Genomic DNA, 69,610 nt, shown 5'->3' on the forward strand with positions numbered 1-69,610 from the left:
AATAAGAGAATGCCCTTGCAAAAGGCAATATAGGGAGCAGGATTTTGCCCTCCTTTTTTTTTCTGTTTGTTTACTCTTCTTCACTACCTCCAACTTACCTTGTAGAATGACTAAAAGATCTTCATGATGGAACTGCATGGTCATTTCCTTCCAATCCATTACAACTTTCCCCAATGTTTTCAGCCAAGGAACTCCCAAGACTAATACATATGCTTCTGTTTTCAACTCAAAAGTTCCCAAGCGAATGTATAACTCGGGACACTTCCCTTTAGTAAACACTTTATGCCCATCACCAAGTTTAATTCCCAATTTCCTTGTTTCTTACACCTTCAATCCGAGAGCTACAATTAATTGAGGAGAAATAAAATTATGGCGGGCTCCACTATCTATAAGCACCGCGATATCAATCCCCATTAATTTGCCTTTTAACTTCATGGTTTTATTGTCATTTGTACTCTCTGAATTCATATCCAATAATCCCATAAATTTACACTCCAACTCCTCATCTTCTGAAATCTCTGCTTCAAGACCCACTATCTCTCCATCTAAATTTAATTTTTCATTTTCTTTTAACACTAATAACTTCAATTGTTTCTTTGCACATTGGTGAAGTGGGGGGGAATTTTTCACCACATTTGAAGCATAATAATCCCTTGGTCCTTCGTTCCAATAATTTTGGATAAGAAATGGAATGAATTCCTCTAAATTTTTCCATGAACCCTCGCTTATCTCCTTCTCCTTTTCGTGCTATAGAGACTTGGGAGAAAGAAGGATTTCTATTTGATGCAGTACCTACATTATTAGCTTCCTTAGAATCATGAATCTTGTTGGAACCTCATCCTGATATTGTTCTAGTTCTGCCCATTTGAAAAGACTGACCCAATTTTTTTTGAATTAAATTATTCCCAACATAGGGTCAAAAACTGCCCAGACCAGCACTGCCATGGACAAAATTGCTCCATAACTTCTTCCCAATTGGCTTTTGTGAAATCCCCACTTTCTCTAACAATTCCTCTTCAACATCCTTTGTCATGCGCATTAATTGCCCTCTAGACAATGGACTGAGTGTTCGAACTCTTCTTCGGACATGAGGTTGTAATCCACTCATGAAATAGTCAATATACTGCTCTTCTGGTAGACGTGGAACTTGTGAAGAAATCAACTCAAAGGCTTCAATAAATTCTTCCACATTTCCAATTTGTTTTAATGTTGCCAACTCTTCAAAAGGATTTTCATGTCTACGCCTTCCATAACGAGCAATGAGAGCAGGCTTAAGTTTTTCCCAAGTTAGATTAACTTCGGTCTCATTAAGAAGATTAAACCAATGAAAGGTATAGCCTTCCATACTTACATATGCCAACTTGACCTTAACTTCATTAGAAGTATTATGGACTTCGAAATAAATTTCAGCCCTAGTAATCCATGCCATTGGATCCCAACCATCAAACATTGGTAATTCTACTTGCTTAATAGACATCCTGTACTCCTCCAATTGATCACTTCGATGTTCCTAAGGCTCAGATTGAGATGACTGATCAGCAGAAATGGATGCCCCCTTCAATGGTGTTGCTTCAACCCTTGTTCCTAATTGCTTGTTGATCTCTTGTAAAAGAGAACCATGTTGTTGTACTTCAGATGTCAATCATTGCATAATACCTCTAATTTCCTGCATACTTCTTGCATTGTCACCCTCTCTTCCAAAACATTAACCCTATCTGACATCTTTGGCATTCCTTCTAAGCATACACCCCCTCTTATCAGACCAATGTTAGGGTTCCAAAACTCAGAATAAAGAAACACAGAATTTTATTAGAGTTAACAGAAACGAACAACAAGAACACTCGAATCTGATAGAGAAATTCTCTCCACTGGCCAAAGACCATACTCTCTTTTGATAATAATTCTTAGATCTCTTCCCCACTAACTTCCCACCAACTTATAACCACACGCATACTCTAAAACATAAAAACATTAACTGTCACAGAGATATAACTAACTCTACAATATAAACTGCCTACTTCCCCTTTTTGTGTTTTAGCCCTCCAGGAATATACAATCAATGTTTTAGACTTGTTTCCCCGATCCAGATAATCCAGCATTTTCCTCCATAACCCAGGTTCAATTCACATCTGGAACTGGGTTTCTATCAGAGAACAGCAAGTGCAAAATTATACAACTACTTTGTAACACGATTGAAGTCATAACCAATGTTGTCGGGATCAACATAATAGATATAACCCAGAAATAAACAATGATTTAAAAAGTGAATGTTAGTGGTATACATAAGATCATCACATAGTAAATAGGCATTATGTGCGAGCATATTTTGATGCACTTGCAGTCATTATTAACAAACATTGAAATATTAATGATATCATGAAGTTAAAAGTTGTTCCGTGATTACTTAATATAAAAAGTCCATAAAACATGGTTCTAGTTATAACATGAACATCATCAAATCACAAACAGTATCAAAGTTTTTATCATTTAACTATACACAAAAATATAATGTCTGTGTAGACTGTAGGAACATTTACCTAAATTAACAAATAATTGTTCCTTAACAAATATTACAATTCTAGTAAAACAAATCGCTTTCTACCATTTCGTTGATTTTCTGTTTAGATTAAATTAATTATATTATTCATAACCGAAGAATGTAACATTACAATTAGGAATGTAACATAAATCATGCTCAGGAAGAAAGGGATTTCATTACTGTCGACATTATATTTCTAGTTCAAACTCCATATGGCTACTAGCAGCCTGTAGATTGAACTCACGTAAAGGAATATTACTGAATTAAAAGAACCTTCATGGTTATTTCAAAAAGGACTATCATTACAGGCAACAAGCATCTATGAGTATGACTAAAACTCATTTACATGCTCTACAATGTGAAAGAGTGATGCAAAAGAAGCAAAGTGTACCATTTTTGCACCAAGTCCAAATTTCCCACGAGTTTGTTTCAAACCATACTTTGTACCAGAAAGAACTGTAATAAACCAAATGAAGTCAGCATGGTTCACATTCATTCAAATCTAAGTATGCAATCTTATAAATATGTGAAAACAGTAAGTCTGGCATGAAGTTCTGGACATATTATTAGAATCACACCTCTTCCAAACATGTTTGGTATCTCATCATGTGGCATTCCTCTCCCATTATCCTATAAAAAAAAACTCACAACAACCATAAACATGTGAACTCTTTGATAACATATACCAGGAGTGGAGAATCCCATTTGATGCACAAATTTTAAACTACTCAAAACTCATTTTTTTCCATTCATGTCCTGAGTTGTGAACTGCAAATGCCACCTTACAGGTTACTTTGAAGAATGATGATTCTCCTCGACCCTTTCCACTCTTGGTAACTGGAAGTTCTTTCAGCTTCTTCTTAATGGTAAGGTTCTTAGCTTGAACTTCTTGCATACGGGCTTCTTTAGCAAGACGTTTCTACAAAGGATGTGAAAGGAAAATGTGCTTGAACAAGATCTGGAAGGTAGAATAGCACTTTTGGTACTTCATATCGCTGGATGAAAGTCTATTTTGAAGCTAAGTAGCTGTCCTGAATGGTATTAGAACATCAGAAAAGATACCTCACGAGCTTTAGCAGACTCAAAATCATCATAAAGCTCTTCATCCACACGCTCCCGATTAACAAGACCAATCATTGTATTGAATTTGCTCTTAGTGATCTCTTCTCTATAGCATCAGATAAATAACCATTTTAGTCTAATTGTCTGACCACTGAACCAAACTATTCTAAGGAATTTTACTCTTTTAAAAAATGCTTACATTACTAACTCGATATCTGGAAGCTGAGAAATTGACTCAGCAGAGTCAAGAGCATTTTCCACAAGTTCTCGGACAGTAGTGTATAATGATTTCCCAGGCTGGTGGGGGGAAAAGACGTTCACTTGATAAGAAACTTGTAAGTTGACCAAAAATCAACTGCCCATGAGAAATAAAAGGCCCAAATAATACGTCAAAGGAAACGGAATGGATGCAGCTGCTGTTACAGCTTACATTGTCAAATCCAGCTATGTTCTTGTTCTCAGCGAAAAACTCAGCGGGCGATTCTGCAAAGAAACACGCAAAAAAAGGTCTCAATCAAAAGCCACAAAGCCGAAAAACTATCACAAGGGAGCCACTTTTCAGATGAATATTACTCTGCTTCAATAGGCTTTCAGTTTCCTTCTTAGTCTTCTTCGATCTACCCCTGTTGGGAGTCTTTGGCTCGTCTGGGCTCCCGTCGACGCTGTCGCTGGAATCCATCGACCCAGAGCGCGCCCGCTACGTGAAGAATTGCCTACGAAAGTCCAGGCGCAAGATCGACCTCTGGAGCACGGCAAGTGACCATCCCAAGCGGCGGAGATCAGATCGCCGCGAGATGAGGCGAAGAAGAAAAGAGATGCGCTAGGGTTTAGCGGTTTGGTTCGGCCATTGGTTGACCCGCTGACCGCAAATGTCCCCAAAGAGCCGGAGCATCAAATTTGTAAGGGGAAATAAATTTTATATAAAAAAAAAAAAAGGATTAAGGGCAGCTCGAGCCCAACATTCTTTTTCTCATTTAAAGAATTTTTTTTTATAAATTTATTATAATTGGATATCTAAATGGCAATATAGATGTCCTACCATTATATATCATAACTCCAGAGGTGAAAATAAATTTTATACAAAAAAAATATGAAAAATGTAAAATTATATATATATTCTATTTGTCCATTAGAATTAGAAAAAGTGGGTTCTATTTTTAGTATTATCATATTAAAAAAATAAAAGAATACTTCACCTTAATTTTTTTATCAAAAGATTATTCTAGTTTTCATATTGGTCCGACATTATTGTAATATTTTTTTAGCAAAATTACTTCAATGCTAATATTGGCCAAAATTATTCTAACTTAACTAAATTTATTTTAAATTATCTTCTCCTCCCCTTTTCTAAAATTAAAAAGATAGTAAATTTAATGGTAATGTAGTTAAATTTAAATTTTACATATTTTTTTATAAAATATCTTTTATTTGCTCAACTCAAACTCAAGTTATCTTACATCAACACCCTCCATCATATCAAATTTTTGAACCTTCTCCATCACCTTTTTTTCTTAAATTTAATTCATATGTCTTAGATTTTATGCAAGTAGGAGTGAGTTTGACATTTCTCTCTCAAACAAATAGAATAACTTAATTAGTTGGTCCTTTATGCTCAATTATTGAAGAGTTTTGCTTTGCCCACTTCAATCCAATCTCTTATCGCAACGTCTCCACTTTGTTTGAGTGTTCTTCTTCCACTATATATATCTTGTCCTTGTCCTCTTCTCCTTGTTCATTGTAGATGGCCATGAATGATTTATGTTGTTCTACAAAGTTTAGCATTTTTCTCGAGTCCATATCCAATCCAATCTTATTTGTTAAGTAATGTGTTTTTTCTTAGGTTAAAGCAAGGCGAATGTTTGGTATTTGTTGAAACGTGTCCTACGATTTCCTATGCATTTACTTGAGAAGACTTACATCTCAATGAAGCTAAAGGCAGTAGATGCATCCATCAATTGAGAGATAGGCATAACATCATCATCATATTTCTTATATCACAAAAATGTCTCCCTTTTCTTTCATTGAATTCATTCCATCAAACAATGTATTCACTATCAGGCAAGTTCAAGATCCACAGGCTTAGGCAAGTGATGACAGATTTGTTCACGAAGGAAAGGTTAAATTTTAGAGCTACTATAGTCTAAATTCCTATACCTCGGAATAACTGATCCTCTCATTTATCTCCTCTTTTAATTATGATTTACTTCTCTCATAATAGTCTTGGACGAATTGACGGGACATTGTGTTCGACTACAATGGTTACAATAAAAATAAAATCATAAAATTTTAATTTAAAATGGGCAATATCATGTTGTTTTTTGCTCAACTAGGATTACGATGCAAGGTCATGTTCTCAAACCTTCAACGTGCAACCTTTTTGACCAAATTTTTGGAACATTGAAACTGTAAATGACCTAAAAAATCATGCAACTTCATTTTTCACCAGGTTAATTCAACTAACAAAAACATTTTTCAATCCCTCATTTACCTATAAGTCTGAGCTATTTTAATGGCTACATCATCTCTATTCTATGCAAAAATGAAAACTAAACAAAAGGAGGAGCATCCATTTCTTTACTTCACCACTGTAAAGGGCAAGTTCTTTCTTTGATGACATGCGAAGACACTACGCTCAAACCAGTAGTCTCTTTACTCTTCAGACTTATTCTTCCTTTTTGTTTTATTTTCCTTTTTGTTCAGCATCCTCGTGAACATGCTGAGTATTAAAGTCATTAACAAGGCTTCCTTTTTGTGCAGAGTGGTCCTTTCTCCTTCTGCTTCTGCTTCTGCTTCTGCTTCGTCTTCAACTCATTTCCAGCTTTTTTGACTTCATTGGCTTTAAGAATCACATTGAAGTTTAGAGTTGGTTTAGAATCTTGTAGTACATGAACAAGTGTAATGATAATCTCAGTTAGTTAATTATTCTTGGGGTAGCACATAAGTACTACCATTATAAGGTCTGAGATTTCAATATCTTTTTTTATGCACTAGTCACTTGAGAAATTATGTTGAGCAATATACTTCATGAAATAGTGGCGTCCTCTACTACCCCTCTGTTTTCAATACTGCTTTATTGGGTTGCCTTCGTAGTCGGCGTCACTGAATTCCAACTGGTTCATCTCCGGGAGCTCACCACCACCGCCATCTTCCTAAACTTGTCCACAACAGCAAGTTTTCACTAGAATTGCTCCACCGTGGCGCGATCTCAGTCTGCAACTTCTCCGGTTGTAGCCTCTGCCTTAAACACCTTATACAGAGTGATTTCCGGCGCGTCGCCTTCCTCATTCGACGTCTCTCCCGAGTTGGAAGCTATTGTGTTCAGGATTTCGAGTCGGAGATGGTCTCCAACCTCAAGGAGGGTAGTGGCGAGTACTTCGTCGACGTCAGGGTCAGCATACTACCACAAGACCAGTACATGGACGACGACTGCCGCTATGAGGTGTCCTACGACGATGGGTCCTACACGATGGGCACCCTCCAATTGGAGACTGCCACATTTGACACCACCTGATTGAATATATGTGAATGGAAAAGAGGTGAAAAGGATAGAAACTTCATTGTGAATGAGACTTTAGTCCAACATTGGGAGTTTCAAGGCATATTGGTTAGTTTATATTGATTCACATACATTGAGGATGTGAACAAATGCATGGGGAGATGTTCTCTCTCACGCGTGGGTGCACAGGTGGTTACAAATCCAGGGCCCGGATTGCACTGAACCATGTTGATTCGTGCGCGGGCACGACTTACATGCATTGAATGTCGAACCGGTCGAGGCAAAATTTGCCCAAGCGGAATAATAAATATTTTGTCACGTAAACATTTTTTTTGCTTGTGTAACGAATGTATTAAAGAAAAATTAATGTAGCCGAGTAAAACGGATGCATTAAAGAAAGATGAATACAACCGAGCAAAACATTGACGTTACACAGCTAGCAAACTGGCAAATAACGATCATTAACGCTGTCATTGGTCTGAACTCCTATATAAGGAGGTTGCGACCACAGGCAAAATGTTACGTACATAGAAAAACAGCAAAAACTCTCCACCTACGTTTCCTCCTCCTCTATCGTGCAACTTTTGCTCGGCGGAGTCCCCGTGATAGTTCGGGTACCACTCAGTTCACCATGATCATCAGTGCTTGGTGGAAATTACAATTAGTCGTTGTATCCTAGGAAACAAACGACCTAAGAAAACTTCGAAGCATAGCCGGAGGTGGTGTAGAACTTGATAAGTTTTTTTGAATTTTTTGGGAAATCTATTTTTTTCTGAAAAAGTTATCTTTAGATTTTTTTTGTGTCCCAGTTTTTTTTATGTGATCAAAGGGGAGAATGGAAGATTAAGTGTAGGGAGAGGTAGTAGTTAAATTTTAAATTAAATTAAATTTGAAAATCTTTTTTCACTTAATTGCATAATTGTAATTTTATTATCTTTACTTGGTATTACAATTTTATTATACTTTATGGTTAGTTTATCCTAACTTAACTTGGGTTGCTTACATCAAAACTGTGGGAGAGTGTTAGAACTCGAAGGTTGTTTTTGGTGTGATGAACCAAGTTAGGTTAGGTTTTCTTATGTTTTGATCCCTGTGTCTAAGTGTGTAGGAGCTTAGAAGCACAGGAAGTCGAACAATAGACGCGGCTAGTGAGAAGAACGACACAGGAGAGAGCAGACGGGCTCGGTGTGTCTGAGAGACGAGTTGCTGCGGAAGAGTACACCGGTGGACGAGAAGGACACGCGCGGCGGTCCGAGGGACGAAAAATCGAGGAGGAAAGCTGCTCGAGGAGAATGCCGAAATTGGGTTCGGGTGAGCCTTATTTCGATTGGCCGAAATCACCCAAGCGAAAGAGCAAGAGAAAGAGAAAAGAAGCTAAAGCCTTCTGTTGGAAGGCGCCTTTAAGCCTTCATGGAAGGTGCCTTCCTTACGCATGGAAGGTGCCTTCCTTACGCATGGAAGGCGCCTTTAACTCATCATGGAAGGCGTCTTCCATGGCTATGGAAGGCACTTTCGACCAAGCTGGCTCGAGCCGTTGTAGTGGATAAAACTTTATCCACCGGTGCCTCGCTTGAGGTGCCTTCCAGCCCTATGGAAGGCACCTTCGGCCTGCGGATAAGTTTTTCCAAGGGCTATAAAAAGACCCCTGAACCTAGGAAAGATGTAACAACTTAAGATTTATTTTCTAGCAATAGTCTGAGCTGTTAAGTGTGTAAAAGGTTTCTCCGCCTTCACCGAAGGAGATTCTTAGTGAGCTTTCATTTGCCTTGGATTAACAATCACCCTGGTTGTAACCAAGTAAATTTTGAGTCTCTTCTTTTAGTTTCGTATTGTTTATTTTTATGCTATTACTGCTAATCTAAGTTGAAAGTTGAGAAATGTACGTTTTTGTTTTAGTGTTTCAGGCAACTCAACCCTCTCCAGTCGGCCTACTCGGACCAACAGTTTGCAAGCTTCGCAAAGCTCTCTATGGACTCAAACAAGCACCAAGTGGTTGGTTTGCGAAGTTCTCCACGGTGATTACCTCACTTGGTTTTCGTCCCAGTAATCATGATTTAACTTTATTTGTCAAGTATACGCGTGCAGGTCATATACTTTTATCTTTATATGTGGATGATATGATAATTACTGGTGTCGATTTTGATGAAATTGAGTCTTTGAAATTTGAATTAGCTCGTTGTTTCGCTATAAAAGACTTCGGTTTACTATACTATTTTCTAGGGATCGAGATCGCCTTTCCAGCTAAAGGTTATCTCTTGTCTTAGTCAAAGTACATAGCTGATCTATTTGAGCATGCACGTCTCACTGATAACAGGGTAGTTGATACTCCCCTTGAGACTAATGCTTGGTATTCTCCATCAAATGGTTCTCCTTTGCCAAATCCTAACCTCTACCGTATAATTGTGGAAAGCTTGATTTATTTCACTGTGACTTGTCATGATATTGTGTATGTTGTATATATGGTTAGTCAGTTTATCATTGCGCCGACGATAGTTTATTGGGCTGCTGTTCTATGCATATTTCAGTATCTTTGGGGAACTCAGTTTCAGAGTCTCTTATTCCCTTTTACTTCTTCGTTAGAGCTTTGTGCATACTCTAATGTTGATTAGGTGGGTGATCTTATGGATCATAAGTCGACCACCGACTTATGTATTTTTCTTGGAGATTCTCTTATCTCTTGGAAGAGTAAGAAGTAAGATGTTATTTCTAGATCTTCCACAGAAGTTGAGTGTCGTGCCATGGCTACTACCACTCGTAAGATTGTTTGGCTACATTGGTTGCTTGCATATATATGAATTTTTATTCAGAAACATATTGCTCTTCATTATGATAATCAAAGTGACATTCACATTGCGCGCAATACAGCTTTTCATGAGAGAATGAAGCATATTGAGATAGATTATCATTTCACTCATCATCATCTACAGCTTGATACTATCACACTACCTTTTGTTCTTTTCTTGTTGCAGATAGCTGATATGTTTACCAAGATTCATTCCGCTTCGCGTTTCCAGTTTTTGTTTGATAAATTCTCAATGCTTCTGACTGTATCATAGTTTGAATAAGGATGTTAGATTATATAAATTTATTAGAATTATTTATTTATATTTTTTAGGGGAACTTTATCTTTTGCTTTTTTAATTTAGGGTTTAGATTTTTCATATAAAACATTGTACTCTTTATTTTTAAATTATTTTTTTAATTCATTAAATCAAGACGACTATTTTTTCTTCTTTCGCCGCCTATTTCAAGGAGGACCTTCTCAGAGTGATCCCTTTGACACAAGATAATGTGATGACGGATGCCGAGGTCCAAGAATTCGCTACTAATCTCGAGGAGGACCTTTTCAACAACTAGCTAGATTTCTCATGTTGAAACCAGTCTCACCGACAATGCCACAAGAATTAATTAATAGATGAAGACATGAACATTTTTTCTTATTGTTTGTTCGTTTATTACTATTGGAACTCAAGATGAACATTAATGTATTTTACCTGAGACACATTTATCAATTAATCAAAATAATTAATTACAATTCTTTATTTTTTATCCATGTAGTTAATTTGGAAGTATCTATTGTAAATAAAAATACTAAATAACTGCCGCAGTATGTGTATATAATTTATTATTAGTAGACCTAACTGCATTGATGAACTAAGTATGGTGGTGTAATGTTCTTCCTCTCTACGTATTGGACAATTGCAATATGAAATATGGTCTGACTTTTTCTCCAACATCCTATATTTGTGGGAGCTTAAGAGCATTCATATCAATTTCCTTATCAATATTTCTAAAATTTAAAATAAATCATTAATTTTATTAAATTTAGAGAATCTTTTTTCAATGCATGGTACATCAGTTACTTTATAATTACCATATCTTTATTTATTTATTATTATTTCTCTCTCCTCTATATATTTTTATTATTATTTAATGTTTGAGGTAGCGTTTTCATTCCCTAAATTTAGTGAGTTTCTGTTCATAGAATCTAAATTTAGGAAATTAATAGGGTATCTGATATAAAGAATTTTTTAAGTAAAATATAAAATTTAAAGTAAAATGTATATTTAGAGTATCTGACATGAATGCCCTTAGGATTACTCTTTAGATAACAATTATTTTTTCTCTTTTATGTTCTGAACTCAAATTCACCTTTAAATAACTCTAATTGTTTATTTGCTAGTTGCTACTTACCACTTGTATGTTCTCTTCTCAAATATTACTTTTTTTCTATAATCTATCATGGGATCTTGATGGAGGGTTAAAACCACATTGAATAGCCATAGCGGCCCACGTGATTTAGTAGTCATTTTAATTATCCTTTAGATGCTGATTCTTTTTTCCCTTCATATAGTAAACTCAGATGAACTTTTAAGTAATCCTAACCACGTAATATTTATTAATAGAATCTCATATTAAAACTAAAAATGAGTTGATTAAGTCGAGCAAGGTGTTCGAATTGCTAAATGAATTAGAATGAACCCATTGAATCTAACAACTCAATTGAGTTGATTTTACATCCCTCCATTGCAAATATTAAATTATAAAATCTTGATAGATTATCAAATTTTAATTGATAAATTTAGAGGTGAACGAATTTAGATAAGTTAGACAATACAAGCATATATTATTTAAAATATATATATATATATATATATATATATATATATATATATATATATATATATATATATATATAAATTGCTTAAAATTTTAGTTATTTTATATTATTTTGTATATTTTTATATTTATTAACTCAAATGATAAACATGATAAGGATTCAACACAATTACAACTATTAGACAAGTCCCAAATGTGTCCATTAATTAATTACTTTGGTCGCGATTGCAAAATCCCTCTTCAATGGCTATTTGCTTCTCTCCCTCTTCTTCCTCCTCCTCCTCCTCCTCTCTCTCGACGGCGATCCGATCCGCTGTCACAACTCTCGGCTTCTTCATGGATGCCATCCGCCACCGTTCGACACGCCGGCCTTCCTTCCGCGGCCACAGCACGATCTCTGATCCAGTCAGCGCCGTCCCCGTCGCCGTCGGCGGCAAAGAGACCGATCACTCCTCGGATTTCATCTCCAGGTTATCCCAGATCTTGAAGTTTTTCCCCGCCCAGAGTCGCTCCTCTTTCCCAGAACCCGGCGCCCGGCCTCTCGAATCCGATCCCTTCCACTACAACCTCCTCATGAAAGCCTTCAGCTGCGCCGGCAACCTGCACGAGGTCCTCAGGCTTTTCCGGGACATGAAGGAAGCCAAATGTGATCCTGACATATTCTGCTACACCACCGTATTGGACGCGCTCCTAGCCGCGAACCGATCGGAGGATGCCGAGAAGGTGTTCGATGAAATGATCAAGTCAGGTGTCAAGCTGGATGCTGGACCTCTAACAGTTCTGGTGAAGTACTATTCTTTTTACCTCAAAAGGTTTGATTCGGCACGCCAGATCATTGAATGGATGGTGCAGAGCGGCTGCGATCCTGATGTGGTCACCTACTCGACGCTGATCGCGGGGTTGTGCAGGGCTGGGATGGTCGAGGAGGCATGGAATGTAATGGATCAAATGCTCCTAGGGAACTGTGCGCCAAATGCACATTCCTACACTCCTTTCCTTCAGGCATACTGCTCACAGGGGAAGGTCGAGGCAGCCATGAGGTTGATGGAAGCAATGAGGAGTCTCGGTTGCCCGCCAGATGCTGTGGCTTACAATATATTGATTAATGGGCTGTGCAAGCATGGCTACTTCGACCAGGTTGCACATATCTTAGAGAGCGATGTATCGTATGGTTGGGAACCAGATGCAGTCACATACAACACATACATCAGTGGGCTTTGTAAAGCGGGCATGGCGGATGCTGCTTTTAAACAATTGGAGATTATGCTTGAGAAGAAGTTATGTCCTACTGTAGTCACACTGAACATTGTGCTTGATAACATTTGTCGTGAGTCTTCAGTTTGGGAAGGTAACCACCTCTTGGAGAGGAGCTTGGAGTTGGGAATATATATTGATGTAGTCAGCTACAATACGATAATGAGCAGGCTTTGTGAGATTGGAAAATTCTCTTGGGTCTTGAAGCTCTTCACTGATATGTTGAAGAAGGGTATACGCCCAGACACAGAAACTTTCAATATTGTTATACATTGCCTCTGTAAAGCAGGAAAATACATGACTGCAAAATATATCTTTGTGAGCAATGGGTTTGTCGCTGATATTGTTACATGTAACATTCTGATTCACGAGTTCTATAGAGCAGGACCTCTTGGAGAGGAGCTTGGAGTTGGGAATATATATTGATGTAGTCAGCTACAATACGATAATGAGCAGGCTTTGTGAGATTGGAAAATTCTCTTGGGTCTTGAAGCTCTTCACTGATATGTTGAAGAAGGGTATACGCCCAGACACAGAAACTTTCAATATTGTTATACATTGCCTCTGTAAAGCAGGAAAATACATGACTGCAAAATATATCTTTGTGAGCAATGGGTTTGTCGCTGATATTGTTACATGTAACATTCTGATTCACGAGTTCTATAGAGCAGGAAAAATTGATGAACTTCAGAATCTTTTCGCTGTGATGAATATGGTAAACATTAAACCAGACAAAATTACCAATAGTACCATTGTTGATGGCCTTTGTAGGAATCGGAAATTTGTGGAGGCCATTAATTTTGTGAGATCTGTTGAAGGTGTGTACCCATCAGAGGCAATTGCACATTTGTCCTATTGGCTGGTCAGGAGTAGAAAGATTGGTCAACTGCTAGGTCTATATGAAGAAATGTTAGCCCACAATTTGGATTTTGATGCCCAAATTTTCAATCATTTGATCAAGGCATTTTGCATGATTGGTTCTTGTCAAAGTGGAGAAATACACAAAGTATGTATTGTTCTAGACAAAATGCTTCGAATAGAAAAACATATACAAAAACGTGGCAGGTACTTTTTCTTATTTTGAATCTCTTCTTGTGAATGCTTGTTTCTTTCTGTACAAATCGATGGATGATCAAAGTATTTAGGAAGCACATTTTTTGTTAATAGGCATAACGTTTTACTTATAATATATTGAACTATTTATTTAAGGCGCCATGACTGCAATGTTTAAAGCAAATACATATTCTTCTCCCCATCTCTTGACTGTTCTTAATCTAGATGAACACCCACTATTTTTTTTTTCTCTCCAAAGCCAAGCACTTTGTGGGTCAAAAATTTCTTTTGATAAAATACCTATTGAGAACAATGGTTGTGCTTGTCCAAACAATGATTGTAATGTCTCTGTAATGACATGTAAATAACTGAAAGCAAGGAGCATTTGCTTGGTTTGTTTTCCTGACATGCACCTAACTCATTTTTTTTGCCTCCAAATCAATCAGGTTTTAGATATTTTATGCATTATTAATTGTTACAATTTGCATATCTACTTCTCACTGTGTAGAAAGTTAAATTATTCATGCAACAGTTCATTTAATTGAGGGGTACAAGTACCCTTATATCCTATTTCTTTTTGGCAGCTAGATATCTTTGTCTTTAGCTAATTTGTTTGATCAAATAATATATATCTGAAGTTTAGCTTATTTTCTTCAGCCAGCCATTTTGTTTGTTCTGAACTATTCATATTGGGAAATAATATATAAGAGAGTTTGTGTTATTAGGATATATCATATGTGCTTGCATTTAAATATCTTACAATCATTTGGATTCTCCAAATTTCTTGGTTATCTCTGCTGAATATTTTTATGCTCGAGTTATTTCCTATACCAAAAATTGCCATCTTCTAAATCCTTCTTTATTTACAATAGAATCAAACCGTTAGCCTGAATTCCCATTCCAATGACGAACAAAGTTACTCCAGCCAACAGAATCTGCAACTCGGAGCTATTGAAGACTTCTAAGGCTATGCTACCAGCTTTGTGTTGTTGAAATCCACTGCCCTGTGCTTCAACCACCTCTCTTCTCCTGAATCCTACAGATGCTGCCGAGATCACTGCTATCACCATTAGTGTTGTCAGATCGATTGTGCTACTGTCTCTCTTCTTGCTCGTGGAGTCGTGGTACCATCAGCAGTTTTCTCCTCCTCTGTCTTCTTGAAGAGGATGGTGGCTTTGAGGTTGAGGTTGGCGTTTCAGGAACATTTGCTGGTGGGAGAAAGGGTATGGGGTTCCAGTAGCCATCATTGTGTTTTGAAGTAGCCTTTCTTTTGAGCCCTCCAATTCCCTCTCTTGTGTCTGGCAGCAGCTTTTTGAAGTCTTTCTACGTTGGGCATTGTGGAGTTTGTAGAGATGAGGACTATGGAGGACTTCTCAAATGTTGCTGCACCAGGTCGCCGGTACCACCAGTTTGATATTGTCTGATCCCTCAAATGACAAATACTTGGATGTTCTTTGTAAATCTAATCCTAAATTGCAAACAGAAAAGATCTATTCGTTCAATCTTTAGAGATTCGACGGAATGGTTAATAGCAATTGATGGTTGGCTATGGTTTTTAAAATTATGAAAGATACCTTGGAATCTTTTGTGGATGGCCTTTCTGGATCTCTTGGTATCTGCACTGGAATTTGGTCACCTGAGCAAATATATTGGATATTCTTGTGTCAACGTTATTCTTGCTGGTATCCTCACATTTCCCCTAGGCTGCTTCGACATCAGGAATTCCAAAGCTGCAAGGTTTGATCTCTCAACAATCCTGTGCACAACAGTCAAACATATCTTTACAATGTAGCATTTCATTCTCTTACTCTGACTTTACCTTATCAGTAAATTCAAGTCCCTTTTCCCTCAAAAATATTGAGTTTTAGATCCTTTCAGAATTTATGTGATATCAAACTGTTATGATATGAAATTGACACGGCGGATTTGGATGGTATCTAGGATCATCTTCAGGATCTGCCTACTTTGCCACCGCTTAGGTTTGGTCATACACGGACTCATTTTAAGCACCGAACACGCTCGATTTCATCTACGAAGAAGACGGTGTACTCGTGGTTCTCAGACACAAAGCAACTCTAGTAGAATGCCTTCTCAATATAGCCTTGGAACTCTGAGATCATCAGGAAATGCTCCAAAACCTCATATAATTAGAGTTTTTGATATGCATGATAGGTATTTTTCTTTAATCGTATAGCAAATGATGGCTGCAAAATAAAGATTTAACCGTTCATTGTTATAACTAATCAACTCAATTTATTTATTTATCCTAAATAACTTTTTCCTTTGCTTTGAAAGAAATGGCTAAGAAAAACTAGAATTGACACCTTGTCATAGGTGTATCGAGCAACAGGGGCATACAGGATCGAGTAGACATTGTTGAGGCGGAGGATCGTTTCATGTCCTGCCGTGCCGGTGATGTCCAGGTGACACTGCTTCTCAACCGACAAGCATTCCACCCCGAGAAACCCATAGATGTCCAACTTGCTAGCCCAATAAACTGATAGATACCATTCAATGCCTTCTTAATCTCAGTCATTCAAAGAAATTGTTCCAATGAATATGTTCGTTTGCTAATAAATCAAAAATGAAAGATATTTTATGGCTATTGGAATTGATGGAAATTAAATTATGATGCAAATTGCAGTGTTAATTATGAACTTTGTTAACTAAATGATCCCTTGTAGATCTCTTCACTCATTGATTGCCCTAAACCCTATCTCGGCATCACTAACTTGAAAAATGTCATTATAATCTAAATTGCTGAAGGATCATTACTGAACAATCTAAGTTGCTTATCGATCCCCCTTATCGCCGATATAATTTCCTTGATCTGCTTGTGGGATCGATCTCCAGCAACAAATTCATATGCAACACCATCAACTTCAACCATGCTGCAACCAGGCACCTTCATTGCCTGCCTCACCTCCATTGCCCTCCTCGCCTTTGCTACATCCTCCCACTGATCGGCCGACGCATACATGTTCGACATCAACACATGAACGCCTCCATGATCAAGGCGCAATTTCTTTAGATCCTCGATCGTTTCCCTCCCCAGTTCTGTCACACCATGCATTCCACAGGCATTTAGCAATGCACCCAAAACATACGAGTCAGGCTCCATGGGCATCTCGCTCACCACCTTCTTTGCTTCTTCAACAAGCCCTGCTCGACCCAAAAGATCTACTAAACAGCCGTAATGCTCGACTCCGGGCTTGATATGGTAGACTCCAGCCATGCTCTCAAATATCATCCTCCCTTGATCGACAAAGCCGATTCGTGCACAAGCACTAAGGGCGCAGATGAAAGTGACTTCATTTGGCCTCACTCTTTCCTCTTCCATTCTACTAAACAATCCCAATGCCTCTTTGATGCATCCATTGTTCGATAAGCCAGAGATCATCGCTGTGTATGCAAACACATCCCTCTCGTGCATTAACTCGAACACTTCCACAGCACTCTCGATGCACCCACATTTAGCATACATATCAATCAGCGCGGTTCCTAGTATTCGATTCAACTCCATTGCGTTCCTCCTCGCAGAGGCATGAATCCACATCCCCTGATCCAGTGCCCCGAGAGAGCCACACGCTGACAGAGCTCCGACAATGGCTGCTTGATTTGGCTGAATTCCACAAACTTGCATCTCATTGAAGACATCCAATGCTTCCTTGAATCTCCCAAATTGAGCATACATGCCGATCAAAGTACTCCAAGACACCACATTTCTCTCAGGCATTCGATTGAACAGCTCGCGGGCATCCGCCATCTGCCCCTGTTTCGCATAGCCAGTGAGCATGGCAGTCCAGGAGACTACATCTCTGTCGGGACTTCCGTCGAACAATTTGCGAGCGGAGCGGAGGCACCCACAAGAAGAGTACATGTGGAGCAGCCCGTTCTGGACGAAGTCATACGCCTCCCAACCGAGCTCGACGATCAGGGCGTGGAATTTCCGGCCGTCAGATAAGGAGTCTCGATCGATGCAGGCACGGAGGAGAAAGGAGAAGGTGTAGTTGTTGGGCAGGAAGCCGGCGGCGAGCATGTCGCGGTAGAGCGGCAGGGCGTCGCCGGCCTGGCCCCGCTCGACGTGGGCGCGGATCATCGTGTTCCACAGGAAGGCGGACCGGCAGGGGAGGCGGCGAAACAGCAGGGTAGCGTGGCGCAGGTCGCCGCGGGGGGAGACGGCGCAGAAGGCGACGAGTTTGCCGGCGGCGTAGGGGTCGGAAATGAAGCCGGACACGAGGAGGTGGGCGTGGATTTGGTGGGCCCCGCGTAGGGAGAGATGGGGGTGGCGGAGAAGGCAGAGGGTTCGCCGGTCGGACTTGAGGTATTTGCTAAACGACGGCGGCATTTCTCGGCAGCCGTCGGACTGTCAATGCCACGATCGTTGACAAGACAAAATATCATGAAAAATAATGAAAATTAACTTTTTTTTTTACCCTTCCAAATACATTCACATCAACCTTTTCATCTTAAATCCTTGCGCTGAAGAACAGGACTAAACTACATTGTAAATTTAAGAAAACAATCTAAAAAACCTCCTTCATTTTCTTCTATCAAAAATCAACATCAGAAACAATTTTTTTTTTTTACTTTTTTTTTTTCCCTATTTGTCATTGGCAATCACCGCGCAACTTTCCACGGGAAACCACCTTTCATGACGCGAGACCCGCAAATATCTAACCAAACTGCTTCAAAAGTCAACCAGAATCCACAGAGATTTGCTGATTGACCCGCTACGTTAGATTCGCCAAAAATCCAACAATCGATAAGACTGCCAAATGACCTTCCGCCTCATCCAACAGAGAATTCCTCAGAAACAACAAAAGTGAGAAATTTCTGAACAATTTAACTCGAATAACAACTGCACAAGTTCACAGAAGAGACATAGAGGCTTCAAGGAACACAACGCTTTCTTTTCCTCTTTATCCTCCACTCTGTTCTCTCCACACTCCAAAATGAACACCAAAACAAACAAATAATCACACAAAAAAGTCAGAAAATTAAGTTCTCTCCTTCCTCAGGAACTCGATTCCTATCTCATTCTACTGCACAACCGAGACACGTCTGAAGGCCTCACAGGCTTCAGCAGGAAATCCTCTGCTCCTTCCTCCAAACACCTGCATCAAATTAACAATCAAATCTAAGTCGAGATTCAATTGAACGAACAACTTTATTTCCCAATTTACCTGTTGATTCTGCTAGGAACGTTCTCAGATGACATTATGACCACAGGGATTTGCCTTAGCTCAGAGGACTCCTGATCCAAAATTGATATTAGTATTCTTTCTTGGTGGATGAAGATGAAGATTGTGTGTCTCACCTTAACAATCTTGAGAAGCTCAAATCCAGTCATCTCCGGCATCCAGTAATCTGTGATGATCATGTTGACATTCGGCTCCTGCCATCGCGAACAGAATCCTCAATTAAGCTCACAGAAACAGCTTAAAAATAGCAAGATTTACAAGTGAACGGCCGGGACTCACCAGCCCCAACAGCTCCAGCGCCTTCTTCCCGCTGTCTACAGCCGTCACTGCAGCAAAACAACAAACACATGAAGAACAAGACCTCTCATTTCATCAAACACACAAGAACAACGAGACTTCCTCCGGTACCCTTGTACTTGGAGCTGCGGAGGAGCTTGGCGATCATGGCGCGGTCGACGGAGCTGTCGTCGACGGCCAGCACATGGATCTGGCGCTCCCCGTCTCCTCCCCTCGACGACGCCATTGCCGCTGTCGTAGAAGACCACACCGCAACGCCTCTTTATATACAGAGAGAAACAAAAGTGGCAGAAGACGTGCCAAAGCCAAAGGGGAAGAAGCAGAGCGCAGAGAAATTCAAGGCGAACTCAATGCGATACGATCTCGGCAGGATCCTGTCTGTCTTACTTATAGGATCGGACTGGGGTAGAAAGTCCACGCCTTTGACTGGTTGATCTCATCAGCCAGCGGCAACGAGGCGAATCAGATCACGGCGGTGGCGTCATGGCCGAATCTATTGGGATATCGTACGCATGATGTTGCGGCAGAGGGAGGAGGGAGGGGATTGGCGCAGTGGAACCGAGGGAGATGGGAGAGAGATACGGGGACGTGCATGGAGATTTCACAGTTTAATCATTGGCTTTCGCGCCTGCTTGTGCTTCTTCTGCTGGAGGTGATGGTGGTGACGGTGTGGCGGGGGGAATGGATAGAATATTGAGGAAGAAGAGAGGTAGCGTATCGATGGAGATCTTTTGCCGGAAGGGGAGGAGAGGGAGAGAGGAAAGATTCGGGGAGGAAAAAAGTAGATCCGGCCGCATTTACGGCGGCGGCAGAGATCTTTGGGGGAGGAACAGCATCCACCTTCCTCTTTTAGAACTGTATTTTTATTTTAAAATAATTTTTTTAAATAACAATAAAAATTTAAATTTTAAAAAATTAGATATTTTTAAAATTGTTTTTAATATACATAAACAACAAAAATATTATATTTAAAATATCTCTTTATTTTCAGTCGGTCTAACTATAAGAATTAGAATCGATGATTGGATAACTAAGAATCAAATTTTGAATTTTGCTTTTGAGTATGCACTCCAATAGATAAATTAAAAGGAAAAATCATCTTTGATTATTTTTAAATGATAGATAGTGTTTTAGTGTATGAATAAAAATGCCCTTTCGTGTATTTAAAATGCTTAAATTTATTTTTTTTAAAAACACTTGAATAATTTTTATAATTGTTTTTGATAAAATTGTATTTTTTTAAATTTGTTTTTGAGTCAAAACTGTTACAATTAATTTTGATTAAATTATAAATTATATGATAAAATAAAATATGCATGCTATATAATTTATCGAGTCAACTAGTATTATGGTGATTCACATACTTGTTTGCTCACATTGCATTCCACTAAACCAATTTATAAGCACCTACAGATTAAATAACAATATAGCGTTTTGACTAGTTGATGTAGGTGGACAATAATTTGATGGGTTGACTTAATGTGGTGAACATTAAGAAATGTAAATTTGACATTTTTCACATCCGCGTTTTAATGGAATAACCAAGACAAATATTTGTAAATCATAAAGAATTTAATTTCTCTTATTTTTATCTAAAATTTGTTCAGAGTCAACTAACTGGGGTTGGTCAAAGGACAAGAACAGCATGATAAAACATTCTCTTTGATTTCATTCATGTTTATTTTTATTTTTTATTAAAAAAAAAGAAAAGTCAACTGAATGTGTTCTTCAAAATCGTGCTTGCGTCCTAATCTAATAGTTAAACTAAAAGATTACCAAAAAATAATATCAACTAAGATCTTCACTGCACCTGGCCACTCTGACTTTTAGGTCAACCATTGTTTATATGGGAATCTTAGACAGCTTGTAATTGAATGGAATGTCAACTAAATTGCAACGTGATAATTCATATATACCAAGAAGAAAATTAGATTCCAGTTGAATATCATTTTTACTTATTTATTCTGAATTTTAATAAAGGAGGGACATTTAAACTGACCAGGTTCCTGAAGTCAACGTTGATAAAATAAATAAGTAATTTATTTATTCCAATCATCATCATCTGCCTAATATTGACTTAGGACTCGTCGGCGCCGCCGTGGTCGGGGGATAATAACACCGCCGCCGCCGCCATGCCATGTATGTTCGCCGGCGAGCTCATGGGCCACCAAGCGGCCGTCGGCGCGAGGATGTCGATGGCATCATCGCTCTACGTCACCCGAGCCACAACTGCCTATAATATACTCATCTTTAGGTACCCATTCCTATACCCGGTTATTGGATCCAGTTGGCAGGGAACGCTGCTGACCTGAGCAGGTACCCCGAAGCGTAAATGAAGAGCGTGTCGGAAGAATCTGACTTCACTGTGACGAGTGAGAATTGACGTCAACCACAGCTACCCGAAATGGCACATGTGCGTAAGTTTCTGACACGTCAGCCACTCAGCTACTGGAGCCGATGGATCTCAGTAACGACGAGAGACACGGGCGCTGAAGCGATCATAAAAAGGCATCGTCCGGTCTAAAGTCGCGACTTAAGTCGTTTAACTAAGGACCACGTCTGTCCGCACGCCGCCCAGCCACCGCGCCGTCCACGTGGCGCTGCCGGCTTTGTGCCCCCTGCGTCTTGCTCTACGTGTCACTCTCCACCCCGCGCCCACTCGAGCGGCGGCGGTGGAGGAGGAAGACACGGAAGCAGTTTAGTGAAGCTCGCTCGGTCTGTGGTTGAGCTTTGATGGCGGCCGAATAAATTTGACGGAAAGGACTCCTCTTCGCTAGGAAGTAATTAAGCGGTACGAGTCAATGGCGGTCTAAAGCTGAGTCGTGTTAACCGCCTTTGTTTGCCTTTTCGGCCAGATGGAGGAGCTTCAGGGCAAATTAAAGAGGGCAAGAAAACTGTTCTTCCATTTGTAGGATTACGTTTACGTAGAAGCGAGATAAATCGTAGGTCAGTTTATAGTCGCCAAGAGGATAAAGAAAATTGTATATATGACCGTCGGAAGTTGATCTTACGGGCATCCCGTGGAAACTATGACTGTACTTTCAAGAAACTGAGTTAAAGTGTGGTTGAACTTATCAAGCAAGCCGGTGGGCAGTAAGATCACATAATTAATTGCTCATCGTCCTTATGGAACCTGGACGGAGGCGAGACTGTCCGCGGGGCTATGTTACAATGATAAGAGTGTTCAGTGGACTTCTAGATATTAACAGTTTGATTTTCAGTTAAAACGTATTTAGAAAGATTTCTTTTAAAACTTGTAATTAAAGTATGTTGAATTTTTGAATTGCTCATTGTAAGTGCTTTTTGATTTATATTGGTGGTCGATATAAAACTTATGTGAAATTGAATATGCCACGTAGATTCGACATTATCAAATCTGATTAATTTTTTTTTTTCTAGATGGAGGGGAGATTCCTTTAGTTCCCATCTGGGGCGTAGCCACCTTAAGCAACAGGGTGTGATCGGCCCCTCTCACATGATGTATATATATATCTTTGTCATTTTTAGTTGTCGATTCATCATCATTCATTGTCGAAAATAGAAATTGATCACTTATTTGGAAAGCTCATGACCTAAGCTATCTATGGGTACTACTTGAGGAAATATAACTATTTAAAATATTAAACATTGAATTTTAAAATTAAAATATATAATAATAAACGGATGGACTAATATATAAAATATGAAGTAAGGATGTTAAATTAAAATTGAATTGGGTTTAAACTAAATCCAATTGATGGATACGGAAATAAGGATTATGTTGGTTTAAATTGGGATTGATTTGAAGTTGAGTTATAACCAAACTAAATTTATGTTTAAATGCATGAGTTCGATCGATTTAAAAGGAATTAGGATATTTTTGACAAAACCTTTCTTTTTTTTTTCTCCCTCTCCTCCCAACGCACATTGCAACCCCTTCGTCCATTCCTCAATTTTATTTTTTTTCTTTCTCTTCTTCCCTATTTGCTTCTTCTCCTCTTCTCCAATGTAAATAAACCTACAATTTTTTCCACTCCTCTTCTAAAGCACAAGAACTCTCTTTTCTTCTCCTTTTCTTCTCCAATAAGCAAGAAATGCAGCACCAATTGTCGCCCTCTTCCAACAACAAGATTGTGTAGCCCTCAGCCCCCATATCTTTTTCCTCTTCTTGCATTTTTTAGGATTTTGTTGGCACCACAAGAATAGTCATGTTTTGTCTTACCTTACTCTCTTTGTGTCGTTGTCGAGCTCATTAAAACTAGTTGAAATTGCTAACGATGAAGGTAAAGTTATCTTTTTTGCTTCTCTCTCTATCTTATATTTTTTATTTTTCTCAAAAGTAATGGTCTTCTAAGAGGAGTAAGTTATTCCCTTCTTCTTTTATGAATTTTTTAAAATTGTTTCTCCTGATAAAAAATCCTAGCTACGCCACTTGTTCCCATGGATTGTTACATCGTTGTAGGTCTGGAAGCGTCAAGATGTGTCCATGTTAAGGGATATACTTCCCATGATTTTAGGAATTCCGGATCAGGTTTACAATTATCTCTAAATCCTCAGTGATCCTATCTAATTCCGTAAATTAAATATCTATATTTAATTGTATTTATCATGATCCCACATATTAAGGATCTTTTCTTATCATTATTTCTCTTTAAACAGTGTATCAACAATAGTGGTTTTACTACAAGAATTAATACTATATATATCCTTCTATCTATTTGTTCTTCTTCTTCTTGGTATCAGAGCCATAAGGAAAATTCCAACGATTCTATGACTGGAAATCTACAACTAATGACATCGTTTACTATCCAAATATCGATAAAACTAAACCAGAGGAACTACAACCTCTAGAAATCCCAGGTACTACCTGTGTTAAAAGGTCATTGCTTATTTCAATTCGTTTTTGGAGAGTATGTAACCCCAGTCGAGACGATAGTAACTCGAAATGAAGTCAGTGTAGAGGAGCTCAAAACCAATCCCAAATATGTAATCTAGGAGCAGCAAGACCAACATCTTCTAGATTGGCTTCTATCAACATTGTCAAAGGAAGTCTTTGGTCAAGTCATTGGCCCCCCTTGCACCACCTCAAGGCCCTTATTGATATCGTTGAAGAAAATGGTAGCCTCACAATCTAATGCATGCCACATGCATCTTTGGCTTCAACTACATACAGTGAAAAAGGGCGGGCTATTCATGACCAAATATTTACAAAAGGTAAAATCCATCTCGAATGATCTCATTGGACTAGACATTGGCTTCTAGAGGTCGATTTGGTGCTTTACATCCTTGGCGGACTCAGATCTGAGTATGAATCTATGGTAGTTACTATAATAGCCAAAAGTGAAGGAGTAAGTATAGAAGAGTTAACCGACATGCTATTTACTCATGAGCAACATCTGAAGCGTCTATATGCCATCGAACCATCTCCCATGACATATTTTGTTGGGGTTGCAAGGTTGCAAACATAATTTCATATTGAAAATACATGGAAAAAATCATTTGTTTATAAGAAAAAGATATTTTCATTAGCATGATGCCTTTTGGGTAGAGCCCAAGAGCAAAATCATGAGGGCTTAGGTCCAAAATGGACAATATCATACTATTATGGAGATATCTAAATTCTTTTCGATCCTTCAATTGGTATCAAAGCGAGATCACTCTTCCCCTGGACTAACCACCGAAAGAAGCATGAGCTAGAACTATGATCCAAGATCGAATCATGTGGGTGAAACCTTGAACGAAGTAGGGGAGGCACTGAGCAGGTCAAGAGTAACCTGATACTTGAAGGGAGACCCTTGGCCTTACTATAAGGGACCCTCTGTTGGACGCCCCCTTCTTCAAACCCTTCAAGGGCTCCCAACTCTTACGGGTCACCCGACTAGTATCAAGCCCAATATCCAAAGAGCTTAAGCCTAGCTCCTTTTATATCTGCACATGGATTCTCGACCCATAATCAGTAATGCGGGGGCGTTCATACCATGGAGGTCGGCATAATGGAAATAGGTGATGACAAGGCGAGGGTCCTACACACACTCAGACAAACCGTCCTCACGTTAGAGACCAAGTACTAGGGAAAAAGTCTCCGGGTCAGGCCCTCCGACGCTCAAGTCAAGTACTTTTTCCCCAGAATCACAGTGAAAAGACGAATGCGTAAAGACAAGTGAGCGTACCTGCGTCGGAAAAACCATCCTTTTTATATGGCAGTGGGTACTTCTAGAGTCTGACAAGTGTCAGGGAATGTCGAGTGTCAGAATTTGTCTGGCGGTGAATGACACATGACATCTTCCTATAGGCTTGAGCAGGGATCGGGGGCGACGGACCCTAGACCGTTAGCATATTCCCTGACATGCGATGATTATTCCCTGATACGTTGTTACGATTCCTTAGCTTGATTGTCGTATAGTGCGTGTCCACCCAGGTCTATCACTCTTGGACGGTCTGTCACCCCTGGATTAAGTCTCTCGTACCTGCCATTCTTGACCTGTGAGCACAGACCTGCATTCCCTGTCCTTCCCTTGCTTATGTTTGTCACCTCATGAATACAGATCTGTATGTCCCAAGTCGCACGTCCGACTCGCCTATCATGTTCTACGTGTCTCATCCTGTAAATCCTGATATGTAAATCTTAGTATGCTTGCCCTAAACTGTGCGCCCTGGTCCGAGTAGTCCATTCCGCTTGTCTTATCCTGTATCCTGTAAGTTTTGACCCGTAAGTCTTAATATCCTGTATCGTCTTATCCTGTATCCCGAACGTCCTGACCTGTAAGCCATAATATCCTGTATCCTGTCCCGTATGTCTTATTCGAAAATCCTGACCTATAAGCCTTAGTTCGCGTAACTTGACCTGTACGTCTTGGGCCGTTTATCTTACTCTGCCAATCTTATCCCGTAAGTCCTGTCCTGTAAGCCTCAGTCTGCGTATCCTGACTTGTACGTCCGAGCTCGTATATCCCGACCTGTACGTTCTTACTCAATACTCGTCCCGATAAGAATTGAGATTTTTTTTCTCCCGATCCCGTACCCGAAGAGTGTCGGGACCCGAATGTTCGGGATCCAGAATATTCAGGATCGGGTAGGGACCCATAAGAATATCCCAAAAAATATTTTTTTAAAAAAAAATCTATGGAGACTCAAACAATTTTTTAGTACAATACAAATAAATTAAAATGATTTCGTGGTACATAACCATTAAAAACTAAAATATCTTCCACATCATAAATATATTAAAACTAATAAAAAAACTAAAACTACTACTTAGTTTATACTTTATACCTAATACAAGAAAATCAAAAAATAAAAGTTATCATGTCAATCATTATATCAACAATGAATTGATGATATGGTGACTTTAGTCTTTAGAAATACTCGGATTCAACCTAAAAGATAACAAAAATTATTCTTTATATCATTTTATCAATTTTCATATGCTAAAATAAATTAACTGACTATCTTCTTCACACATTGCCAATAAATTATTTAGAAACAAAATTATGATGAAGTATGAGAAAAATGGAGAGACAAAAATATAAACATAATGGTTAGATGCTTAAAATATAAAAAAATATAAAAATAATATTTTTAATATAAAAAATAATATTATAATATAATCGGGTCGGGACAAGATTTCCGTTGGGAGAAAAAAAATTTCCTGATAGTGATCAGGACGGGAAAAATCCTGAACCTTCGGGTCGGGAAAATGTCAGTTCAGGATATTTTTGGATCGGAAATGGGATGAGATTCAGGAAGGGTCGAGATTTCAGGGAGTTTTTTCAACCCTAAGTAAGAGTGCTTTTTTATTTTTCTGCCAATATATATAATATTAAAGAAGGAATGTTACTTATTTTCATTGCAAATAAAATAATAAAAATAATAATTTATTCAAATTTTTTTATCAGTAATTTATAGAGATTATATAATTTTTTAGTATTTATTTTTAATTTAATTAAAATATTAATTGAGTAAGAGAGAGTGGAATAACGTAATGACGAAAATATCATTGTCTTGCTGCTCGTGAGTCGTGAAGGCTGTCCTTTATGCCCTCAGCGGCTGGATCAGTTGGTAAGTGGCTGGGATGTTGTACCGTGAAGGCTGTCCTTTATGAAAGCAGATTCCATCCTCCGAAGTAAACAACCTCCAACTACGGACTTGCCTTCCGGCGATAATCAAAATGAATAGTGAAAGCGACGCCTTCATTGCGCCGGCCGATCATTTGTGGAATTCGATCGGAACGAGCAGCCTTTGGCGGTGGCGACGATGGCGAGTGGATGACTTGATCATCTAGTTTTCATCTGCCTTCGCACTTCCATAGAACGATCGTTTTTTCCTTCTCTCCGCCGAGTCCCAAACCCTAGATCCGTTTCTCCCCCTTTCGCCGCTTCTCGATTATCTACTACGCCGGGCACAACGAGCCCCCGCTGATTCAGGTTAGTTTTCTGTTGTTTTTTTCTTCTGTTTAATTTGATACTGTTCATTCGATGGGTTATTCACTTACTCTGGTTATTCGCATTTATATGTGCAATTTCATTGAGAATTATATTACTTCTTGCCTTGATTAAAATCTTCCAAGGATTTTTTCTTGTCAACTATTGTATGGGGTTGGGCTTTTCCTTTTCTTCCCATTAATTTGGTTCTACCTTCAGTTTCTTTATTCCTTTCAACATCAAGTAGTTTAGTCTTCATGTGAATCAACTCAAAGTATGTTTGGGAAATAACATGGCGGAAGTGTTCATGAAGTAATATTCTACCTCAATGCTACATGTACTCAGGGAAGTAAACTTGCTAACTTCCTTTTTTTAAATAATATTTTAGAATCAAAATGGAAGGATCTGGTAGAGGTAGCAGTGCTGATGTTGTCTTGCAAAATTATAAGCTAGGAAAGACTCTTGGAATCGGGACATTTGGCAAGTTTAAAATTGCAGAGCATTTGTCGACGGGCCACAAGGTTGCTATCAAGATCCTCAACCGTCATAAAATAAAGAGCATGGAAATGGAAGAAAAAGGCATGTCTAGATCTTTCTCCATCTTGAATATATTCATTGCATTACTTGATAAAAATATCAGTAACCATTTTTCTATCACCTTGATTTACATTTCAGAAAGTTTGAGGATTAACATTGATTGAATATGACGATATTTTTTTATTCAAAAAATACAAATAATTTTATATCTTCTATGTTTCAGAGCCCTATTGTATGACCGTGTGATGTTAATAGAAAGTTCATCTAATAACCGGTTTGATTAGAATTGTGGTACCTCATATCTATTGAGGAAATGCTAATTAGATAAGAACAAAATCTACTTTGCATTGGACAATTTTACTTGTGAACTTGGAAGCTTTTCCCCATCTTTCTTCTTTATATGCTATTCTGCACTTGCAAACAACCTATATAGAAGGATCTAATAGTCATTAATTCTGCAATTTGCAAATACACAAAAATTTCAGAGCTCTTGATTAACAAGGAAATTAGCTTAGGATAATAAATTTTAAACTAAAAACATGCCTAAAATTTGTCTGAGATTGAGAAGTATTGTTGTTATAATACTCTTGATGCAATTAAAATAGATTATGTTAAAATAAGTCTGGGCATGGACTTTTTTTTTTAAATCTCTTTTTTACTTAAGTACTTTTATTTATGATATCCTTGAATGGGGTCTAAAGCAATTTCTTCTTGATAAAGATTAACAAGTAAAAATGAACCATTCAAATATATCAAACGATTTATAAATTTTAGCATACTTCAAACTTACAACTAATTTTAGTTTTTCTCTTTTCCTGCCTCTTTGAAACTGAGACTATTTTGCTAGTCTTATGTAATCATATATTGTAAGATCTTAAAAGGATGACTCTTCTTTTTGGTTTCATCATTCAATCAATGATTAAACATCTTCTAATTTAAAGATTTTCTTCTCTATAGTGAGATTGGTGATTAGTTGTGCAACATTGTCCTCTAATACATATCAATCATCCAATATCCCAGCATGCCCATTGCATTGACCATGTCATGTGATGTTTCGAGCAAATCTCAGACATTTTTAAGTTTATGTGTGATGCCCCACTGCCCTCTTATGTTTTCTGTCTGATTGATATATTTAGATGACATGATTTTGCATTGCAGTGAGACGAGAAATCAAAATTTTAAGACTATTTATGCATCCTCATATTATACGTCTTTACGAGGTGATTGAGACACATTCAGACATTTATGTTGTCATGGAGTATGTTAAGTCGGGCGAGCTATTTGATTATATTGTTGAAAAGGGGAGGTTACAAGAGGATGAAGCTCGTTGCTTCTTCCAACAGGTACTTGAGAATTCTTTCTTTCTCACACCTCATCCATAGATATATCTGAAAATCAGAGTTCTGACATTTTATTACCTAATGGGAATTCTGTAGATTTTTCTGGTTTGGTTCGTGTTTAGGTCATGCATACTCAATGGTCAGAAAATCCTGTTTCATCCAAATGCTTCCAAGAACTATTTTCCCTTTAATTATTTTCTGTTCAGTGTGTCTTTGGGTAGAGAGATTCATCCATATTTTGTATTGTTTTATGTGCCTTGTTGAGATTGATATCACCTATAGAACATATACTGACATGTCTGACTTTCTTCCTTTCATTTTGGTTAAAAACCAATGTCATCACCAAATAGATTATATCTGGCGTGGAGTACTGCCATAGAAACATGGTAGTTCATCGGGACCTAAAACCAGAGAACTTGTTGTTGGATTCAAAGTGCAATGTTAAAATTGCCGACTTTGGCTTAAGTAATGTCATGCGTGATGGTCATTTTCTGAAGACGAGCTGTGGGAGCCCAAATTATGCTGCTCCTGAGGTATTTAGAAATTCCTCTTTGTTAGTCTCTTGTTTTCCGTTTTACTTGGACTTTTACTGTGATGCTGAGTTAATTCGTTTTAGGTTATCACTGGAAAATTTTATGCTGGACCTGAGGTAGATGTGTGGAGTTGTGGTGTCATTCTTTACGCTCTTCTTTGTGGTACCCTTCCCTTCGACGATGAGAATATACCAAACTTGTTTAAGAAAATAAAGGCAAGAAATCTTCTAACTCATTTTTTTTGTGTTCTGGTTCCGCAAGCATAGCATATTGATGGATTCACCGTTGTCGATAATCCAGGGGGGGCTATATACTCTTCCTAGTCATTTGTCTGCTCTTGCTCGGGATTTGATTCCTAAAATGCTGGTGGTCGATCCTATGAAGAGAATAACTATTGGCCAAATTCGTGAACAAGCATGGTTCAAAATTCGTCTTCCTCGCTATCTGTCTGTTCCTCCACCAGATACGTCACAGCAAGCTAAAAAGGTGAGTTGTTTTGGAATCGTTACTTAAGTAGTACTCTTTCTATTCTAAATACTCACCTAGAATTTCTAAGAACACGTATTATTTTTATAAAAAAATCCTAAGAAGGTCTGATTAAGGAGTTACTATTGACTACTAGATTTGTGGATCCAGTTGTGAAAAAAATGATACGGATTAGAAGAAAATCTCAATTTTCATGTTATTCTCAGACTATGAAATTTTTGCCCCTTCTAATCAGTATTATGTGCTTGAGATTTGTTACATGAATTCACTCCTTTTATTTGTAAATGATAGATACTATCATTTAAGACTGCTGTGTTAATTGCTTATATTTTTAATTTCTGACTCTTTTGATGCTGTTTCGGCTAATCAAAAATTTTCATATGTTTTACATTCTCAACCCGGTTCTTGGTAGATGACTTGAAGATTCTATAATCTGCCTCACAAACAGTTGACCATTCTGCAGATCGACGAAGACATCCTTCTGGAGGTGACTAAAATGGGCTTCGACAAAGACCAGTTGATCGAATCTCTTCATAACAGGATACAAAATGAGGTATTTTCTGCAATCAAAGTGCTTCTAAGACAACTTCAACTAATTGTATTAGTCTTCATAAATTAGGCAACTGTTTCGTACTATTTGCTCGTCGACAATCGATTCCGCGCCACGACCAGCGGCTACCTTGGCGGTGATTTCCAAGAAACCATGGTGCGCATTGCTTAATCTAAAATAGAACTGCATGGCTTGCTCATGAAACTATGGATTATCTGCATGCATTTTCCATTTTGCAGGAGTATTTGCATACGAGTTCAAGTGACATAGCAATTCCAAATCGCCTACCAAGTTTCCCTCAAACCGAAAGAAAATGGACCCTCAGACTTCAGGTGCTCTCACTTGCTCATCTCTCAAACAAAGCATTTAATAAGTCCTTTAACTTGCACATCTTTTGGTCATCCAGACCCGAGCCCATCGTGAAATCATGACAGAGGTACTCAAGGCTTTGCGAGACCTGAATGTTTCATGGAAGAAGAATGGGCATTACAACATCAAGTGCCGTTATCTTACTGGCCGTGCTGATGGCGAAGGCAATGACGAAACAGACGGTGCTGGAAGCATAACCACGGCAGTGAAGTTTGAAATGCAGGTAAACCCAATCACAGCCATTCTTTCATTACAAGAGGATCAACCACGTGTCCTTACGTGTTTTGCAGCTTTACAAGACCAGAGAAGAGAAGTACCTCCTGGATTTGCAGAGAGTGAGCGGTCCTCAGCTTCAATTTCTTGATTTGTGCGCTGCCTTCCTTGCGCAGCTTAGAGTTCTGTAACAAATTTGTCACTCGCACTCGACTGTCTTAGAATTCTGGGAAATTCAGCAATGCATTTTTTTTTAAGAAGACATTCAGTGCGTTTGAATACATGATTCCAGAGCTGCATCATCATAAAATGACTTTTTTTACAGACTTGGGAAAAACATAACCCTAGAGTTTGGTAAGCAGTCAGGAGAAGAGGGATCAGCCGCCGAAGCCATAGAGGGTGCGGCCCTGGCGCTTGAGTGAGTAGACAACGTCCATGGCGGTAACAGTCTTGCGGCGGGCGTGCTCAGTATAGGTGACGGCGTCGCGTATGACATTCTCGAGGAAGATCTTGAGCACGCCGCGGGTTTCCTCGTAGATGAGTCCGCTAATGCGCTTAACGCCGCCGCGGCGGGCGAGACGGCGGATCGCCGGCTTCGTGATCCCCTGGATATTGTCGCGGAGGACCTTGCGGTGCCGCTTCGCACCACCCTTGCCGAGCCCCTTGCCTCCCTTGCCACGGCCGGACATGTCGACAAACGAAGACCACGAAAACCGAAAGAAACGACGGGCAAGCGGAGGGATTTTTGAGCCGGTGTGGTCGGAAATAACTGGCCGAAGATATTTATATAGAAGTTTCGGGGCTGCAGACAAGGAGGGATCCGTGGGATGGTGCTTATCAGTCGTCCGATTCGGTTTCTAGAGCTCTGATCTGTCAGGTTTCTGAGTTCGGATCAGTGACGTGGACGGAAAGTTTGGGCCGACTTTCAGTATCCGTCGGGCCGTGTGTCCGGGCTTATTAAGATTTAATTGTGTAACATGAATTGACGTATTTATAAAATAAATTGGTTTTAAAATTCTTATACAAAATACATAACTGAAAGCGCATCATCGAAATAATAATCTTAGATAATGATACTTTAAAAATTGAATCCTAACTTCTTGACTACAAATCTATGCGCCCCCAATTATACTTACGGTCTGAGGACTTGAAATTTCTATTTACTGATTTAATTAGGGGTGGTTCGGTATCTTACACTAAATAGTGCGAAAAATATTTATATCCATATCCTATTGAATTTTTAATATGATATAAATTTATATTATTTATATAAATTTTCAGTATTGATGAGTATATAAAATTTTAATACGAAATTATATAATAGCGTACAAATTTATTTCATACAACGTTATATTAATTTTTTGATATATTTTTTCACACCTATTATTTATCGATGATAACATCAGTACGATATTGATTTCATAATTAATATAACAAATTATGCCATTTTCAAAAATTATAAGGACAATATTTTTTTTTCGGAAATACTCTGAGTTCAACTCATTTCAACAAATTCATTGATGTTTAAGCTAGCAATCTGTTAGAACTTTACTCATAATACGTTGGAGGGACAATATTTATTTGTTTGTCTGTCAAGATGACTTTAATTGATAATCTTAAGCTATCAGCCTAGTTGAATAGGTCGATCGTCAATTTAATATATCGGTGAATTCTCCGAGTACTTGAGTCGAGGACTTTGAAACCGATGGCTCAAGACGGACGTCGATCAAATACGAAGTCTGTGTCTGAGTTACGTGAAGAGCGTCTCCCGAAGAATAAAGGTGTCTAGTCCTGCAACAAAATAATCTTCTTAAAATAGATTCGTCTCATCTAACGATGCTAAGAAATCATGCTTGGACATTTATTTTCTAAGATAAAACGATAAGACTACGACACAACTTAGCATAGATTAATATGACGAACTAAACGTATACCTAAATGTTGTTGCGTGAGAGCACTAACACAGTAATATATTTGCACCAAAATAGCAAGCATGCAATAAACAGGTAAATAAAAGAGTAAGACCCATAAATTGTTATCCTTCGGTTGAAGCGTCGGCGTGCCGACTGTCTTTAGAGAATATATTGCCGCCCACGGTGCAGAGGTTCTCCGGCAAAATTCTCCCAAGATCCGATAACCATTCGCGGCGTCTGTAGGTGCACTTCAAGACGAACGTCGCACTCCGGACCCAACCTCAGATCGCGGAAAACTCTCGAAAAAGAAGTGCGCTAGGCAGCGCATGCACACACAGAGATGAATGGAGGCGCAACATTTATTCACTCTGAAACACTTCTTCGGTAGCGAACCAAAGCGTCGGTCGGTTCCCTCACACACGGGACAGAACCAAACCAAACCAGACCACCTGCAAGAGTGAGGCCCACGAGCTCCGATTTATGGATTTCCGGCTCGAACCCCGAACCGCCTGATTTGGACTCGGCCCGCGCATGCGTGTAGATCCCTTAACTTTGCTAAGTAAGGATGGAATGACTCCATATATAAAGTCTTCCAACCTTCTTAGTTTAGCAATGTGAGACTAAATACATATACATATGCATTACTAGAACAACAACAAAAAATAAAAAAATTAGTTTAAATTAAAACACAGAACTCAACCCTAAATACTATCATAAATATGTATCGAATCAAAAATTACTCAACAAAAAGATAAAGAAGAACTAAGAAATTTCTCATGTTAGAAGCCTCTCTTTCTTTCCGCTTTATGCTCATGCTTACTTCTCCAATCTCCCTTCACGTTGAGATCAAGATTGCTTTATAGAAGTGCTCAACTGCATGAACAATCACCTTTAAGGAAGGTGGCATACTCTGAACATGTCAAGTAGCTTAGGTAAATTTTACCCTGCCTGTACAGGCACTGCCCCAACCTCTCACAATGAGGTGGTGGGACCCACTACTTAAGTGTGGGTCCCACCATCCCAATGTGAGAGGTTGGGGTAGTGCCTGTACAGGCAGGATCGAATTAACTAGTAGTTTACATGCACATCAAATACATATGGCAGTCATGCAAAGTACTAACAAGGTTACTTTGCATGCAATGTGACGCCATGAGAACAACTACATTATATGCAACTAACATGTGAGTGTGCAAGTGACATATGACGTTAAGAATTCAAGAAGGGTATAAATTACGAACTAATGTACGTGGAGTCATTGTATCCCGACTACGGTTCATTTTGTATAATAATGTTCACACAAAAATCTTGGGGATAGTATAATTCGGATCTTGGATTAGCTGTAATGTCATTCACTAAGTGTGAGATTAATATCTCATAAATCGTATTTCTATTCACATTTTTCTAAAACCCTCACATAAATGGAAACAAGGTATGTGATAGTCTTCGGCCGTTGAGTCGTGTATAGGAAAGGTAAGTGTTACCCTTTGAACCTAACCTTGTGAACATCTGTTTGCTCACTGGCTAAGTAGTAGATACGATGTCTTTAGACTATTTTTCCATTTGTGTAAGCATGGACAAATTTCACCCAACATTCTCCCTGATATAGCTCAGGTCTCGTGAGTGTGTTCATTCTTGGTCATGAACATGTTTGGTTTTGTGAGAAGCGTTAAGAATTGTATCGCCATTTCTCTTCGAAGTAGCCCTACTTCTTACTCACATAGGTGATCTCTCGAGAGTATTTTCTATTACTCCAATGTGATCATTAAAAGCAAGAATGTTTACCCTTCATCTAATCACTGATTCATCGAGTCAATCCTCTACAATTATTGTCTTTCAGTACAATTAGGTTGTCCCTTTAAACCTAGTTCTTAGGATCTCCACTCAATATAGGTTGGGTTTCCTTTGCATCTATAGTCGGCATCGACACTTACATCAAGCTCATTCCTCACAATGAGCTAACAATTAACTCTCTATTTAACCCTTTGTTAGTGGATTTGCTTGATTATCCTTTGACTATACATAGTCCAAAGTGATAACTCTTGTTGAGAGTAGTTGCCTAATAGTATTTTGTCTACAATGTATATGTCGAACCTTACTATTATATAGATGGCTCTGCGATCGGCCAATTATAGATTGACTATTGCAATGTATACAAATTGTCGACACATGTTTCAACCATCACTATATTTGTCAAGAGCTACAAACTCAGATTTCATTGTGGATCTAGTTATTATTATTTGCTTAAAAGATTTCCATGAAATAGTTGCACTTCCCAAAGTGAAGAAATATATTGACTTAGAATCTTTTATACCCGATATCCAATTTGTGTCGTTGCGTCCTTCAATCATAGCAGGATATCTCGTGTAATGCAGTCTATAATCACGAGTATACCGCGAGTACCTTAATACTCTTGTTATCTATTTTCAGTACTTAATATCGAGACTGTTCGTGTATCTACTCAGCTTGCTTACTGCGTATACTAAATTTGGTCACGTACAACTCATTAAATACATCAGACTTCCAACCACTCTGGAGTACTCTAGCTGAGAAATACTCTCATCTTGATTTTTGATAGATGTTGACTCATATCTATCGGAGTCAATGTCACCGCAGTATCACCCTATCGCTCGGGTACCATTCAGATGTTCGATCAAATTTTGGGTTGGTTGTCGTTCTATTTAACACTCATAGCCATGTCGACATTCATAGCTTGTGATTCACTCGCCGTTCCACCTTGCACTCGTCGTCTGCGTCTCTTTTGTCGCTCTGTCATGCCCTCGCTGCTCGTATCTCACTCATCGCTTTGCCCCGCATTCATCGCCCGGTCGACACTTGTTTTTTACTTGTCATTTGCATAATTGCCCGATCACTTTGTTCAATATCGCTCAAGCGTCTTCCCGATATCACTCGGTCTCCCTCTGTATCTGATCGATCGGTGGCTTGACATGCGCTTCGCATTATTTCTCGTCGCTCGATACTATTTGAGTCACTTGCTCGGCATCACCATAGCTACTCGTCCGACGTGATAAGACGAGTCCAATGATCTGATTCTGCGTTCGGTAGCGATTTTATTTTGGGCTTTGTCTAGTCAGTCGGACTTGCACCTTCTTCGACTAGACTTGAGGGGGAGACTTGTGATGTGGATATAGGTTGAGGGGTAGAGAAGAAATTAAGGGGAGGAAGGAGGGCATTTTAATCTTTTTGTTGGTTAGGGCTTTAAGAGGGGAAATGAGGCATTGTAGCAAAGGAGGGTGTTTCTTCTCCACCGTCGCCAACAAGAAGAAGGAGGAGGTCTTTCTTCCTCCCTCCCGCGCTCCTTGCCGATTCTGGTCACCGCCTCTTCTCCTCTCTCTCTACTTACCGCGCCGCCACTTCGGCTCCCTCTTTCGCCGCCACCCTCGAGCGATGGCCACCGGCGACGACCGCCTCTCTCCTCTTCCTTCTCCTCGCGACGTCGGCCATAGCCTCTCCTCTCCCTTCTCCTCACGACGCCGACCACATCATCTCCTTTTCCTTCTTCCTCTCCATGCCTTTGTCGTCGCCGGTCAGACCGACGCCAACACCAAGAGGGCTTTTCTTCCACAGCTAAGAGGAACCAAGGGAGTAGCTCGCGTTTTCCTTCTTCGCTGCCACCATAGCCGCGAGGGACGCCGCTGCCACCCCCATTCGGTGCTGCCTTGCCGGAGTCTTGCCGACGTCGGGTCCTTCTCGTGCCACCTCTGCCCTTCCTCTTCTCTCTCTCTCTCGCACAGCCGCCTCCTGCCATCACCAGCTTAGACGCACGTCGCCAGAGCCCTCATTTTCTCCCTCACTCATGCTGCCACGCGCCGACAGCCCATCATCCGCCTCTTCCTCTCTTCCCGGTGCCACCATAGTTGTTGGAGCCGCTGCCGACACCTCAAATCCGTTGGCCCGATTCTCCGACGCTCGATTCGCAGTGTCTTATACTTCCGATGTCGATCGGGCCCCCAAGCCCTCGTTGTCATTATGTTTTGACTAGACTTTTATGATATTTTATGTCCCGGCTTACGTGCCGATATTTGTATCCCGGCCTACGTGCCGATGTCTTATCTCGGTCTGAGTGCCAAGGTCGCATCCGGTTTCGTGCCACCGCGTTCGGCTCCGCGTCGTCAGATCCAACTCCTCGTCCGGCGTATTCATCTACCCTTCCGGGTCACGACAACTTGAGCAACGTCCCATCCGAGGGCACCCCCTGGGCCAGGGTAAGTTTCCCGTACTCGCCCCTCATTTATTTCATTATTATATTATTAGTCTGTTACTCATATATTCGTTGGATCTGTCTCGAGTCTCGGAGTTCAGGGATCGGGGGCAACCTGGTCACTGCTGCAGGTAGCATTGATTAGAGGACTTTTGACGACTTGGTCAACACAGAAGCCATCTCAACACCCCCCCCCTCTGGGACATCGCGACTCGGTCAACATTCCATCCACCTCATCCAACGGTCTATCCGACTCAGATTTCAGACAGGATCATCCACGTTTTGTCAAATATCGAAACTCAAACATCTAGACTCAGGCTTCAAGCCTAGTCAGCCTTGACCTAGGGAATATTGCACCAACACGTTACATAGAGCTTAGAAAATAGGAAGCTGATTGTACCATTATCAATCGACCGATGCTTGTACCAGTCGACTGGTGCTGGTCAACGGTAATCCGTAGAACCCACGATTTTGCCAACAACTCTTTATCAATCTATTGATGTTATCACCAATCGACTGATCCTTTTAACCCTCGGGTATAAAAAAATTCTGTGTCTTATCTTAATCGATTGATCTCATCATCATCAGTTGACTGGTAAAATGTTAAACCTATGGCATCATAGAATAACGTTAAGTTGATAAGAAAAGTTCAAATGAAATTTTCAAACATTTAAACTTACCGGTGATATAGCGATGGGATATCTGAGCGGCATCAAGAGGGTCAAGTGAGAGCACAATAAGAGCATTACCGATGACTATGACTGTAATACGTTGGTTTCTTTCAAACTGCTCCTTAGTCCGTGAATGATGCTCGTAGCTGCAATATGGTCGTCCACATAATACACTGGTTGAAATTGACACTCAAGGGCGGCATCTTTATCAATATACTTTCGGTAATCCTCAAAACTCATCATCCCAATGCATCGCAGCTGACCTCTCGCAAGCATTGGCTTGAAGAGGTTAGCAGCGTCTAGAGTACCTCCTGCTTCGCCCGCACCGAGAACCAAGTGGAATTTGTCGACGAAGAGAATGACCTTGCCTTTGGCCTCCTCAACCTCCTTGAGGACCGCTTTGACGCGGTCCTGAAATTCATCGTGGTCCTTGACTCCGGCGATCAGTGCACTTGTGTCGAGCGCCACAAAGTGAACATCTAGCAGATTACTCGGGACATGCCCGCGTGCGATACGCTGAGCAAGACCTCGACAATTTCTTGAATAAGATCGCAGTTGAAGATATTTAACATCACAAAGAGCATCTTCTTCAATACAATATCTTCTCCCAACTCATTATCAATATATTGATTAACAATAGACATTACTGAAAATCAATACCAGTTTCTCATTTATCAGTTGATTTTTGAAATACTTTTATGCTCCATCTTAAAATAAATTTTGTACAGCAATATTTTTTGTGCTCTAAGACAGCTTCATCTTACAAAATAAATAAATATCACGTTGAACAATTTAAATGCGGTGCAATTTTACGTTTACTAATTTTAAAATAATATTATTTTATATAAAATAATTATAAAATAATATTATTTTTTACAAATTTGTTCAGAGGTGGAGTATAAAGTGCATTTTGAATATAAAATTATAGATGAATATTATTTTAATAATCTTTTTTTTTAAATGTGTCGATATAATATTAACGAAAGAAGGTTGCTTATTTTAATTAAAAATAAAATAATAAAAATAATTTATTTTAGTATTTCATATCAGTTATTTATAGTATATAATTTTAATTTAAGTCAAATTTATTTATATAAATGGTTAAGATAACATATGAAAAATATAATGATAAATATGTTAATATAACATAATAAATATAGAAATAATGATAAATATAGTTATAATTATTTAAAAATGGTAGATAATCGTAAATTTCTTAATTTTTGATTAATATCCGTAATTGTTATTTTGTATAAAACTGACCATCGGTAGTCGGATTTCCCTCCCTTCGCACTTCCTTACACAGATCGTTTTAGCGCTTCTTCCTTCTCTCTGCGAGTCCCAAACCCAAGTTCCGATTCTTCACAACGGTTGATTCAAGTTAGTTTTATGGGTTTTTGTTTTTCTTTCTGTTTTACACGTGCAATTTCATTGAGAATTTTGTTGTTACTTGTTGTCTTTTTTCAAATCTTGCAAGGTTTTTTTCTCGTCAACTATTGTATGGGTTTGAGCTTTGTCCTTTTCTTCAAGTTAATTTGATCGTACGTACCTTCAGTTTCAGTTGGGTTAAACAATTATTAGAACTTCTATGATGTTAAGCTTGTATACTAGTTCAACCTCCATCTTCCTCTTTATTCCTTTCAACATCATGTAGTTTAATTTAGTCATCCTGTGAATCAACTCAAAGTATGTGGGAAATAACACGGCGGAAGTTATATATTCTTGCTATCTGTCAATTTCCGTCGTTCAAGTAATATTCTACCTCAATTAATGCTACATGTACTTAGGGACTTAAACTTTCTAACTTTTTTTTTTAATAATATTTTAGAGTCAAAATGGAAGGATCTAGTAGAGGTAGCCGCGCTGATGTAGCCTTGCAAAATTATAAGCTAGGAAAGAATATTGGCATGGGGTCATTTGGCAGGGTTAAACTTGCAGAGCATTTGTTGACGGGCCACAAGGTTGCTATCAAGACCCAAAGTCGTCATACAATAAAGAGCAAGGGAATGGAAGAAAAAGGCATGTACATACATCTTTCTCCATCTTGAGTAATACCATTTTGCTAATACCTTGATTTACATTTCAAAAAGTTTGAGGATCACATTAATTGAATATGGCGATATATTTTTTTTTTAAAAAAAAAATCAGTTACTTTTACATCTATTTTACTGAGCCCTATTGTTTGATGGTGTGATGTTAATAGTAAGTTCATATAATAACAAGTTTGATTAGAATTGTGGATAAGGAAAAGCTAATTAGATAAGAACAAAATCTACTTTGCATTGGACAACCTAATTTTAGTTTTTCTCTTATCCCGTCTCTTTGAAACTTAGAGTACTATTTTTCTATTTTTATAGGATCAGATTATTGTAAAATCTGAAAAGATGTCTCTTATTTTTACTTTCATCATCCAATCACTAATTAAACAGCTTTTAATTTAAAATTTTCTTCTCTCGGGAAAGATTGATGATTAGGTACGCAACATATATATATTGTCTTCTAATACATATCAGTCATCCAATATCCCAACATGCATGCCCATGGAATTGATCATGTCATGTGATGCTTTGAGGAAATCATATTTCAGACATTTTTAAGTTTAATTATATATGTTTTCTTTGTCTAATTAATATATTTACATGAAACTGTTTTGCATTGCAGTGATACGAGAAATCAAAAATTTAAGACTATTAAGGCATCCTCATATTGTGCGTATGTATGAGGCGATTGAGACACATTCACACATTTATATTGTCACGGAGTATGTGGCGTCGGGCGAGCTGTTCGATTATATTGTTGAAAGGGGGAGGTTACAAGAGGATGAAGCTCGTCGCTTCTTCCAACAGGTACTAATTAATTGAGAATTCTTTCTTAATTGTCACACCTTAGCTTCTCCTCGATATATCCTAATTAAAATCAGACTTTTTCTGACACTTTATTATCTGATGGGAGTTCTCTAGCTAGATTTTACTAGTTTGGTATACGTTTGGGCATGCATGCTAGCTCAATTGTAGTAAAATCCAAATGCTTCCAAGAACTCTTTTCCTTTGGGTAGAGAGATCGATCCATATTTTGTGTTGTTTTATTGGGATTGGCATGCCTGACTTTCTTCCTCTCATTTCGGATAAATTAAAACCTACGTCTTCACCAAATTAAATAGATCATATCCGGCGTGGAGTATTGCCACAGAAACATGGTAGTTCATCGGGACCTAAAACCAGAGAACTTGTTGTTGGATTCAAAGCACAATATTAAAATTTCCGACTTTGGCTTAAGTAATGTCATGCGCGATGGCTATTTTCTGAAGACGAGCTGTGGGAGCCCAAATTATGCTGCTCCTGAGGTATTTAGAGATTTCTCTTTGTTAGTCTATTGTTTTCGATCGGTTTACTTGGACTTTTACTGTCATGTACAGTTCATTAATTATATTCGTTTAACTAGATTATCAGTGAAAAATTGTATGCTGGACCTGAGGTAGATGTGTGGAGTTGTGGTGTCATTCTTTACGCTCTTCTTTGTGGTACCCTTCCCTTCGACGATGCGAATACGCCAAACTTGTATAAGAAAATAAAGGCAAGAAATCTTCTAACAAGCTCGGTTTTGCATTATGGTTCTATAACGTAACATATTGATGGATTGGCCATTATATTGTCGATAATCCAGCGGGGGCTATATACTTTTCCTTGTCATTTGTCTGCTCTTCCTGAGGATTTGATTAGTAAAATGCTGGTGGTTGATCCTATGAAGAGAATAACTATTGGCCAAATTCGTGAACATGAATGGTTCAAGATTCGTCTTCCTCGCTATCTGGCCGTTCCTCCACCACATACTTCACAGCAAGCTAAAAAGGTGAGTTATCTATTCTAACTACCCTCGTACGTAGAATTTAATTCTGCTCGACTATATATCTAGCCGGAATCACATGAATTGATTCTATAATCTGCCTCACAAACAGTTGACCATTCTGGCAGATCGACGAACACATCCTTCTGCAGGTGACTAAAATGGGCTTCAACAGAGACCAGTTGATCGAGTCTCTCAATAACAGGATACAAAATGAGGTATAATAATCAAATTAAGTGCTTCTCTGAGTAAAACAACTTTAACTAACTTTATCACTACTCTTCATAAATTAGGCAACTATTTCGTATTATTTGCTCTTCGACAATCGGTTCCACGACATGACCGCCGGCTACCTTGGCGGCGGTTTCCAAGAAACCATGGTGCAGGAGTGCTTGCATACGAGTTCAAGTGACATTGCAATTCCAAATCGCCTACCAGCTTTCCCTAATACGGAAAAAAAATGGGCTCTAGGATTTGAGGTGCTCTAATATAATTAACTTGCTCTTCTCTCTTAGCCAGAGCATTCAATAGGTCCTTTAATTAAGTTAACTTGCAAATCTTTAATTTGGTCATCCAGTCTCGAGCCCATCCTCGTGAAATCATGACAGAGGTACTCAAGGCTCTGCGAGACCTGAATGTTTCTTGGAAGAATATTGGAAATTACAACATCAAGTGCCTTTATCTTCCTGGCCGTGCTAATGACCAAGGCATTGTCGAAACAGAAGGTGCTGGAACCACGGCAGTACTGAAGTTTGAATTGCAGGTAAAACCATTCTGAATTAGTCATGCTTTCATTACCAGAGGATAGAGGATAGATCAATCATGTGTCTTTATATACGCGTTTTGCAGCTTTACAAGACCTTGGAAGAGAAGTACCTTCTGGATTTGATGAGGGTGAGCGGCCCTCAGCTTCAATTTCTTGATTTGTGTGCTGACCTCCTTGTTCAGCTTAGAGTTCTGGGAAATTCAAACTGATTCAACAATGCATTTTATATATATATAAATAAATAAGATATTCAGTGCGTTTGAATACATGATTCGAAAGATGCATCTTCGTTATAAAGATAGACTTTTTTATAGACTTGGCGTAAACACTAATCCTAGAGTTTAGAAAGTACTCGCAGAAGTTGGCTCAGCCGCCGAAGCCATAGAGAGTGCAGTCTTGCGGCGGGGAGTGCTCAGTGTAGGTGTATGACGTTCTTCTCGAGGAAGATCTTGAGGACGCCGCGGGTTTTCTCGTAGATGAGTCCGCTGATGTGCTTGTCGCCGCCATGGCTGGCGCCGTCTCGCCTGCTTCGTAATGCCTGAATGTTGTCACGGAGGACCTTGAGGTGCCGCTTTGCCGAGCCCCTTGCCTCCCTTGCCACGGCCGGAGGGGTCGACAAAGGAAAAACAAAACAAGAAAAAAAAAAAAGAGACGTGTGAATTAAAATTTTAGGATCATGTTGGGCCGTTGGTACGTGTCAATTGAGATTTTGATTGAGTCACGTGGAAATCCGTTATCTGAACTCCACAGAATTATGTGAATTACCTGTTAAAAACTAATTGATTTTGAAATTTCTTCTATTTCCTGATTTTAATTACTTTCGAAATATTTTTTAAAAAGATAATCTAAAATGATCAGGGCAGATCTACATTAGGACATGAGGAGACCATGACCCCCAAAATTTTTTAATAACATAATTTTATAGAAAAGTATTTTAAAATTTTATTAATACATATATTATTTTACCCTAATTTAAAAGATATGTATAGTTTGTGTAATAGTAAGTTTTATTTTTATTTTAACACATCTCTTGAGTTCAAATATTTGTAGGACTAAATTTAAGTTTTTTTCCTTCTTTATTTTTTCACATTTTAACTAAATATACATTATGTATTTTGAAAGTTTGAAGAGGTCATTATTATATAATACATTTAATAAATATTTTCGTCACTTAATATACGGCCTCCAACTTAAAATCCTAGATCCATCCCTGAAAATGATATAATCTATTTATCATGAAATTAGTTAAATATAAATTTATCATTAATATAAAATTTTAAATTATCAAGGGTAATTTTTTTTTAAAAAAAATACGCTGAGTTCACCTCGATGTAGCAAGATTATTACTACTTAAGCCAAGCAATCGAGAACGGGTAGAACTTAACTGTAAATCAATTGAATGATTATGAATAAGTTTGGTATTTAATTGGTAAGAATTTGTTTATATTTATTTAATATATATAAAATTAATTAAATAAATATATTTGAACAACTTATTTAACTAAACGAATAAGCTTGAACACATGTATTTAACTTATTAACTTTCGTTTGTGAACAATATTCATGAATAATGTTTATCAATAATATTTATAAATCATGCTCATGAATAAAACTCTTATCAATATATTAATTAAATAATGAAACTTTTAAAACAAATAAATAAATTTATATTATCAAACTCAATAATTAATCTAACAAACTTAAAATGTAAAAGTTTCAAACAATCAAATTGAGATTTCGATAACGTCTAAACGAATCAAGCTCAAGCTCATTGATATGGTAATAATAAGCGGCCCTACCAAAGATAGGTCAAAGTCAGGAAAATTGGCGGATGTGAAAGACAAACTCCGGGAGGTATCCAAGTCGATCGAGTGGACCATGTATGGTCGAGCGGACCATGAACGGCTGAGTGATGTACGACCGAGCGAATGATACCAACGTTGAAAACAAGAAGTCAGACTCTCTCCGATTGGGTAAATGACCCTTAGATGACAAAGAGAAGTAGTAGTTGGTCTTGCCAATCGGGCTTTACGTCTAGTCAGAGCAGGATAACCACGGATAATCAGGAAGTAAGGAAAGAGTCAACTCGACAAGCACTTAGGGCAATGTTGAGCGAAAGCAGACCAACCTAATGGATCCCAATCGGCTGTGCATGACCCAATCAAGTATCTTGTCATATTCCTTTGGGAGTTTGTGTTGTTGCCAACAGGCCATGTCCAGCAGGCAATTGTACTTTCGAAGCTTCCAAGCTGTCACGTCATAGGATTGCGTTACTGCTTAAAGAATGTCGTCAGAGATACTTTTCAACCTGTCTCTTCCTAGGAAACCTAGGAAAATGTGCATATGCCTTGAGATGTGTGCACGAGTACTAGGTTGACAGTATAAAATGGGATTCCTAGCTACAAGAAAAGGTATGCGCAATTTGGTTTTCTACATCTCTTAGCTATAGTTCCATACTACTTAAGATCGCCGAAAACTGACTTAAGCGTCGGAAGGCCAACGCCGGGAATCCTTTCTCGGCTCGGCACTGACATTTTTGTGCTGCAGGAACATATGAAGTCTTCACTGCGTCAACACCGAAGCCACATCCCCAGCTTGCCATCTATGTTATTTCCATATAGGATTATATCTGGCGCCGTCTATGGGAATAGCTACCTAAAGTCAGGATGTAAAGACGGAGAGCGTTGGACGACTCACCACAGTAATATTGACGCAAGAGGAGTTCGAGATGCTGGTGCAAGCACAAGCGACGAATATGTTGGAGCAGCAACAACAGGTGATAGTTGATTATCAAGCAAATGAACCCACAACGTATGCGATAAGACAACAAGCCAATCATAGAGGCTGAGTAAAAAACCCCGTCGTCCGTCGGCCTAGCAACGGGCCGATTGACACATTTGGAGAAGCACAGAATGCGTCGCTCCCTTACCACTGAGCATTATTCCGCACCCCCTCAGAAGAACGAGGCCGAGCAAATAAGGCCCAAGGATCATCATCGGAGGAAGCGCCCGCTCGAGATGTGCGCAAGGGTAAAGCATCGAGGCTTGACGATTCACCCGAGCGAATAAACATGCAATTTTCTCAAGAAATCTTGGACGATCGGCTGTCGCGATACTACATACCGCCAACCATCGGAGAATACACTGATCTTGAGGATCACCTCATCAAATTCGACAACGTGGTCACGCTCCATCAGTACTCCGATGGGGGTCAAATACCGAGTGTTTCTGACTACACACTTCAGATCAACTTAAAAGTGGTTTAGGTGACTGTCGATCGGATCTATAAGTAGTTTTAAAGACTTCCGAGTAGTATTTTTACAACAATTCGTGAGCAATCACCGTTTCCAGAGGACAAATGTTAGCCTATTCGCGATCAAGCAAGGGTCCAAGAAAACCCTGCGGGCCTGCATCAAAAGATTCAATCAAATAGTTATGGAAGTCTCATCAGCCACTCCAGAGATCCTTATGAATGTGTTTTCACAAGGGCTTCTAGAGGATGAGTTCTTTTGGTCACTCATTTGGAGGCCTCCACGTGACTTCAATTATCTACTCGAGCGAGCTACCGAGTACGTCAACGTAAAGGAGGCCCAGACAACTAGGAAGAAGCAACAAATCCTCGATCCATCAGCCGTTCGAGAGTGCTGAATGGCCCATGCGAACCCACCACCAAAGGGACCTCGAGTAGGAGCGACACAGCAAAAGGCTCGTACACACGCGGTGCGACATGTGGAAGCCAAGCGAGGAAGATCCATCGAGAGACATCAATGGACGTCACTCTTCTGCTCGTTCCACTAGGTGGCGACACACAACACCAAAGACTATTATAGTCTCACGCTGAAGCCCCGTCGAGCGGCATCACCAAGGTCGCATCGCCAATCGCCATCCCCTGATCGACACCATCACCGACGATCGAGAGGGCAGTAGCCGGCACAAGGCCAAAGAGCATCAACTGAGCATCCGCGACCCTCGGCTTGGGAGGAGGAGAATCGCCACAACACCGCCCTGGGCGATATTGGAATGATCACAGGAGATTCGACCGATGGCAATTCCAATTGAGCCAAGAAGTCACACGCGCAACGCCTTGAGATCCACGTCGTCGGGTGCAGTAGAGTAGCAACAGAGGGACTAGAGATCAATTTCGATCCTTGAGACTTAGAGGGAGGGGAGGTCCCTCACGATGATACCCTAATCATCAAAGCGGTAATCGTTAACTACAACATTCACCGAACTTTTGTAGATATAGGTAGCTCGATGAATATCATCTTCAAAAAGGCATTTGATCAGCTGCCAATCGACCAGAGCGAATTGTAGCCATGCCAACTCCCTTATACGGGTTCACTGACAATGAAGTGTTGTCGACCAGCCAGGCTAGGTTGGCTATATGCCTTGGAGAAGAGCCGCTCAAGAGGACCAGGACCATGAACTTAATTATGGTGGATGCGTTGTCCGCCTACAATGTTATATTTGTCCAAGCGGTAGTGTCCACCTTTTGTCAGAAGGTTAAGTTCCCAGTGGACAACGAGGTTGGCAAAGTCAAGGGCAATCAACTGGCCGCTAGGCGGTACTACATGGAGATGGTTAAGACCGAGGTCTGTGCCGCTCGGAAGGCTTAGCATTTGGAGTTAAACACAATCATCGAGGAGCCTCCTACACTGGTCTATGATGAAAAGGAGGAGGTCCAAATCCATCCTAGCCGACCAGAAGCTACAACTTTTGTCGTGACTGACCTTACAAATGAGAGGAAGGTCGAGCTGGTGTCTTACCTTAGGCACAATCATGATGTGTTCGCCTGGTCGACTCACAAGCTCCGGAACATCTCACCGAGTGTGCCATAGCATGAGCTTCACGTCCGATCAGAGGCCCAACCGGTGAAACATAGAAAAAAGGACTTCAACTCGGAGCATAATCAAATCATCCGTGCGAAAATAGAAAAATTGTTAGAGGCCGGCAACATCTATGAAGTTCAATTTCCGAGCTAGCTGGCCAACGTTGTGCTAGTGTCCAAGCCGGGCAACAAATGGCGGGTATGCATCGACTTCTGTGACTTGAACAAGGTTTGCCCAAAAGATTTCTCTCCTGTCGCGTATTGATCAAATGGTGGATTCTATGACTGGTTGCGAACTGATCTACATGCTTGATGCATACCAGAGCTACCATCAAGTGTCGCTCGCCAAGGAAGACTAAGAGAAGGTCAACTTCATTACGACCGACGGAGCCTACTGCTACAATGTCATGCCGCTCGGATTAAAGAACTTCGGTGCCACTTACCAAAGGCTGATGAACAAGATGTTCTGACGACAGATCGACCGCAATATAGAGATATTATCAATGCCATATTAATACAATCTCTTTGAGTCACTAACTTTTGTGCAGACGTCGAAGAAACCTGCAAAACCTTGAGGATGTATAAAATCAAGCTTAACCCAAATAAGTACCTATTCGGAGCGAAGAGCGACCGATTTCTCGATTACTTCTGATAAAGTTTTACAAAAATAAGTTATTGGTCTTCTATTCTGCATTAAAATATAGCGCCAATTCCTCTTCCAGAGGTGTCACACTCAAATCTCAAAAAGCTTGGAAAAATCTAGAAGTGCAACAACTGTGGACTAATCAAGAATCTTTTGAGTTCCAAGAAAGACTAGAGAATTTGATCTCCAGTTAAAATTATCCTTCTGAGTCAATTTTGTCAAAAGGCTTAGCTACTTTACTATAATTTTCTATAAATTTCTGATACTAACATGTTAAATTAAAAAAAAAAACCTCTTACTTTTTGACATTCTTTGGAATAAGCCAATCCAAAACACATCAAATTTTAGAATGATCAACTGAAACAGCCAAATATTCCACTATTGTGGTGTCAAAACTATACTTCTTGGAGTTAGCCACAAATTGATTCTTAAGAACTTCCAACACCATAGAAAGATGAAACAAATGTGTAGGCCAATCAGAATTGTACACTAAAATATCATAAAAAAAAACAATACAAACTTACAAAGAAGGAACGGTTTATATAAATCATTACTACTTGAAAGGTTGCAAGGCATTAGTGAGCCCAAAAGGCATAACTAAAAATTCATAATGTATATTGTGAGTGTGAAATGCAGTCTTATAAATACCTTCCTCTTTTACTCTAATATGATGATGCCCTGATTTCAAGTCAATTTTTGAAAAAATCATAGTTCCAAATAACTCATCAAGTAATTCAGCTACCACAGGGATAGGATACTTATCTAGAATTGTGACATTATTTAATGCTCTATAATCAACACACATTCTCCATGATAAATCTTTTTTTTAACCAATAAAACAAGATTAGAGAAAGAACTTACTCTAGGCCGAATAAATCTCGATTGCAACATTTCTTGAACCTGTCTTTCGATTTCCTCCTTTTGATGATGTGGGTAACGATATGGATGCACACAAATAGGAATCTGCCCTTCTTGCAACACTATAGCATGTTGTTGACTTCACTTAGATGACAACCTATTTTCTTTTTGAAAACTGTAATAAATCTTTCTAGTGATAATTCCAGTTTTTGTGATGCATTCAATTCTGATTCTAGTGGTAATATTGTTCAAGAAGGAACTCCCTCTGCTGCCCATAAAAATTCATCAATAGTAAGAGAATGCCCTTGCAAAAGGCAATATAGGGAGCATGATTCTGCCCCCCTTTTTTCTGTTTGTTTACTCTTCTTCACTACCTCAAACTTACCTTGTAGAGTGACTAAAATATCTTCATGATGGAACTGCATGATCATCTCCTTCCAATCCATTACAACTTTCCCCAATGTTTTCAACCAAGAAACTCCCAAGACTACATCTACACCTCCCAATTCTAATACATGTCTTTGTTTTCAACTCAAAAGTTCCCAAGCGAATCTATAACTCGGGGCACTTACCTTTAGTAAACACTTTATACTCATCACCAAGTTTAATTCCCAATTTCCTTATTTCTTGCACCTTCAATACGATAGCTACAGTTAATTGAGGAGAAATAAATTGTGGTTGGCTCCGCTATCTATAAGCACCACAATATCAATTCCCATTAATTTGCCTTTTAATTTCATGGTTCTGTTGGCATTTATACTCTCTGAATTCATACCAATAATCTTATAAATTTACACTCCAACTCCTCATCTTCTAAAGTCTCTGCCTCAAGACCCATTATCTCTCCATCTAAATTTAATTTTTCATTTTATTCTAACACTAATAACTTCAATTGTTTTTCTGCACATTGGTGAAGTGGGTAGAATTTTTCACCACATTTGAAGCATAATTCCTTGGCCCTTCTTTCCAATAATTTTGGGTAAGAAATGGAATGAATTCCTATGAATTTTTCCATGAACCCTTGCTTATCTCCTTCTCCTTTTCGTGCAGCGGAGGCTTGGGAGAAAGAAAGATTTCTATTTGATGCAGAACCTGCGTTACTAGCTTCCTTAGAGTCACGAATCTTGTTGGAACACCATCCTGTTGTTGTACTAGTTTTGTCCATTTGAAAAGATTGACCCAATTTCTTTTGAATTGAATTATTCCCAACATATGGCCGAAAATTGCCCAAACCAGCACTGCCATAGCCAAAATTGCTCCATAACTTCTCCTTCCCAAATGTCTTTTGTGAAATCCCCCCTTCCTCTAACAATTCCTCTTCAACATCCTTTGCCATGCACACTAATTGCACTCTAGACAATGGACTTAGCGTTCGATATGAGGTTATAATCCACTCATGAAATAGTCAACATACTACTCTTCTAATAGACATGGAACTTGTAAATTAATCAACTCAAAGGCTTCAATAAATTCTTCCACATTTCCAATTTGTTTTAAAGCTGCCCACTCTTCAAAAGGATTTTCATGTGCACACCTTCCATAACGAGCAATGAGTGCGTTTAAGTTTTTCCTAAATTAGATTAACTTTGGTCTCCTTAATAAGATTAAACCAATGAATAATAGTCTTCCATACTTACATGTGCCAACTTGACCTTAACTTCATCAGAAGAATTCTGGACTTCCAAATAAATTTCAGCCCTAGTAATCCATGCCACTGGATCCCAACCATCCACCATTGGTAATTCTACTTTCTTAATAGACATCTTGTACTCCTCCAATTGATCACTTTTATGTTCTTGAGGCTCAGATTGAGATGACTAATCAGCAGAAATGAATGCCCCTTTCAATGGTGTTGCTTCAACCCTTGTACCTAAATTGCTTGTTGATCTCTTATAAAAGAGAACCATGTTGTTGTACTTCAGACATCAATCGTTGCATAATACTTCTGATTTCCTCCAAACTTCCTTCTTGCGTCGACCCACTCTTCCAAAACATTAACCCTATCTGACATATTTAGCATTCCTTCTAAGCATACAATCTCTCTTACATCCGGCAGGTTGAACCAATATTAGGGTTCCAAAACTCAGAATAAAGAAACACACCGAATTGTATTAGAGTTAACAAAAGCAGTACAACAAAAGCACTCAAATCTGATAGAGAAACTCTCTCCACCTGCCAAAGACCATAATCTCTTTTGATAATAATTCTTAAATCCCTTCCCCAATGTTAGGGTTCCAAAACTCAGAATAAAGAAACACACCAAATTGTATTAGAGTTAACAAAAGCAGTACAACAAAAGCACTCAAATCTGATAGAGAAACTCTCTCCACCCGCCAAAGACCATAATCTCTTTTGATAATAATTCTTAAATCCCTTCCCCACTAACTTCCCACCAACTTATAACCACACACACATACTCTAAAACATGAAAACATAACTATCATGAAGATATAACTAACTCTACAATATAAATTGCCTAATTCCCCTTTTGTGTTTTAGCCCCTGAAATATACAATTCATGTTTTAGGCTTGTTTCCCATGATCCAGATAATCCAGCATGTTTCCTCCATAACCCAGGTTCACATCTGGAATTGGGATTTTATCATAGAACAGCAAGTGCAAAATTATACAACTACTTTGTAACATGATTGAAGTAACCAATTTGAAGTAACCAATGTTGTCGAGATAAGCATAATAGATATAACCCAGAAATAAACAATGATTTAAAAAGTGTATGTTGCTGGTATACATAAGATCATCACATAGTAAATAGGCATTATGTGCGAGCATATTTTGATGCAGCTGCAGTCAGTATTAACAAACATTGAAATATTAATGAAATCATGAAGTTAAAAGTTGTTACGTGATTACTTAATATAATAAGTCCATAAAACATGGTTCTAGTTATAACATGAACATCATCAAATCACAAACAATATCAAAGTTTTTATCATTTAATTATATACAAAAACATAATGTCTGTGTAGGAACATTTACCTAAATTAACAAATAATTGTTCCTTAATAAGTATTACAATTCTAGTAAAAAAAAATCTCTTTCTACCATTTAGTTGATTTTCTGTTTAGATTAAATTAATTATCTTATTCATAACCGACTCCACCTAGTGGGACTCCACCTAGTGGGATAAAACTTGATTATTGTAGGTTGTTGTATTCACAGCCCATTTGTTCCAAATCTATACAATTGGGTTGAACTAATACACTAGCTTATAGGTCAAACTCAAAATAACAATCAAATGTGATTATATATGCATGTGTAAGGGCATATACAAAAAGGTGAAGTATATGCAGCCACATGAACTGTTTTTAAATTAGAGGCATAAACTATGATCAACGATTCCAATTTTTTTTGAGAATGAAAACAAAGGAAACTGTGGCAAATGAGCACAATACTTTTCCCACAGACAAAGCGTGAGTTAACTTCAATTGTGGTTAGGTGGGAGTGGGAAAAAAACATTTAGAATACAGAAACAAACCAGCATCGTTAAGTAAGATTTTTTTTTTGTACTCATATTGACTCAGAAAAATTAGAATTTAAGCCGTATTTATGAATAGGAGGGGATAAGGGTGCTCATTTCAAATATAAAGGATGGGAGAGGGGATGGAGAGGAAAGAACCAAGAAAACACATAAATCTAATGTTTTTTAACCTACATTTATATTTCTTTCCCTCCCCTTCTTTTCAAGTACCCAAGTAGACAGACCATAGCTTCTCAAAGAAGCAGATGATCAACATGAATCTTTGATTATTTTTTTCATCTGTCATTATTCCTTCCCTTCCTTTCTCCCTTTCGATTCATCGACCAAGAAAACAGACCATCGAGATTCTAAGCTCTGCAGATGTTAATATTACCCAAATTCACAGATTCAAACATGCCAAGAAAAAAATAGTAGATGAGAACATTACAATTAGGAATGTGACATAAATCATGCTCAGGAAGAAAGGGGTTTCATTACTGTTGACTTCATATTTCTAGTTCAAACTCCATATTGGCTACCAGCAGCCTGTAGATTGAACTCACGTAAAGGAATATTACTAAATTAAAAAAACCTTCATGGTCGTTTCAAAAAGGACTATCATTACAGGAAACAAGCATCTATGAGTATGACTAAAAATCATTTACCATGCTCTACAATGTGAAAGAGTGATGCAAAAGAAGCCAAGGTACCATTTTTGCACCAAGTCCAAATTTCCCACGAGTTTGTTTCAAACCATACTTTGTACCAGAAAGAACTGTAAGAAACCAAATAAAGTCAGCATGGTTCACATTAATTCAAATCTAAGATTGCAGTCTTATAAATATGTGAAAACAGTAAGTCTGGCATGAAGTTCTGGACACATATCAATAGAATCACACCTCTTCCAAACATGTTTGGTATCTCATCATGTGGCATTCCTCTCCCATTATCCTGTAAAACAAAACTCACGACAACTATAAACATGTGAACTCTTTGATAACATAAACCAGGAGTGGAGAATCCCATTTGATAACATATAACTAAGGAATTTTACTTTTTAAAAAAATTCTTACATTACTAACTCAATATCTGGAAGCTGAGAAATTGCCTCAGCAGAGTCAAGAGCATTTTCCACAAGTTCTCGAATAGTAGTGTATAATGATTTCCCAGGCTGGTGGGGGAAAAAGATGTTCACTTGATAAAAAAACTTGTAAGTTGATCAAAAATAAACTGTCCATCAGAAATAAAAGGCAAAAATAATACGTCAAAAGAAATAACGGAATGGATGCAGCTACTGTTACAGCTTACATTGTCAAATCCAGCTATGTTCTTGTTCTCAGCGAAGAACTCAGCAGGCGATTCTGCAAAGAAACAAGTAAAAAAGGTCCCAATAAAAAACCAGCAAAGTGAAAAACTATCACAGGGGAGCCACTTTTTTCAGATGAATATTACTCTGCTTCAATACGCTTTCAGTTTCCTTCTTAGTCTTCTTCGATCTACCCCTGTTGGGAGTCTTTGGCTCGTCCGGGCTCCCATCGACGCTGTCGCCGGAATCCATCAACCCAGAGCGCGCCGGATAGTGAAGGCTTGCCTACGAAAGTCCAGGTGCAAGATCGACCTATGGAGCACGGCAAGTGACCATCCCGAGCGGAGGAGATCAGATCGCCGGGAGATGAGGCGAGGACAAAAAGTTCACAACCAACCGAAACAACGGACAGGCGGACAACATTCTCGTCGACGGGGGACAGCGGAGGGATCCTCGTTGGTGGGCCGCGACAATGGAGGCGTTCTCGTCGGCGGGACGACACCAGCGGTGCGGAGGCAGACGACGTCTTGCGATGTGAAGAGGGGAAGGCGTCGGTGGCTTGAGATGGGGAAGGTGTCGGCCGCCGGTGGCTTGAGATGGGGAAGGCGTCGGCTCCGGCGGCTTGGATGGAGAAGAGGGGAAGAGGGGAAGAGGGGAAGGCGTCGGCTCCGGCGGCTTGGATGGATAAGAGGGGAAGAGGCGTCGGCGCCGGCACCGGCGACGGCTGCAGCGGTGGGTGAGGGGAGCACGGGCGATCGGGCGAGGAGAGGGCACCGAAGTGTGGAAGGGAAAAGTGACGGCGCAGTGAATGTTATAAAGTTTAGGTTTTAAATTAAAATATTTGTTAATTGATTTACTCCACTCCTAATTTAAATGAGACAATTTAAAAAAACTTCCTCCCATTCTATTCAAATTAACCCATTAAAATATAAATTTTATTTTAAATTTAAATAAATTATATTTATTTATTCTATATATTTTCATCCCATTAATATTATTATTATTAATTTAATTTATTTAATGATAATTTTAATTAAATATCAATTAATTTAGTATTTGATTATTATATCAAATATTAAATTAAATTTTTAGGAATTTAGATAAGATCATACGTTTCTACGATCTGATTCCGATTGATCTGATTCTGATCCTAAATTGATCTTACATAGAATCACGATTCTACGAATTATGATGCTAAGGTTTAGCGGTTTGGTTCTACCATTTGTTAACCCATTGACCAAGTGTATATATATATAGTGTAATGATATGTTATGGATCGTTCTATGCGGAATAATCCGCGACATATCAATGGAGCACCTAAAATTAATCCAGACACCTCGATTTTTTTTAAAATTTTATTCGGGGCTAATCAAACGTTGTTTTTTTTTAAAATTTTTTATTAAATTTTAAAAATTTAAAATTTCTTAAAACATCTCTTATTGACTCAAATCCGTTATGACATAACTCCTAAATCTTAAAATTTTGAACCATAAATATATATAATATACCTTCATGAGCATCTAAAATTTTTAATCTGTAACACTATAAACCAAGAGGAAAACATGAACCATAGAAGGAAAATCTTAGGGCATCTCCAATCCATCACCCAAACACCAAATTTGGTGTAAATTTAACACCAAATTGCTCCAATCTATACACCAAATCCCACCTCAAATATGGTGTTGCATTATTGACATCATCATATTTGGTGATGTAGAGAAATTTTTTTAACATTTTATTATATTATTATAAAATCAAATATAATTAATTTATTATTATTTTTTCTTTATTTTTATTTATAGTATAATTAAATGTAATTATTATTTATTATAAATTTAAATTAAGTATATTTAATAGCATATTTAAAATTTATTATGTATATTTATAAATATTTAATTTATTAAAATTATTATTTTAATTTTATTTAATATATTTTAATTATAATTACATTTATAAATTATCACTAATTTCATAAACATAATACAATAAAATATTAAAAAAAATTATATGCATAAATATAAAATACATTACCCATTATATTGATATACAAAATAAAGATAGTAATGACATTAAATTAAAATATTACTAATACAAACTTTAAAACATGAATAACTAAGCTTAATAAACAAGTACATGGTACGTGATTTAAATGCACCAATCGTGGAACATTTTGAGGTACTGACTCCAGATGTTGAGCCCGCAGTAGATGATGATACTCGATTTGAACAGTTTCTAGCTCGATATAGACAAATCAAAGACAAAGAAGCACATATTGCCCTTCAAAATGCATTGATTAAGCATTTATGGGAATAATATAATAATTCTAAAAGTTAAAATCTTGTAATATTATATTTTCAATTAAGTATCCTTGTTTGTCTTAAATATAAAATAGTAAAATATTTTATCTTAATTATGTGTGATTTTATAATATTTTAAAAATATATTTATGCCTGAGTAATTATATAATAAAATTAAAAATAAAAATTATATATATATATATATATATATATATATATATATATTATATAGTTGGATACTGAATTTTAAAAAAATTAAAATATCAAATATTAAGAAGTATTAATTTTAAATATAATAATTACCATATAAAAAATTAATAAGAATAATAGAATATTTTTTTTGTGTGTGATATGGTGTGGGTGGGTTAGAGTTGAAATAGTGTTTGGTGTTGAAATTGCACCATTTTAGTGTGAAAATTACACCAAATTTGGTGATGTGAGTTGGAGATGGTCTTAGGGGGTGTTTGATTTAGGGGAATGAGAGTGGGGAATGGGAATAACAATCATTGATTGCCCTTATTGATGTTTGAATTATAGGAATAGAAATACAAATAAGGGAATGAATTCTTATAATTGGGTAATGACTTATTTCCATGTCTCCCCTTCAATGAGTCATTACTCTATTTTCAACAATTAAAATATTTTCTTATTCTAAAAATACCCTTGACCCAAAGCTAAATTTTTCTCCTTTAATATCAAATATCAAAATATATTTATTTAATTTTTCTTTCATATCACTTTCTCTCTCCTTGTTCTCTCTAATCAAATTTTCTTTCTCCTCATTTTATCACTCACTTTCTCTCTCCATAATATCTCTCATCACACTTTCTTTCCTCTTTTTTTTTCTCATTCTCTCTCATCAGACTTTCTCTCTCCTTAGTATCTTCCATCACATTCTCTTCTCTCTTTTTTCTCATCACACTTTCTCTCTCATCATACTTTCTCTCTCCTCAATTTCTCACATCATACTCTCTTTTCTCTTTCTTCTTATCACACTTTCTCTCTCATCATGATTTCTATCTCATTACATTTTCTTTCTCATCATGTTTTCTATCTCATCATATTTTCTCTCTCCTCAATCTTTTCCATCACATTCTTTCCTTTTTTTTTCTCAATACACTTTTTCTCTTATCATACTTTCTCTCTCCAATCTCTCCCATGACATTCGCTTTTCTATTTTTTCTTATAACACTTTCTCTCTCATCATACTTTCTCTCTCCTCAATCTCTCCCATCACACTCTCTCTCCTCATTTTTTCTCATTACACTTTCTCTCTCTTTATACTCTCTCATCATATTTTTTTTCTCTTATCATATTTTCTCTCTCATCTTCTATCATCATGCTCTCTCCCATCACACTCTCTTTCCTCATTTTCTCTTATCGTACTTTATCTCTCTTCATTCTTTCTCATCACATTTTCTCTCTCATCATTCTCTCTTATCATATTTTTCTCTCACATTCAACTATCTCTCACATCTAATTTTTTCTCTTATTTTTCTTTCAGGGTAAAAAAAAAATTTAATTGATTTCGATAGAAAATATACTAAAATGAGTCTAAGCACTTGCATTCATTCCAAGCGCAAGGAACCTCTCACATGGGTGCCTCGATCAATTCCAGACGCCCCGAGTTCGGTCCAAACGGTTTCCCAGTATATATAAGCGAACTCGAGGCGCATATATCAGCGTCATTTTCTTATTATTATTTATTTAATTTTAAATTAAAAAATTAACATTTCCTCTATAAATCTTAAATACATTAATTTATCCCATAATCACATTCCTATACTCCGTAAACACTTAATTTTTAATTTTTTTTCCCTTTTAACGGAATATTATATCCCAAATAGAAACCATGAACCCTAGAGATAAAATCTTAAATTTTTTTAGCTTAACATTATAACCCAATTGGAAAGCCTAAAACGTATAGGGGTACGCCTAAATTTTTTTCGTTTTTAATTTTTCTTTAAACCGAACACTATAATCCAAATAGGAAGTCTGGCCCTAGATTTAAAATCTCAATTTTTTTTAGCTTGAACATTATAACCTGATCCGGCGATAAGAATAGGGAACCCCCGTGCTGGGAAGTCAACGCCAAGTGGAAGTCAAAGGGTCAGGTGGTCCATCGGATAAGGATGGACCGACCAGACTCATGAGAAAGGGCGGACCGATCGACCGACCAGAGAAGGATGGGCCAACCTCCCGGACGGTCGACCGGTGAATAACCGATGGCAACAGGCGCCTCGGCAGGAGTCGGGGTTCCGACGCTCGATTGAACAGGAACGAAGGGCCGAGCGGAAGGACGACCTTCAGTCTTCCCGGATGGGCGACCACCTACGTCGGACTAAAGACAAGCGCTCTGGCCGAGCGGCTGGATGGTCGATCCTAGAAGAAGAAGTCAAAGAATAGGGGACAGTGTGGACGTCATCTCAATAACCCCTGTTGCTGACAACAGGCATGTTCGAAGACTAAACCATACTGCGTATGGTGCGATCGAATATTCTGCTGTCCCATCAAGGAGACGCTCAGACTGTAGCGGCATGGAGTCAAACATGCTCTTCTGACAAGCCCATGCTGCGGTATGGGGTATGACACGTGTACACCTCGGGTTGTGTGCACCAAGCTCCCGTGGCTCTATATAAACGCCATCAGACTTCATCGGAGGTATGCAATCTGAAATCCCTGGAGCCACCTTCTTGCCATTCGTTTTCTGACTTGAGCGTCGGAGGGTCGTCGCCGGGACCCTTTCCCGGCCCGACTTCTTTGCAGGATCGCCGGAAGTTCGCACTAGCAGTCAAAGACCCACGTCAGCAACCGGAGAGCGCCACGTGCCCAGCGTCCGTTGATTCAGCTTTCGGACAGGATCAATTTGGCGCCGTTTGTGGGAATGCTCCTGCATCCGATCGGAAGCAATGGGCGAAGTTGGACGACAGCACACGGTGACGCTGTCCACGGAGGAACTCGACACTCTAATCGAGTCGAGGGCCGCTAAGCTTGTGGAACAAAAACAAAAGTCACAAGCTGAGCGGGCAGAGCAGCAAGCAACATCAGCATCAGGCGGCCGAGCGGAAGCACCTCAGGCCACCGTTGCATTCCATCGAGCCCTATTCCGCACTCCTGAAGCCGCAGCAACTAATCGAGATCGAGGATCATCTTCGGATGAAATGCCAAGACGAGATAGCAGAAAAGGAAAAGCCCCTCGAGCGGACGCATCTCCCGAGCGGATCAACCGCCAATTTTCAGAGGCTATTCTACGAGACCCTCTGCCCAAGCACTATGTGCCTCCGACGATCGGCGAATACAATGGAACCACCGACCCGGATGATCATTTGGGTAAATTTGATAACACTGCAACCCTGCATCAATACACAGATGGGGTGAAGTGTCGAGTTTTCCTCACCACCCTCTCTGGATCGGCTCAACGGTGGTTTCGGAGGTTGCCGGACGAATCTATCACAAGCTTCAAAGACTTCCATACGACCTTCCTCCACCACTTCGCAAGTAGTCGGCGCTATCAAAAAACCAGTGTTAGTCTGTTTGCCATCAAACAGGAAGCCCGCGAATCGCTCCGAGCCTACATCCAGCTGTTCAACAGAGTGGCCATGGACATTCCAACGGCCACCTCAGAAACCATGATGAATGCCTTCACACAAGGCCTCGTGGATGGGGATTTCTTCCGGTCACTCATTCGGAAGCCGCCCCGAGACTACGACCACATGCTACACCGGGCCAACGAATACATCAACGTAGAGGAAGCCCAAGCGGCCCGGAGAAAAGAAACTCCAACCGAGCGGGCTCCTCCTGTCGAGCGGAAGCCGCACGCCGCTCATCAGCCACCCAGAGGACCGAGGGCCGAAGCAATCCGCTCCCCCCATGCTAGGTCCCACGTGCAAGAGGTAGCCGCCGCGCGACCCAAGCCAAAGAAGAAATGGACCCCAATATTCTGCTCCTTCCACCGGACGGACACACATAACACCAAGGATTGCCGGAGTCTTCCTCTAATCGCCCACCCTGTTCCCAGTAGAGGCGATCGTCGATCGCCATCAGCCGACAGGCGACAAAGGCCTCGGGAAGCCGATCGGACGATAGCTGACATGCGACAACAACAGACTCCCGAGCGACATCGCTCTCCGAGGCGGGAGAATCTCCGGATGTCTAGGGAACGACCCCGACCGTCCGCTCAGGAAGAAGAAAATAGATGTAATACTTCTCGAGGAGAGATCAACATTATTGCTGGCGGGCCGACCGGAGGAGACTCCAACCGAGCAAGGAAGGCGAGCGTCCGGCAACTCCAGATCCATGCGGTCGGCTGCAGCCAAGAACGGGCGAGTGGACCCGAAATCAGTTTCGGGCCCAGGGACTTGGAAGGAGTTGAAGTCCCCCATGACGACGCTCTTCTCATCAAAGCGGTAATAGCCAATTACACAATACATCACGTTTTTGTTGACACAGGAAGCTCGGTCAACATCATGTTCAAAAAGGCCTTTGATCAATTACAAATTGACAGAGCCGAGCTGCTGCCCATGACGACCCCCCTTTACGAGTTTACGGGCAACGAAGTTCAGCCGGTCGGACAGATCCAACTGGCTATCTCATTGGGAGAGGAGCCGCTCAGAAGGACGCGGACGACAAACTTCGTGGTGGTCGACTCTTCCTCATCAGACAACGTCATTTTGGGACGACCGACACTCAGCGAGTTCCGAGCGGCCATCTCCACCTTCCACCAGAAGATCAAGTTCCTCGTGGAGGACAAAGTGGGAGAAGTACGGGGAGATCAACTAGCAGCTCGGCGATGCTACGTCGAGATGGTCCGAGCAGAAGCCAATTCCGCTCGGAAGATGCCCCGGATCAAGGTAAACGCTATCACTGAAAAACCACCCTCTTTGATCTATGAAGAAAATGAGGAAGTGCAGATTCACCCGACCCGATCGGAGGCCACGACCTTCATTGCGTCCGATCTGGAGGCCAACTAGAAAGAGGAAGTGCTCAAATGCCTCCAGAGAAACTGTGATGTCTTCGTCTGGTCAACGCATGAGCTGCCCGAAATTTCGCCGAGCATAGCGCAGCACGAGCTACATGTCCGACCGGACGCTCAACCGGTGAAGCAGAGAAAAAGGGATTTCAGCGCCGAACAGAATGTCATCATCCGGGCGGAAGTTGAGAAGCTTTTGGAGGCCGACCATATACGCGAGGTTCAGTTCCCGAGCTGGCTGTCGAACGTAGTATTAGTCTCCAAGCCGGGCAACAAGTGGAGAGTGTGCATAGATTTTCAGGATCTCAACAAAGCTTGCCCGAAAGACTTTTATCCTCTGTCGCGGATCGATCAGCTGGTGGACTCCACCACAGGCTGCGAGCTTATATGTATGCTCGATGCTTACCAAGGCTATCATCAGGTGCCGCTCGCCCGTGAAGATCAAGAAAAAGTCAGCTTCGTTACAGCCGACGACACCTATTGCTATAATGTGATGCCGTTCGGATTGAAGAACGCGGGAGCCACATATCAGCGGCTGATGAACAAAGTGTTCAAGGAGCAGATCGGGCGAAATCTGAAAGTATATGTGGACGACATTCTTATCAAGTCCGTCCGAGCAGCCGATCTCTTCGAAGACATGGAGGAAACTTTCCGAACGCTACGGAAATATGGAGTCAAGCTAAACCCCCAGAAGTGTCTGTTCGGAGCAAAAGGAGGGCGTTTCTTGGGTTACATAGTGACCGAGCGGGGTATCGAAGCAAATCCCAGCAAGGTGAAAGTTCTACAAGATATGCCGCCTCCAAGAAATTTGAGGGAAGTGCAGCGTTTGACCGGTCGGATAACTGCTCTGTCCAGATTCATCTCCAAGATCGCCGACCGGAGCTTGCCCTTTTTCAAAATATTGCGCAAGGCCACTAAATTTCACTGGGACAAAGAATGCGATCTGGCGTTCGAAGAACTGAAGGCATATATGAATTCTCTGCCTGTGCTAGCCAAACCAGCCGTAGGTGAGCCTCTTTGTATCTATTTATCTTCAAATGAGCAAGCAGTCGGCTCGGCATTAGTGAGGGCGAGCGGAGAAGAGCCTGTATATTTTCTGAGCCATATTTTAAAAGATGCTGAATCTCGCTACACTGGGCTCGGGAAGTTAGCCTTCGCTCTGGTCCTCGCCGCTCAGCGCCTTCGTCCATACTTCCTGGCGCATACCATCATTGTCAAAACTAATAGCCCGCTCGGACGAGTATTATTGAATCCAGAAGCGTCCGGACGGCTTATTAAGTGGACAACGGAGTTGAGTGAATTCGACATTCAATATCAACCCCGCTCGGCAGTGAAAGCGCAGTCCTTAGCAGATTTTGTGACTGAGGTGCAGAATCCAGAGCCGAAAGCTATGTGGAAAATATTTGTGGACGGATCGTCCACTCGGCTCGGAAGCGGGATTGGAGTACTGTTGCTCTCTCCCCAAGAAGAAAAGATGCACTTATCTGTCCGGCTGGATTATAGAGCTACAAACAATGAAGCTGAGTATGAAGCCCTCATAGCCGGCTTGTAGGCAGCTCGGCATGTTGGGGCCAGTCGGGTAACGCTCCATTCAGATTCGCAGCTGGCTGCTCAGTAACTTTCTGGTACTTTTGAGATTAATAACGCTCGGCTCAAACTCTACGCTGAAGCCTTCGAAAGGCTCAAAGCCAATTTCAAAGAAGTCATTATCCAGAAGATACCCCGAGCGGCAAACCAAGCGGCCGATGAGTTAGCCAAACTCGCAAGTTCAATAACATCGGTCGCCATCTAGCAGCCAATTGAACGAGTATCTTTGGTGGCGCACGTCGACCGGATGGAGGGCCTCACGTTTCCGAGCGACTGGAGGACACCCATCATAGAGTGTTTCTCCGCTCGGGACCTACACCGTTCGATCGGAATGAAGCCCAGCTTCTAAGGAGGAGAGCCGGCCGGTTCACACTCATCGGCGATCTACTATACAAGAAGGCTTTCTCCCGTCACCTTTTGAAATGCGTAAGTTGGGAAGACGCATCGTACATCCTTCAAGAAGTGCACCAAGGATCATGCGGAGGGCATCCGGGTGGACGATCGCTGGCTAAGAAGATCCTGCTGGCCGGATACTTCTAGCCAACCTTACAAGCAGACGCCGCTCGGACCGTGGCGATGTGCCTCTCTTGCCAGAAGTATCACACTTTCTCCCATCGACCGGCAGAGGAAATGAAGGCATCCACAGTATCCTGCCCGTTCGATCAGTGGGGAATGGATATCGTTGGTCCATTTCCTATGGCGACCGGGCAGCGGAAATTTCTACTGGTGGCAGTCGATTATTTTTCTAAGTGGGTGGAGGCCGAGCCGCTAGCCAAGATCACCGAGCAGATGGTTAAGAAGTTTATCTGGCAGCACATCATCTGTCGGTTCGGCGTCCCTCGTCGACTTATTTCCGACAATGGGCGGCAATTCACAGGAAAGTTGCTCGAAGATTGGTGCAGAAGTTATGGCATAAAGCAGCACTTCACGTCCGTAGCATACCCCCAAAGCAATGGTCAAGCCGAAGTAGCCAATCGGGAAATTCTTCGCATTTTGCGCGCTCGGCTCGACCATCTGGGAGGAAGTTGGGCGGATGAGGTGCCAGGTGTCCTGTGGGCCATCCGAATGACCCCAAAGGAAGGAACGGGCGTTACGCCTTTCCATCTGGTGTACGACGGCGAAGCGGTGATTCCTATTGAAGTCGGCGTCGAGTCCGCCCAGATACAGAATTATGATGATGACAACGCCGAGCGGAGGAACATGGAGCTGGATTTGGTCGAAGAAGAGCGAGCCAAGGCGTCCGTCCTGCTGATGGCGTACCGACAACGGATGAAGCAAAACTACAACTGGCGCGTAATCCCCAGATCATTCCAGGTCGGCGATCTTGTCTGGAAAAAAGTAAAGCCGGTCGGAGACGTCGGCAAGCTAGAAGCTCCTTGGGCGGGCCCCTTCAAAATCATCGAAAAGCTCCGCTCGGGCGCTTATTATTTGGAGGATGAAGACGGGCGGCAACTGAATAGGCCATGGAGCGCGAATCATCTCCAGCCTTATCGGTGGGTGAAAGATATCCTTGTATTGATATATATATTTTAAGGCCACGTACTTATAATGCAGGAAGCAAAATGATTAAAGGGCAAATAGCTTCGCCGACGTAGACTTCAAAGTTAGCCTTAAAGGCCGTCGAGCTCGAGAGGCAGGCTATAAACCCGCCGAGCGGAGGACCGTTGAGCTCCGACGTTAAAAATCGAGCGAGCCGGCGTCTATAAACCCGAAGACCGTCGAGCTCCGACGTTAAAATCGAGAGACGAGCCGGCGTCATAAACCCGCCGAGCGGAAGACCGTCGAGCTCCAACGTTAAAATCGAGACGAGCCGGCGACTAAACCCGAGCGGAAGACCGCCGAGCTCCGGCGTTAAAAATCGAGAGACAAGCGGCGTCTATAAACCCGCGGCGGAAGACCGTCGACTCCGGCGTTAAAATCGAGGCAATGGGCGTCTATAAACCCGTCGGCGGAAGGCGGTCGAGCTCTCGTTAAAAATCGAGGCGAGCGGGCGTCTATAAACCTTCCGGCGGAAGATCGTCGAGCTCAGGCGTTAAAATCGAGAGCCGTCTATAAACCCGTGACGGAAGACCGTCGAGCCGACGTTAAAAATCGAGAGAGGAGCCGGCTTCTCCGCTGCGGAAGACCGTCTAGCTCCGACGTTAAAAATCAAGAGACGAGCCGGCGTCTATAAACCCGCCGAGCGGAAGGTCGTCAGGCGCTGACGGTAAAATTCGACGTTAAAAGGCGAGCAACCGGAGGCTATAAATCCTCTGGACGGATGATTTTTTGCAAGGTCCTGCTCGTTTGTAAAGGCCGACCTCTGATCGGGCCTGCCGATAAGGCAAGAATAAAGAAAGCGTGGGGTCGAGCGGCTCCTTTATAAAACACACTTAGCGCAAGAAAATTAGTACCGGCACAAAAAGTTAAGGATTGGATGCTGATCGAACAAGCAAATAACAAGGAGAGAGAATTCATTTACACCAAACGGTGAATAGACAAAAGTGATAACAACAGTCTTCGCCCCGAGCGGCGGGCATACAAAAAACAGCAAAAACTTGAAAGAAGTTTTACAAATCCTTCATTCACTATCACCAAAATTAAAGAGAGAATCGGGGATGGAGCCCATCATGACCGCCAGGTCTTCGTGGGGGACAGACAGCTCGGCTGGTATGTGGCCCTTGCTCTTCAGATATTCAACTGCCACTTTGATCGCCTCTTCGAAAGTTAAGGACAGCATGTCGCTGAACTTTTCGCCAAATTCATCCGAGCGGACGAATGCTTTGCGTGCTTCCGCCAACCGACCGGGCTCCCCATCTTGATATTCTTTAAGAGTGGCTCCAGAAGCGTCAAGGGCCGCCTGGAGATCTTTCAAAGCCCCTTCCGCTTTAACCTGGTCGGCCGAACGGCCCTCCCGTTCGGCGGACAACGAGGCGTCCAATTCCTTCATGCGCCGCTCTAGCCCCCGGTTCTCCACCTTCATCAGGTCCATGTCGTCGATGGCTTTGCGCTTCCGGGTGGTCGCGGTCTTTATCTCCTTATCGCGTAGCTTGACCAAAGCTTCGAGGCGGGCCACCTCACTCGATAGATCGGAGGACTTAACCCGCTCGGCTTCCAGCAGTTTTTTGGCCTTGTCCAGAGCGGCTGTTGATTGTCTACTTTCCCCCGAGGCTTTGAGCTTTTTCAGCTCGTCCTCCAGTTCGGCTAGTCGGTTGCTGATGGCAATCTGCTCCACCCAGTTCTGCAAACGGATATGAACAAGTTAGAAACTCAATCCAAGTAACCAACACGGTAAAAGAACATACCCCGGTCGCCTGTTGTAGATTGCTATCGCCTAGCTGACTGGGAGTCATCATTGCAATTCGGAGTCGAGCATCCTCCCAGGCTTTGGCAAGAGGACCCATAAGGGTGATCTGCTGCTCGGGGACCACTGGCCGATCAGCAGCCGCCATGTATTCCTCCGACGGAAGGCGTAGGACAGTCTTTATCAACCTCGGGCCGCTCAGATCACCCTGGAGCGCAGCTGCTTTACCAGACGGCTCACCGCTTGAGGAAGGAAGGTCGCCCAATCGCCTAAGGCGACGCATTGGAGAGCCGCGCGGCGTGGGAGTACTCTCTATAGAGACCGTCCCGAACAGCATTGGAGCTTCATCGCCCGCTCGGACTGCGGTTCATCGGATGGAGTTGGTTGAGAGGCGGTTGGCCGTCTGCGCTTCCGAGTTGCTGGGGGTCGTCGGCCGAACGACCCTCTACCCCGACTTGAGTAGAAGGCTCTATATCGCCCGCAGCCTCGCCGAGAGAGGCAGAAGCGTCTAAGGCTTCGGGGACACTCTAAGTCCCCTCACCCTCTCCGCTGGCCGGACCAGCTGAGGCCAAGCTCCGCTCGGCGATCTCCCTATTCTTGGCCGCCTCGATCTCAGCGGCTCGTAGTTTCAGCCGCTCGGTAGCCTTTGCGCGTCACATAACTTCGGCTGCAGAAACAAAGAATAAATCAGTTAGAACAAAAGAAAGAGGATGATAGGAGAGCTTACTCATGCTGCAAGGCAGATCGGCGGGAATAGAAGACAAGCCGAATATATACATCACTCCCGGAAGGAGCAACTTGTCGATGTGGTAGCGCTGGCCGACCAGCCGGTCGGCTGCATGAAGGTAAGACGGATCACCCCTAAACTTGCCGAGCTCCGGCTGTGCTGGCATCGCCGTCTGCCATTTGATACGGAAGGCCGGTGGCTCGGGGAAACACATGTAGAAAAAAATGCTCTTTCCAGTGTTTGTTGGAGCTTGACATGTTATCAAAAAGGACGAAACCTATCCTAGATTGGAAAACAAAAGTACCCCACTCGGCTTGCTTAGGGTAGTAGAAGTAGTGGAACACTTTGGGGTCTAATGGGATGTTGTTTAGTTTAAAGAGAATTACCACCCCGCTCAGCAGCCTAATGGAGTTCGGAACTAGTTGGCCGAGCGGGATGCGAAAATAGTTGCACACTTGTAAGAAAAACTTATGTGGAGGAAAGCGTAGCCCGGCTAAAAATTGATCTCGAAAAAAGAGGACAGTGCCGGGCGGTGGTTCATGAGGCCGGTCGACGGGGGTGGCTAATACTATGTGGTGGTTGGCAGGGATTTCATAGGTCCGAGCGAGGCGCAGCACATCCTCCTCGTCAAATCGGCTCTCCATGGTCGTGTACCAAAGACCAGGAGCGCCGGCGGTCGGCTGGGAAGTGCTAGTCATGGTCAAAACACAGTAAAGAATCCGAGATAAAAAGAGGGGTTCGAACAAAAAAGAAAAGGTGGCAAACTGAAGGGGACAGCTAACAGAAAAAAGAAGAGGGAGGTAACGAGGAAAAGGAAGGCTTACGAGCAAAAGGGATGATCGAAAGGGGCTTCGGGGTCGTCGGGGAGCTGAGACACGAGGTCGCCGGAGCAGAAAGAACAGCGGGAAGTCGAAGGTCGACGAAGCAAGAATGTGGCGAAGAGAAGAGGTCGCGAGATTTATAGCGTTAGCCTCGAACGGCCTCGGCCGTCCGATTCAGGTCGTGAAGAACGAGGCGATCATCCAACCGCTCATTTTAAATGGCGACTGTCCTATCGGAGGTAACGCCACCACCATACGCTGACAAAAGCGAGATCGCCACGTGTCAGCAGGACACGGGTCACATTTAATGAAAGCCTCTTACTGCGCAGTGCACGTGCTTGGCAGTAAGGGAGAGGATTCGGCATGGATTCCAAGGGAATACAAGGCACGGGCAAGACACCGCCGAACGGGTGAGCATCCCCAAGCCTAGCCGAGCGGACTAGTGTAGCGGCCGTTACTCAGTCAGATCGGCAGTCCAGTCAGTCGGACTTCGCCTCCTTCGACTAGACTTGAAGGGGAGGCAAGTGATCCGGCGATAAGAATAGGGAACCCCCGTGCTGGGAAGTCAACGCCAAGTGGAAGTCAAAGGGCCAGGTGGTCCATCGGATAAGGATGGACTGACCGGACTCATGAGAAAGGGCGGACCGATCGGCCGACCAGAGAAGGATGGGCCAACCTCCCGGCCGGCCGACCGGTGAATAACCGATGGCAACAGGCGCCTCGGCAGGAGTCGGGGTTCCGGCGCTCGATTGAACAGGAACGAAGGGCCGAGCGGAAGGACGACCTTCAGTCTTCCCGGATGGGCGACCACCTACGTCGGACTAAAGACAAGCGCTCTGGCCGAGCGGCTGGATGGTCGATCCTAGAAGAAGAAGTCAAAGAATAGGGGACAGTGTGGACGTTATCTCAGTAACCCCTGTTGCTGACAACAGGCATGTTCGAAGACTAAACCATACTGCGTATGGTGCGATCGAATATTCTGCTGTCCCATCAAGGAGACACTCAGACTGTAGCGGCATGGAGTCAAACATGCTCTTCTGACAAGCCCATGCTACGGTATGGGGTATGACACGTGTACACCTCGGGTTGTGTGCACCAAGCTCCCGTGGCTCTATATAAACGCCATCAGACTTCATCGGAGGTATGCAATCTGAAATCCCTGGAGCCACCTTCTTGCCATTCGTTTTCTGACTTGAGCGTCGGAGGGTCGTCGCCGGGACCCTTTCCCGGCCCGACTTCTTTGCAGGATCGCCGGAAGTTCGCACCAGCAGTCGAAGACCCACGTCAGCAACCGGAGAGCGCCACGTGTCCAGCGTCCGTTGATTCAGCTTTCGGACAGGATCATAACCCAATTAGGAAACCTAAACCCTAAGGATACGCCTAATTTTTTTTCATTTTTAATTTTTATTTTAACTAAACACTATAGCCTAATTGAGAAGCCTTAACTTTA

At 40.7% G+C, this 69,610-nt stretch overlaps 8 protein-coding genes across 22 annotated transcripts in view; 3 read left to right on the plus strand and 5 right to left on the minus strand.

The window, feature by feature from the left end:
* Positions 1-4,488, minus strand: part of LOC121982443 (DNA topoisomerase 6 subunit B-like) — a 22,303-nt gene extending 17,815 nt beyond the window's left edge. Inside the window, exons 1-7 of one of the 4 annotated variants that reach the window (XM_042535499.1) lie at positions 4,175-4,488; positions 4,032-4,084; positions 3,801-3,898; positions 3,602-3,707; positions 3,321-3,458; positions 3,118-3,169; positions 2,931-2,995 (exon numbers count right to left, since the gene is read on the minus strand). In XM_042535499.1, coding sequence (XP_042391433.1) covers positions 2,931-2,995; positions 3,118-3,169; positions 3,321-3,458; positions 3,602-3,707; positions 3,801-3,898; positions 4,032-4,084; positions 4,175-4,280 — 618 coding nt within the window. In that variant the 5' untranslated portion in view covers positions 4,281-4,488. Of the gene's footprint in view, positions 1-2,930; positions 2,996-3,117; positions 3,170-3,320; positions 3,498-3,601; positions 3,708-3,800; positions 3,957-4,031; positions 4,085-4,174 lie in introns of those variants that run through there. The other 3 variants (XM_042535501.1, XM_042535502.1, XM_042535503.1) reach the window with 3 other exon arrangements.
* Positions 4,489-11,899: 7,411 nt separating this feature from the next.
* LOC121982444 (pentatricopeptide repeat-containing protein At1g09900-like) lies at positions 11,900-16,674 on the plus strand. The gene is made up of 4 exons (XM_042535504.1): positions 11,900-13,169; positions 13,438-14,036; positions 14,897-15,761; positions 15,966-16,674. Exons 1-3 carry the CDS (start codon positions 11,961-11,963, stop codon positions 14,913-14,915), a joined length of 1,827 nt encoding a protein of 608 aa, XP_042391438.1. The 5' UTR covers positions 11,900-11,960; the 3' UTR covers positions 14,916-15,761; positions 15,966-16,674.
* On the minus strand, positions 16,671-18,506 carry LOC121982446 (pentatricopeptide repeat-containing protein At5g66520-like). The gene has a single exon (XM_042535505.1). It carries the CDS (start codon positions 18,370-18,372, stop codon positions 16,777-16,779), a length of 1,596 nt encoding a protein of 531 aa, XP_042391439.1. The 5' UTR covers positions 18,373-18,506; the 3' UTR covers positions 16,671-16,776.
* A 409-nt stretch (positions 18,507-18,915) lies between these two features.
* Positions 18,916-20,347, minus strand: LOC121982447 (two-component response regulator ORR6-like). The gene is made up of 5 exons (XM_042535506.1): positions 19,637-20,347; positions 19,508-19,554; positions 19,345-19,422; positions 19,211-19,281; positions 18,916-19,141 (listed from the first exon to the last, which is right to left on the minus strand). Exons 1-5 carry the CDS (start codon positions 19,749-19,751, stop codon positions 19,057-19,059), a joined length of 396 nt encoding a protein of 131 aa, XP_042391440.1. The 5' UTR covers positions 19,752-20,347; the 3' UTR covers positions 18,916-19,056.
* Positions 20,348-27,551: 7,204 nt separating this feature from the next.
* Positions 27,552-32,216, plus strand: LOC121982448 (SNF1-related protein kinase catalytic subunit alpha KIN10-like). 2 transcript variants are annotated; one of them, XM_042535508.1, is made up of 11 exons: positions 27,554-27,927; positions 28,313-28,503; positions 29,620-29,804; positions 30,152-30,334; positions 30,418-30,549; positions 30,635-30,820; positions 31,284-31,373; positions 31,440-31,526; positions 31,610-31,702; positions 31,777-31,962; positions 32,030-32,216. In XM_042535508.1, exons 2-11 carry the CDS (start codon positions 28,320-28,322, stop codon positions 32,141-32,143), a joined length of 1,440 nt encoding a protein of 479 aa, XP_042391442.1. In that variant the 5' UTR covers positions 27,554-27,927; positions 28,313-28,319; the 3' UTR covers positions 32,144-32,216. The 2 variants fall into 2 exon arrangements, with proteins under 2 accessions (XP_042391441.1, XP_042391442.1); XM_042535507.1 differs by having other exon boundaries at positions 27,552-27,927; positions 31,777-32,216.
* A 9-nt stretch (positions 32,217-32,225) lies between these two features.
* LOC121982450 (histone H4-like) lies at positions 32,226-32,726 on the minus strand. Its single transcript, XM_042535509.1, has one exon. The coding sequence runs from the start codon at positions 32,639-32,641 to the stop codon at positions 32,330-32,332; it is 312 nt and encodes a 103-aa protein (XP_042391443.1). The 5' UTR covers positions 32,642-32,726; the 3' UTR covers positions 32,226-32,329.
* Positions 32,727-40,590: 7,864 nt separating this feature from the next.
* LOC121982451 (SNF1-related protein kinase catalytic subunit alpha KIN10-like) lies at positions 40,591-43,376 on the plus strand. Its single transcript, XM_042535510.1, has 8 exons — positions 40,591-40,774; positions 41,417-41,601; positions 41,916-42,098; positions 42,197-42,328; positions 42,419-42,604; positions 42,727-42,816; positions 42,892-43,077; positions 43,176-43,376. Exons 1-8 carry the CDS (start codon positions 40,591-40,593, stop codon positions 43,374-43,376), a joined length of 1,347 nt encoding a protein of 448 aa, XP_042391444.1.
* Positions 43,377-43,392: 16 nt separating this feature from the next.
* LOC121982452 (DNA topoisomerase 6 subunit B-like) lies at positions 43,393-55,276 on the minus strand. 11 transcript variants are annotated; one of them, XR_006112109.1, is made up of 6 exons: positions 54,623-54,908; positions 54,244-54,531; positions 54,070-54,144; positions 53,836-53,945; positions 43,717-52,277; positions 43,393-43,555 (listed from the first exon to the last, which is right to left on the minus strand). XR_006112109.1 is itself a non-coding variant. In XM_042535513.1 (6 exons), the coding sequence occupies exons 2-6, from the start codon at positions 54,726-54,728 to the stop codon at positions 53,919-53,921; spliced, it is 372 nt and encodes a 123-aa protein (XP_042391447.1). In that variant the 5' UTR covers positions 54,729-54,788; positions 54,874-54,925; the 3' UTR covers positions 53,570-53,918. The 11 variants fall into 11 exon arrangements, 5 of the variants coding, with proteins under 5 accessions (XP_042391447.1, XP_042391445.1, XP_042391449.1 ...); XR_006112107.1 differs by lacking the exons at positions 43,393-43,555; positions 43,717-52,277 and adding an exon at positions 53,570-53,716 and having other exon boundaries at positions 54,070-54,121; positions 54,244-54,377; positions 54,479-54,531; positions 54,623-55,276; XM_042535513.1 differs by lacking the exons at positions 43,393-43,555; positions 43,717-52,277 and having other exon boundaries at positions 53,570-53,945; positions 54,070-54,121; positions 54,244-54,377; ... (1 more) ...; positions 54,623-54,788; positions 54,874-54,925.
* Between the last annotated feature and the right edge of the window lie 14,334 nt (positions 55,277-69,610).

This window comes from Zingiber officinale, chromosome 5A, assembly GCF_018446385.1.
Source record: "Zingiber officinale cultivar Zhangliang chromosome 5A, Zo_v1.1, whole genome shotgun sequence".
NCBI classification, from domain to species: Eukaryota; Viridiplantae; Streptophyta; class Magnoliopsida; order Zingiberales; family Zingiberaceae; genus Zingiber; species Zingiber officinale.

Excerpts from the sequence above, each read along its gene's own strand:
- LOC121982444 (XM_042535504.1), top strand. The coding sequence starts at position 11,961 with ATGGCTATTTGCTTCTCTCCCTCTTCTTCCTCCTCCTCCTCCTCCTCT. Across the intron at positions 13,170-13,437 it reads AGATTGGAAAATTCTCTTGG|ATTGGAAAATTCTCTTGGGT; the intron begins GTCTTGAAGCTC and ends AGGCTTTGTGAG.
- LOC121982446 (XM_042535505.1), bottom strand. The coding sequence starts at position 18,372 with ATGCCGCCGTCGTTTAGCAAATACCTCAAGTCCGACCGGCGAACCCTC.
- LOC121982447 (XM_042535506.1), bottom strand. The coding sequence starts at position 19,751 with ATGGCGTCGTCGAGGGGAGGAGACGGGGAGCGCCAGATCCATGTGCTG. Across the intron at positions 19,423-19,507 it reads CGCTGGAGCTGTTGGGGCTG|GAGCCGAATGTCAACATGAT; the intron begins GTGAGTCCCGGC and ends TCGCGATGGCAG. Across the intron at positions 19,282-19,344 it reads AGCTTCTCAAGATTGTTAAG|GAGTCCTCTGAGCTAAGGCA; the intron begins GTGAGACACACA and ends ATTTTGGATCAG.
- LOC121982448 (XM_042535507.1), top strand. The coding sequence starts at position 28,320 with ATGGAAGGATCTGGTAGAGGTAGCAGTGCTGATGTTGTCTTGCAAAAT. Across the intron at positions 30,821-31,283 it reads CGTCACAGCAAGCTAAAAAG|ATCGACGAAGACATCCTTCT; the intron begins GTGAGTTGTTTT and ends ACCATTCTGCAG. Across the intron at positions 31,527-31,609 it reads GTGATTTCCAAGAAACCATG|GAGTATTTGCATACGAGTTC; the intron begins GTGCGCATTGCT and ends TCCATTTTGCAG.
- LOC121982450 (XM_042535509.1), bottom strand. The coding sequence starts at position 32,641 with ATGTCCGGCCGTGGCAAGGGAGGCAAGGGGCTCGGCAAGGGTGGTGCG.
- LOC121982451 (XM_042535510.1), top strand. The coding sequence starts at position 40,591 with ATGGAAGGATCTAGTAGAGGTAGCCGCGCTGATGTAGCCTTGCAAAAT. Across the intron at positions 42,099-42,196 it reads CAAATTATGCTGCTCCTGAG|ATTATCAGTGAAAAATTGTA; the intron begins GTATTTAGAGAT and ends TCGTTTAACTAG. Across the intron at positions 42,329-42,418 it reads ACTTGTATAAGAAAATAAAG|CGGGGGCTATATACTTTTCC; the intron begins GCAAGAAATCTT and ends TCGATAATCCAG.
- LOC121982452 (XM_042535511.1), bottom strand. The coding sequence starts at position 54,728 with ATGGATTCCGGCGACAGCGTCGATGGGAGCCCGGACGAGCCAAAGACT. Across the intron at positions 54,532-54,622 it reads TGAAAGCGTATTGAAGCAGA|AATCGCCTGCTGAGTTCTTC; the intron begins GTAATATTCATC and ends GTTTCTTTGCAG. Across the intron at positions 54,378-54,478 it reads ACATAGCTGGATTTGACAAT|TTTTTTTATCAAGTGAACAT; the intron begins GTAAGCTGTAAC and ends TCAACTTACAAG.